This window comes from Triticum aestivum, chromosome 7D, assembly GCF_018294505.1.
Source record: "Triticum aestivum cultivar Chinese Spring chromosome 7D, IWGSC CS RefSeq v2.1, whole genome shotgun sequence".
Lineage (NCBI taxonomy): Eukaryota > Viridiplantae > Streptophyta > Magnoliopsida > Poales > Poaceae > Triticum > Triticum aestivum.
In genome coordinates, this window is record NC_057814.1 from 365,000,419 (window position 1) to 365,072,507 (window position 72,089).

The 72,089-nt window shown below is 47.3% G+C and overlaps 2 protein-coding genes and 1 pseudogene across 3 annotated transcripts; 1 reads left to right on the forward strand and 2 right to left on the reverse strand.

Annotated features, from left to right (window-relative positions):
• The first annotated feature begins 29,162 nt into the window (after positions 1-29,162).
• On the forward strand, positions 29,163-31,412 carry LOC123165676 (uncharacterized). 2 transcript variants are annotated; one of them, XM_044583366.1, is made up of 3 exons: positions 29,163-29,559; positions 29,641-30,923; positions 30,996-31,412. In XM_044583366.1, the coding sequence occupies exons 2-3, from the start codon at positions 29,652-29,654 to the stop codon at positions 31,107-31,109; spliced, it is 1,386 nt and encodes a 461-aa protein (XP_044439301.1). In that variant the 5' UTR covers positions 29,163-29,559; positions 29,641-29,651; the 3' UTR covers positions 31,110-31,412. The 2 variants fall into 2 exon arrangements, with proteins under 2 accessions (XP_044439301.1, XP_044439300.1); XM_044583365.1 differs by having other exon boundaries at positions 29,641-31,412.
• Positions 31,413-34,298: 2,886 nt separating this feature from the next.
• On the reverse strand, positions 34,299-36,862 carry LOC123165652 (pentatricopeptide repeat-containing protein At1g07590, mitochondrial). The gene is made up of 2 exons (XM_044583344.1): positions 36,338-36,862; positions 34,299-36,164 (listed from the first exon to the last, which is right to left on the reverse strand). The coding sequence occupies exons 1-2, from the start codon at positions 36,626-36,628 to the stop codon at positions 34,914-34,916; spliced, it is 1,542 nt and encodes a 513-aa protein (XP_044439279.1). The 5' UTR covers positions 36,629-36,862; the 3' UTR covers positions 34,299-34,913.
• A 2,636-nt stretch (positions 36,863-39,498) lies between these two features.
• On the reverse strand, positions 39,499-41,743 carry LOC123165651 (pentatricopeptide repeat-containing protein At4g22760-like; annotated as a pseudogene).
• Positions 41,744-72,089: the final 30,346 nt, after the last annotated feature.

Here is a 72,089-nt window from a genome sequence, read left to right on the forward strand (position 1 = left end):
CCCTCGTAGACCGAAAGCGGAAGCGTTAGGTTAACGCGGTTGATGTAGTCGAACGCCTTCACGATCCAATTGATCCAAGTACCGAACGTACGGCATCTCCGTGTTCAGCACACGTTCAGCTCGATGACGTCCCTCGAACTCTTGATCTAGTAGACGGTCGAGGGAGAGTTCTGTCAGCGCGACGGCGTGGTGACGGTGTTGGTGATGTGATCCGTGCAGAGCTTCGCCTAAGCACTACGACGCTATGACCGGGGGACTAAACTGTGGAGGGGGGCACCGCACACGGCTAAGAGAACAATTGATGTGCCTTTGGGGTGCCCCTGCCCACGTATATAAAGGAGGGGGAGAGAGGCCAGCGGCCAGGAGGGGCGCGCCATGGGGGGAGTCCTACTTGGACTCCTAGTCCAAGTAGGATTCGCCCCCCCCCCCCCTTTTCCTTTCTCCACCGGAGGGAATAGGAAGGAGAGGGAGAGGGAAAGGGAAGGGGGCGTCGGCCCCTCCTCCTTGTCCTATTCGGACACCCTAGGAGGGGGGCCCGCAGACACCCCCAGCGGGCTTCCCTCTCTCTCCCTTAGGCCCATGTTGGTCCAACACTTCCCCGGGGGGTTCCGGTAACCCCTCGGTACTCCGGAAAAATACCCGAATCACTCGGAACCATTCCGATGTCCGAATATAACCTTCCAATATATGAATCTTTACCTCTCGACCATTTCGAGACTCCTCGTCATGTCCGTGATCTCATCCGGGGCTCCAAACAAACTTCGGTCACCAAAACACATAACTCATAATACAAATCGTCATCAAACGTTAAGCGTGTGGACCCTACAGGTTCGAGAACTATGTAGACATGACCGAGACACATCTCCAGTAAATAACCAATAGCAGAACCTGGATGCTCATATTGGCTCCTACATATTCTACGAAGATCTTTATCGGTCAAACCGCATAACAACATACGTCCTTGTAACGCCCACGATGCGGCTATATCTCCCACGTGTCGAGGCACGACTTAGAGGCATAACCGCATTGTGGTTTTGTCGCAAGAAGGGTCATCTTCACACAATACCATGTAATGAACAAGAATGGGATAAAGAGTTGGCTTACAATCGCCACTTCACACAATACATAATTAAATCATATATCATTCAAGATACACACATAGGTCCGACTACGGAACCAAAAGAAAAGAAGACAACCCAAATGCCAGATCCCCGATCGTCCCAACTGGGCACCACTACTGATCAATATGAAAAGAAACAACACAACGAACAAGATCTTCATCGAGCTCCCACTTGAGCTCAGTTGCGTCACCTGCACTGGTCTCATCGGCACCTGCAACTGTTTGGAAGTATCTGTGAGTCACGAGGACTCAGCAATCTCACACCCGCGAGATCAAGACTATTTAAGCTTATCGGAAAGGATGGGGTAATGAGGTGGAGCTGCAGCAAGCACTAAGCATATATGGTGGCTAACATACGCCAATGAGAGCGAGAAGAGGAGCAAAGGAACGATCGTCAACTAGTATTGATCAAGAAGTGATCTTGAACTCCTACTTACGTCAAACATAACCCAGAAACAGTGTTCACTTCCCGGACTCCGCCGAGCAGAGACCATCACGGCTACACACGCGGTTGATGTATTTTAATTAAGTCAAGTGTCAAGTTCTCTACAACTGGATATTAACAAATTCCCATCTGCCACATAACCGCGGGCACGGCTCTCGAAAGTTTATACCCTGCAGGGGTGTCCCAACTTAGCCCATTATAAGCTCTCACGGTCAACGAAGGATATTCCTTCTCCCGGGAAGACCCGATCAGTCTCGGAATCCCGGTTACAAGACATTTCGACAATGGTAAAACAAGTCCAGCAAAGCCGCCCGAATGTGCCGACAAATCCCGATAGGAGCTGCACATATCTCGTTCTCAGGGCACACCGGATGAGCAGTCCGTACAACTAAAACCAGACCTCAAGTTTCCCCGAGGTGGCGCTGCAAAGGGCTCTAGTTTGGACCAACACTCCGAGGAGCACTGGCCCGGGGGGGTAAAATAAGATGACCCTCGGGATGCGCGACTCCCAAGGGAAAAAGGCTAGGTAAGGCTAATGTAAAAACCAAGGTTGGGCCTTGCTGGAAGAGTTTTATTCAAAGCGAACTGTCAAGGGGGTCCCATAAATCACCCAACCGCGTTAGGAACGCAAAATCAAGGAACATAACACCCGTATGACGGAACTAGGGCGGCAAGAGTGGAACAAAACACCAGGCATAAGGCCGAGCCTTCCACCCTTTACCAAGTATATAGATGCATTAATAATATAAGAGATATTGTGATATCCCAACATAAACATAATCCAACATGGAGCAATCTTCATCTTCACCTGCAACTAACAACGCTATAAGAGGGGCTGAGCAAAAGCGGTAACATAGCCAAACAACGGTTTGCTAGGAAGGGTGACAAAGGTTAGAGGTTCATGGCAATATGGGAGGCATGAAACAGCAAGTGGTAGGTAGCGCTGCATAGCAATAGAGCGAACAACTAGCAAGCAAAGATAGAAGTGATTTCGAGGGTATGGTCATCTTGCCTGAGATCCCGCAAAGAAGAAGAACGAGTCCATGAAGAAGACAAACGGATGTAGTCGAACGAATCCTCACAACTCCAGAATGAAACCGAAGCTAACGAGAGAAGCAACCCGGAAAGAAACAAGCAACATAGTAAACAACCACCACATACACATGGCATGATGCACAAACAAGTATGATGCATGTCCGGTTCAAAGAGGCCGGAAATAACAAACGACAATACCGGAAAATCCCCATATGCATATAGCAATTTAAATGCAAACACAATTTTAAACATTTAAATGTTGTTATCAAGATGCGAATGACATATGCAAGTTTTTAAGCAATTTTATGAAAACGTGCACATGAGCATGTTATGAAGCATTTGTTCCCGTGGTGGAACGAAAAAGGGTGCCACGGCAACGATAATGAAAATGATGCCACGGCAACATTTGGGTTTCGGTAGCTCCTGGAGATACCGGCGCAAAAGAGGATTGTGCGGATGTGTGGAACACGCAAGAGATGGTGGGGTGCTCCCGGTTACCGGGTTCCCACGGGTTAGTGGTATGGAAATGAGGAATGTGCAAAGACCTCTCTCGGACACATGCAAACACGAGCATCTCATACAACACATGCATTCGTACACGAGCATCGTCTCGGGGTTATACCTTCGAAGCGTGCATTCGGGGCGGAACGCGTTCGAAGTGGAAGTAGTTGTTCACGTGTCGTAGGGGTAGTAGTCGTTCTCGCGACGGTAGTGGAAGTAGTGGTACATGTTTCGTAGTCATACACATTCCATAGATGTTCGGGGTCACGGCGAGGAACTTGACGTCCACGGAGTCTTCGAGGGTCGACGGTAGTCGTATGCGGCAACCGTAGTTGAACTTGTAGGGCCGTCAATGTCGTGGTACTTGGGGACATGCACGGGATGGAAGTTGTACACGTTCGTAGTCGTTTGAGTCATCGGTAGAGGAACTTGGTGGTCCATGTAGTCGAACTTGGCGCACCCGAGGGGTACTTGGTGAAATCACATAGTCATACACGGGTCGTAGAGGTACTTGGCGTATCCGGGGCTCCGGATGTCGTGGTACTTGGCAAATCTGCGTAGCCGTACACGTTGAAGAAGAAACTTATGCGATGTCGTGGAACTTGGCATCGAGGACGAGACGGAGGGAGGAGGAGGCCGACGTTGGTGATGACTGGAGGCGGAGGCGCGACGAACTGCAGCGGCGGGCGCGGTCTTGGAGCGCCCCAACCGGAGGAAGAGGCAGGGGAGGAGCTGCAGAGGAGCTGCTGGAGATGGAAGGGGGGCGCGACGGCGGTGAGGAGAGGTGGCCGCGACAGGGAGCAAGCGAGGGCCATGGCGAGGAGGCAGAGGGAGGACGCGGCGATGGCAGAGCTCGAAGCGGGATGGTGGAGGTCGGGGTCGAGTAGGGCAACAGGCCGGTGGCAGGGCTTGACGGGTCCAGGCGAGGGGCGGTCTTGGCGCGGGGCTCCGACGACGATGGTGGACCGGAGAGCGGGCGGCAGCCTGGTTCTGTGGTGGCTGGAGCGAGGTGGGAGGAGGGGATCGAGGAGAGGGCGAGGGGATCGAGCACTGGCGGCAATGGAGGAAGGACGAGGGGGAGCGCGAGGGAGAGATTGAGAGGAGGGAGAGATGGGCTAGGGTTATGACACGCGGGCTGGGCCTTGGAGGGGCAAATGGCCGCGGGGGCAGGATGGGCCGGCCTGGGAGGCTGGTTGGGCTCTCTCCCCTTCTTCCTTCTTTTCTCCCAAAACAGAAAATATGAAAGAAGAAAAGGGGAAGAAAGGAAGTGCTAGGGATAGAATTTGCGCGGGAGGTTAATTTTTCCGGACTCATAAAAATGAGCTTGATCCAGGAAAAATAGAAGTGGCCTGAACAAAGTTTAAATTCAAACTCTTTGAATTTAATTCAAATGGTTTGAACTAGAACAAGGTTTTAGAAGTGTCCAAAAATGTTCGGATTTTTGGTGGAGCTCCGGAATATGATGAAAAAAATATAAGGCGAGGTTGGAGACCAAGAATTAAGATAACAAAGGCATTGGGATATTTGCAAGTGTGTTATGGTGAACTCCAATTAATGGAATATTTTAATATAGCTCCCTAATAATATTGGGAGGATATATGTTATAAAGAGAAATCACCATGTGCCTTTCCCTCAATTTAAATGGATCGAAGATCCATGCAATTTACTTGGTTGAGTTTTAAAAAAAAATTAATGACATGATGGCATGATGACATGATGCAATGAAAAAAATAAAAGAGCAAGCACAAAAGAAACACACGGCGATCATGAAAATAAGGAAGTCTTCTGAAGCGTCGGTCTCGGGGCGTTACAGTCCTTCCCTTTGTCATCGGTATGTTACTTGCCCGAGATTCGATTGTCAGTATCAACATACCTAGTTCAATCTTGTTACCGGCAAGTCTCTTTACTCGTTCCATATTGCATCATCCCGTAACTAACTCATTAGTCACATTGCTTGCAAGGCTTATCATGATGTGCATTACCGAGAGGGCCCAGAGATACCTCTCCGATACAAGGAGTGACAAATCCTAATCTTGATCTATGCCAACCCAACAAACACCTTTGGAGACACCTGTAGAGCATCTTTATAATCACCCAGTTATGTTGTGACGTTTGATAGCACACAAGGTGTTCCTCCGGTATTCAGGAGTTGCATAATCTCATAGTCAGAGGAACATGTATAAGTCATGAAGAAAGCAATAGCAATAAAAAAAAACGATCATAATGCTAAGCTAACAGATGGGTCTTGTCCATCACATCATTCTCTAATGATGTGATACCGATCATCAAATGACAACACATGTCTATGGTCAGGAAACTTAACCATCTTTGATTAACGAGCTAGTCAAGTAGAGGCATACTAGGGACACTCTGTTTTGTCTATGTATTCACACATGTACTAAGTTTCGGGTTAATACAATTCTAGCATGAATAATAAACATTTATCATGATATAAGGAAATATAAATAACAACTTTATTATTGCCTCTAGGGCATATTTCCTTCAAATATTATCTAGGAGTTTAGTAGCTTCTCCTAAAGTAATTTCCATAAAAGTGCCTCGCGCGGCCGAATCTAAAAGATTTCTAGAAGCAGAATTCAATCCGGCATAAATTTTTTGTATAATCATCCACAAATTCAAACCATGAGTAGGGCAATTTCTAATCATCAATTTCATCCTCTCCCAAGATTGTGCAACATGTTCATGATCAAGTTGCTTAAAATTCATAATATCGTTCCTAAGGAAGATGATCTTAGCGGGAGGAAAATACTTGGAAATAAAAGCATCTTTACACTTGTTCCACGAATCAATACCATTTTTAGGCAAAGATGAAAACCAAGTTTTAGCGCGATCCCTAAGCGAGAATGGAAATGACTTCAACTTAACAATATCATTATCCACATCTTTTTTCTTTTGCATATCGCACAAATCAACAAAATTATTAAGATAGGATGCGACATCTTCATTGGAAGGCTGGAAAATTGATCTTTCATAACAAGATTCAACAAACCAGTATTAATCTCACAAGATTCCACATTGGTATCGGGAGCAATCGGAGTACTAATAAAATCATTGTTGTTGGTATTGGAAAAGTCACACAATTTGGTATTATCTTGAGCCATCGTGACAGAGCAAGCAATCTAACACATGAGCACACAAAAAGCAAGCAAAGAAGAAGAACGGAAGAGGGGCGAAGAAAGACGAATCTTTTCGAAAATCGTTTTAGAAGTGGGGGAGAGGAAAATGAGAGGCGAATGGCAAATAATGTAATGCGAGAGATGAGAGTTTATGATGGTACTTGGTATGTCTTGGCTTGGTGTAGATCTCCCCAACAACGGCGACAAAAATCCTTCTTGCTACCTCTTGAGCTTGCGTTGGTTTTTCCCTTGAAGGGGAAAGGGTGATGCAGTAAAGGAGCATAAGTATTTCCCTCAGTTTTGAGAACCAAGGTATCAATCCAGTAGGAGACTACGCAACAAGCCACCGAATACCTGCACAAACAAACACCAACTTGCAACCAACGCGACAAAGGGGTTGTCAATCCCTTCACGGTTATTCTCAAAGTGAGATCTGATAGAGATGGATAAACGGTAAAGTAATATTTTTGGTATTTTTGGTTTATGGAACAGAAAGTAAAGATTGCAAAATAAAGGAAATAGGAAACTAGAAATTGTAGATCAGAAACTTATATGATGGAAAATAGACCCGGGGGCTTCACTAGAGGCTTCTCTTGAGATAGAAATTATTTCAGTGGGTGAACAAATTACTGCCAAGCAATTGATAGAAAAGCGCAAAGTTATGACGATATCTAAGGCAATAATCATGAATATAGGCATCACGTCCGTGTCAAGTAGACCAAAACGATTCTGCATCTACTACTATTACTCCACACATCGACCGACTCCTTCGTGCATCTAGAGTATTAAGTTCATAAGAACAGAGTAACGCATTAAGCAAGATGACATGATGTAGCGGGATTAATTCAAGCAATATGATGAACACCCCATCTTTTTATCCTCGATGGCAACAATACAATACATGCCATGCTGCCCCTACTGTCACTGGGAAAGGACACCGCAAGATTGAACCCAAAGCTAAGCACTCTACCATTGCAAGAAAAACCAATCTAGTTGGCCAAACCAAATCGATAGTTCAAAGAGACTTGCAAAGATATCAAATCATGCATATAAGAATTCAGAGGAGATTCAAATAATATTCATAGATAAGCTGATCATAAATCCACAATTCATCGGATCTCGGCAAACACACCGCAAAAGAGTTTTACATCGAATAGATCTCCAAGAACATCAAGGAGAACTTTGTATTGAGAATCAAAGAGAGAGAAGAAGCCATCTAGCTACTAGCTATGGACCCATAGGTCTGAAGTAAACTACTCACACTTCATCAGAGAGGCAATGGTGTTGATGTAGAAGCCCTCCGTTATCGATTCCCCCTACGGCGGGATGCCGGAAAAGGCCCCAAGATGGGATCTCACGGGTACAGAAGGTTGCGGCAGTGGAAAAGTGGTTTCGTGGCTCCCCTGGATATTTTTGGGGTATAAGAGCATATATAGGAGGAAGAATTAGGTCAGGGGAGCTACGAGGGGACCACAAGGTTGGGGGGCGCGCCCCACCCCCTGGGTGCGCCCTCCACCCTTGTGGCCGCCTCGAGGCTCCTCTGACTTGCACTCCAAGTCTCCTGGGTGTCTTCTGGTCCAAGAAAAATCATGGCGGAAGTTTTATTCCGTTTGGACTCCATTTTGTATTCCTTTTCTGCGAAACTCTAGAACAAGGAAAAAACAGAAAGTGGCACTGGGCTCTAGGTTAATATCTTAGTCCCAAATATCATATAAAATAGCATATTAATGCATATACAACATTCAAAACAGATAATATAATAGCATGGAACAATCAAAAATTATAGATACGGTGGAGACGTATCAATTTTCTGGAATTGTTGTTTGTTATTTCCGGCCTCATTTAACTTGCCTATATAGTTAGTTTGCTCATGCTTCATATCTTGCCATGTTAACCAACATTTAATCTTGTCTTGTACATGAACGTGAGCGAACTAAATAATTGAATGTGGTGTTTCGTCAATATGAAACTCGTTGCATATTGAGCTCCACTTAATTTGTAGTATTGTTTGTTGCACCTTGCCATGCCATGCCTCATTAAATCGGACATGCATCATACTTGATTGTGCATCATGCCATGTTATGTTTGTTGGTTTACCCTATTGTTTGCTTCTTTCCGGTGTTGTTTCTTCTCGATAGTTCTGGTAATGTTGCGATTGTGAGGATTCATTCGACTATGCCTGTTCCTCTACTTCATGGACTCGGTCTTCTTCTTAGCTGGATTTCGGGCAAGATGATCATTACCCTAGATACCACTACTATCTTTGCTTTGCTAGTTGTCTCAATGCTATCGCTATGTCGCGCTACCTACCACTTGTTTATCAAGCCTCCCAAATTGCCATGAACAGCCTCTAACCTTTTCCACTATCCCAGCAAACCGTTGTTTGGCTATGTAACCGCTTTGCTCAGCCCCTCTTATACCGTTGCTAGTTGCAGGTTGTTCCATGTTGGGACATGGATATCATGGGATATTACAATATCTCTTATTTAATTAATGCATCTATATACTTGGTAAAGGGTGGAAGGCCTGGCCTTTTGCTTGGTGTTTTGTTCCACTCTTGCCGCCTTAGTTTCCGTCATACCGGTGTTATGTTCCTTGATTTTGCGTTCCTAACATGGTCGGGGTTTATGGGCCCCCCTTAATAGTTCGCTTTGAATAAAACTCTTCGAGCAAGGCCCAACTTTGGTTTTACCATTTTCCTAATAACAACTAAAACTTGCATAGGGACTTACCGGTACCTGAGGAAATTAATCAACAACCCTGGGCCAGTGCTCCTCATGAGTGTTGGTCCAAACTAGGCGATGCCCGGCGCCCCCTGGGCAACCAGGGTCTTAGCCAACCCGACGTCTGGCCCATCCGATGTGCCCCGAGAACGAGATACGTGCGACTCCTATCAGGATTGTTGCTACATCGGGCGGTCTTGCTAGTTTTGTTTTACCATTGCCGAAATGTCTTGTGACCCGGGATTTCGAGTTCGACCGGTTTGTTGCGGAATGGAGGATTTTCCTCCGTGGATCGTGAGAGTTTGTGATGGACTAAGTTGGGACACCCCTGTAGGGTTTAATCTTTCCGGAAGCCATGCCCGCAGTTATGTGGCAGATTGGAAATTGACGATATTCGGTTGTAGAGAACTTGACACCAGATCTAAATTAAAATACACCAACCGCGTGTGTAACCGTGACCGTCTCTTTCCGATGGAGTTCGGTAAGAGAACACGGTGGAGTTTTGATTGACTCGTAAGTAGTTCAGGACCACTTATTGATCATTACTAGTTGCGACCGTTATACTCGTAAGTTAGCCACCATACAAATGCTTAGTGCTTGCTGCAACCTCACCACTTATTCATTCCATACCCATTAAGCTTTGCTAGTCTTGATACCCATGGTAATGGGATTGCTGATTCCTCATGGCTCATAGATTACTACAACAACAGTTGCAGGTACAGGTAATGCGATGGTCTGACGCAAGTGCGATGCTTGCTTGTTTGGAGTTCTCCTTCTTCTGCTTCTTCTTTGATCAAGGGATAGGTTCCGGGTGAGGAGCCTGGGATTAGCGGGGCGGATGTCGTCCTTCTTTTTAGTTTGATTTCATCCGTAGTTGGATCCTGCTCTTCTGTATGATGATTGCTATGTATTGATGTATTGTTGTATTGATGTTGTAGCTTGTGGTGAGTGTAATCCTTTATCTGGTATTCTCCTCTATTCAGTACATGGTATGTTCTAAAGATATCCACCTTGCTAAGCGCTCAAAATGCGGTTGTTCCCTAATCATGATTTCATCACGTGATCGAGATAGAATCGCATCTTGGGCGCTACATAAACCAAATTAGTGAATAAATAAGAAACTAAAAGATTTAGTTCCAATATCTAAAGAAGATACCTTCGAGCACTCACCTCCCTGGTAACCGCGCCAAAAATAGCTTGATGTCTGCTACGCAGCTTTATTCTTGTTGACTCTGTTGGGCCTCCAAGCACAGAGTTTTGTAGGATAGCGAAAAATTTCCCTCAAGTGGATGACCTAAGTTTTATCAATCTGTGGGAGGTGTAGGATGAATATGGTCTCTCTCAAACAACCCTGCAATCAAATACAAGAAATATTTTGTGTCCCCAACATACCCAATACAGTTGTCAATTGTATAGGTGCACTAGTTCGGCGAAGAGACGGTGATACAAGTGTAATACGAATGGTAGAAATAGGTTTTTATAATATGAATAAATAAAAACAACAAGGTAGCAAGTAACAAAAGTGAGTACAAACGGTATTGCAATGCTTGGAACAAGGCCTAGGGTTCATACTTTCACTAGTGCAATCTCTCAATTGTGCTAACATAATTGAATCATATAACAATCCCTCAACGTGTGATCAAGAATCACTCCAAGGTACCTATCGGAGAAAGTAAGACGAAAACATGTATCAACCTTGATACATCTCCAACGTATCTATAATTTTTTATTGTTCCATGCTATTATATATTCTGTTTTGGATGTTTAATGGGCTTTATTATACACTTTTATATTATTTTTGGGACTAACCTATTAATCGGAGGCCCAGCCCAAATTGTTGTTTTTTTGCCTATTTCAGTGTTTCGAAGGAAAGGAATATCAAACGGAGTCCAAACGGAATGAAACCTTCGGGAACATGATTTTCGGAACAAACGTGATCCAGAGGACTTGGAGTGGACGTCAAGCAATCACGAGGAGGCCACGAGGCAGGGGGCGCGCCCTCCACCCTTGTGGGCCCCTCGTAGCTCCACCGACCTACTTCTTCCTCCTATATATACCTACGTACCCCCAAACCATCAGCAGAGGTGCCAAAACACTATTTCCACCGCCGCAACCTTCTGTACCCGTGAGATCCCATCTTGGGGCCTTTTGCCGGCGCTCCGCCGGAGGGGGCATTGATCACGGAGGGCTTCTACATCAACACCATAGCTTCTCTGATGATGTGTGAGTAGTTTACCTCAGACCTTCGGGTCCATAGTTATTAGCTAGATGGCTTCTTCTCTCTCTTTGGATCTCAATACAAAGTTCTCCTTGTTTCTCTTGGAGATCTATTCGATGTAATCTTCTTTGCGGTGTGTTTGTCGAGATCCGATGAATTGTGGTTTTATGATCAAGATTATCTATAAACAATATTTGAATCTTCTCTGAATTCTTTTATGTATGATTGGTTATCTTTGCAAGTCTCTTCAAATTATCAGTTTGGTTTGGCCTACTAGATTGATCTTTCTTGCAATGGGAGAAGTGCTTAGCTTTGGGTTCAATCTTGCGGTGCTCGATCCCAGTGACAACAGGGGAAACGACACGTATTGTATTGTTGCCATCGAGGATAAAAAGATGGGGTTTATATCATATTGCATGAGTTTATCCCTCTACATCATGTCATCTTGCTTAAAGCGTTAATCTGTTCTTATGAACTTAATACTCTAGATGCATGCTGGATAGCGGTCGATGTGTGGAGTAATAGTAGTAGATGCAGGCAGGCGTCGGTCTACTTGTCACGGACGTGATGCCTATATACATGATCATACCTAGATATTCTCATAACTATGCTCAATTCTATCAATTGCTCGACAGTAATTTGTTCACCCACGGTAATACTTATGCTATCTTGAGAGAAGCCACTAGTGAAACCTATGGCCCCCGGGTCTATTTTCCATCATATTAATCTACCGTTATTTCTATTATCGTTTATTTTGCAATCTTTACTTTTTATCTTTATCATAAAAATACCAAAAATATTATCTTATCATCTCTATCTGTAAGTGCATCTAGTTCCCCTTAGTGATTTTGGTGTATTGAAGACTTATAGGTTAAGGGACTAATGCATTTGTGAGTGTACACAGATCTATAAGTCTATGAGGAGTTTGATAATTATAGAGAAAGTCGACCCCTAAAAATGAAGTTCTTCGACTGAAGACTTTGGATTACTGAAGACTTTTTGAAGACTTTGAAGGTGAAGAATTTGTGTGACCTTGAAGACTTGGTATTCATTTGAGGAATATGAAGCGTGAAGACTTTTGTTTTCGTAGTTTTATTTTCTCTTTCTTGAGTCATAGGAAACACCGTACTGTTAAAGGGGTCGAGGAAATACTAAGGAAAAATTTCCATGTGATGCTCAACTCAAAATCCTACACCTACCAATCCCTTCGAGTGAAGCCATTGGAAATCTCATACAGTTCAGTCATATTCTTCAGTGACAGAGACGAAGTTCTTCTGGTCTCTGAGGAATTTGTTCTGACTGAGGAGTTAGGAATTCGCCAATGCGGATTGCCTACACAGTGAGGAACATGATAGCCCTGAGGAATTTGAACCTCAAATTTCCGACCGTTGCTGTGCTATGCGCCAGCTGTCCCAAAATATCTACCCACCTAATGGTCATATCATTGAAGGGCATTTATGTCTTATCATGCGGGCTGCTCCCTAGGCTATAAATAGTCGCCCCCTACAACCACTAGCTGGTTGGCTGCTCCGAGAGAAACTGACACTTGTCATTTGAGAGCATCCCATCCTCCGAGGACTTTGAGCGAAAATCATCAAGTGAGGAAAAACCCCAAACCCAAACACCTACAAACCCAAAGTGATTGAGCATCACTGAAGAGATTGATCCTGCGTGCATCCGACGCTTGTTACCTTTGAAGACTGTGCTTCTTCCAGACGGTTAGGCGTCATGGTCTAGAGCATCCAAGAGGAAATTGTCGATCGCCGAGTGACCGAGTTTGTGAAGGTTCGGAAGTCACCTGAAGACTTACCACGAGTGATTGGACGAGGTCTGTGTGACCTTAGTTCAAGGAGAATACGGTGAGGACTGTGTGTCTGGGACTGGGTGTCCTCAGGTTTAAATACCTAGCCGCTCCAACCAGACGTACAACTGAGACATCAGTTGGAACTAGTCTACCAAATCATTGTCTTCACCAAGCCAACTGGTTCTATTTCCTCAACTCTTTCATTTCCTCATTCCTGTGTTGTGCAATTGTTCATATCTGTGTTTGAAGACTTTGACTGAAATCTTTCTCAATTTCCTTAGTTCAATTTCCTCAGTCTGTTTGTCTTCATCCTGTGTTATCCTGTGTTTACGCTTTCTGTACTCTGTGCTTGTTTTCATTTCATCATGATGACTATGCTTGTGTTCTGCTATGCATACTTTTGAGTACTTATTCCGCTGCAAGTAGTTCTTCGCTAAGGAATTTCCTCACCCACAAATTCCTCAGTGAAGAATTTATAAAAATCGCCTATTCACCCCCCCCCCTCTAGTCGATATAACGCACTTTCACTATCAGATCTCACTTTTGCAAGTGGCCGTGAAGGGATTGACAACCCCTTTATCGCGTTGGTTGCAAGGTTCTTATTTGTTTGTGTAGGTACAAGGGACTTGCGTGTGGCCTCCTACTGGATTGATACCTTGGTTCTCAAAAACTGAGGGAAATACTTACGCTACTTTGCTGCATCACCCTTTCCTCTTCAAGGGAAAACCAACGCATGCTCAAGAGGTAGCAAACCTATATGCTGTGACGCCCGGATAATTAGGCTACAGTAATCCCACGTTAATGATGCCACGTCACCACGGTTACTGTTGTTAATCTCGCTTTAGTTCAAAACCGATTCAAATTCAAATTTAAGTCAAACAATAAAAATTTCCAAACATTAAAACTTAAATGCTCTAAACGTGTCAAATAATTCATGAGTAATAATGGTGGAGAAACCACATTTTTGTAACATGTTTAAATGCTCAAAAGTAATTAACACAGTGGCTTAGGCGATTAAATAAATGCCTTTTATAATTGATAAAACATTAAACTATTTTATTTGGAAGTCAAACTTTTTACGACAGAGGCTTAAGTTACGACACTAATTTAGGAGCTAATTATATGTTTTAGTAGAGTTAAAATAAAATGAAAAGAAAAAGAAAACAGAAAAGAAAAAACAAAACAAAAGATAAAGAAAGAAGAAGAAGAAGAAGAAGAAGAACCAAACCCCCGCCACTGGGCCAACTGGCCCAGCTAGCCGCCCACCAGGCTGGCCCAGCCTAGGGCCCACCTAACCCCCCACTCCCTCGTAACCATAACCGCACACCCCCACTACCCACTCCTCCCGATCGGTCCACTCCCCTCAGCTCGATCCCCAACTCCCTCTCGACCCCCATGCGTGCCGCCACCCACCGGACGAGACCTCGCGCGCGAACCTGCCATGCCTCGCGTCCGAGCTCCTCCTTGAGCTTCACCACCACCTCAGGCTGCTCCGGTTGCGCCATCGGCAAGCCCTAACCGCCGCCTCTGCCTCATTGTCCTCGCGACACCGCTGCGCTGGAGCTCCTGCCATGGCCGCCGCCTGGTTCTCCGCGTCCATACCGCGCCAAGCCGCCTCGTCGCCGGAGATGGACGGATCCTGGAGGCCCCGTCACGGATCCGGCCTCCCTCCGTACCCTGATGTCCGTGCCTGCCCCTCTGCTCCTCCCGTCGTCGCCCCTGCCCGACCGCCTCATCACCGATGGCCCGCGCCTCGTCGTCCACCTCTCCGACCCACCACGGCCTCCCCCGAGCTCAAGGACCTCCCCTGCCACTCGATGTGAGGCTCCCACTCGATCCCCCTATTCTCCCTTTCCGATTCTCCGTCGCGTTTCTCTGTCGCCGAAGTTCGCCGCACCACCGCGTCGAGAGCTCGCTGGGCGCTCGTGCTCACCACCACCGGCCGCGCCCACGCATGCCCGCGCCGGGGCGCGCCCCCTAGTCGTGGCCTCACACGCGCGTCCCGCCGCGCCCGACATCTCCGAGCACCGCTGCACGCCATCGCTATCGCCGTGGTAGTCCAGCCCCCGCTCGAACCTAGGCCGTCGTTGCACGCGCGCTGCTCCTCCGGTTCGAACGAGCCGCTCTGCAGTCCAAAGGGTCGCCGGAGGCCATATTCCGACCACCGCCGCCGCGTCGGGCCTCGTCGCCGGCGCGTGCGCTGTTTAAACCGGCCGGTTGGGCCACTCCCTATGGGTCCCGGCGCTAACCACGGTGGTTAGGCCTAAGCTAACCTCCCTAATCCACCCATGTGACAGTGACCTATGGGCCCACTTAATTAATTAAAGTAACTAACTAATTTAGTTAAGCTAACAGGGAATGACAAGTGGGCCCCTAGCTATTTAACCAAATTAATTAAACTTGTTTTATGTATAACAGTCACTGACAATGGGACCTATTGGTTAGATTTGACTAGTCAATAGTCAAATTGTTGACTGCTGACTGGGCTGCTGACTCAGCCCCCCTGGCCCCACCAGTAAGCCTCTGCCGACTGGGCAGTTGACCCAGTCAACTGGGCCCCCTTGTCAGCCACACATGCACATCTCTGGGTACACTTCTGTGTACCCATAGCTTTTAGAGTTTAATTTATATTCGAATTAATTTAATTCCAGGAATTTTAGAAAATGTTTAAAAACTTTGAAAAATCATATAAAATAATCTATAAGTCGGATGAAAATACTCTCTACATGAAAGTTTCTCAGAACGACGAGACGAATCCGACTATGCAGTCCGTTCGTCCTCCACATGTCCCAAGCATAGCGAACATGCAACTTTTCCCTTCGGTCCGTCTGTCCGAAAACGCGAAACACCGGGAATACTTTCCCGGATGTTCCCCCCTTTGCCGGTATCACCTACTGCCGCGTTAGGGAACACCTAGCACCGCTCATTGTCATGTCATGCATTGTCATGCTTATGTTTGCATTATATTTATTGTTTCTTCCCCCTCTTCTCTCGTTAGACACCGAGACCGACACCTCTGCTACCCAGTACGACTACGGTGTTGACGACCCCTCCTTCTTGCCAGAGCAACCAGGCAAGCCCCCCCCTTGATCACCAGATATCGCCTATTCCTTCTCTCTACTATTTGCATTAGAGTAGTGTAGCATCTTACTGCTTTCGGTTAATCCTATTCTGCTACATAGCCTGTCACTGTTGCTACAGTTGTTACCCTTACCTGCAATCCTAAATGCTTAGTATAGGATTCTAGTATTCCATCAGTGGCCCTACATTCTTGTCTGTCTGCCATGCTATACTACCGGGCCGTGATCACTCGGGAGGTGATCACGGGTATATACTTGTATACATAATATATGATACATGTGGTGACTAAAGTAGGGTCGGCTCATAGAGTACCCGCAAGTGATTCCGATGTGGGGGCTGAAAGGACAGGTGGTTCCATCCCGGTAGTGGTGGGCCTGGGTTCCCGACGGCCCCCGACTGTTACTCTGTGGGGGAGCGACAGGGCAGGTTGAGACCACCTAGGTGAGAGGTGGGCCTGGCCCCTGGTCGGCGTCCGCGGATACATCAAGTAACACGCTTAATGAGATCTTGGTATTTGATCTGAGTCTGGCTACGAGCCTATATGCACTAGCCAACTACGCGGGAACAGTTATGGGCACTCGACGTCATGGTATCAGCCGAAGCTCTTTTGACGTCAGCGACGGAGCGGCGCGCGCCGGATTGGAACGTAATCCTGCGCTTGTATTAAGGGGGCCAGGTCTGCTTCTGGCCGCCCTCGCAACGTGCAGGAGTGCAATGGGCGATGGGCCCAGACCCCTGCGTTCTTAGAATTTAGACCGGCGTGCTGACATCTCTGTTGAGTCTAGGTGGGGCTGCGACGTGTTGATCTTCCGAGGTCGGGCATGACCCAGGAAAGTGTGTCTGGCCAGAGGGATCAAGCGTGTTGGCAATGTGGTGCACCCCTGCAGGGAAGTTTATCTATTCGAATAGTCGTGTCCCTCGGTAAAAGGACGACCCGGAGTTGTAACTTTACCTTATGACAACTAGAACCGGATACTTAATAAAACACACCCTTTCAAGTGCCAGATACAACCCGGTGATCGCTCTCTCACAGGACGACGAGGAGAGGATCGCCGGGTAGGATTATGCTATGTGATGATACTTGGTGAACTTACCATCTACTCTCTTCTACATGCTACAAGATGGAGGCTGCCAGAAGTGTAGTCTTCGACAGGACTAGTTATCCCGCTTTTATTCTGGCATTCTGCAGTTCAGTCCATCGATATTGCCCCTTTACACAGATACCCATGCATATGTAGTGTAGATCCTTTCTTGCGAGTACTTTGGATGAGTACTCACGGTTGCTTTGCTCCCTCTTTCCCCCCTTTTCCTCTTCTTCTCGGACGTCGCAACCAGATGTTGGATCCCAGGAGCCAGACGCCACCGTCGATGATGACCCCTACTACACCGAGGGTGCCTACTACTACGTGCAGGCTGCCGACGATGACCAGGAGTAGTTTAGGAGGATCCTAGGTAGGAGGCCTACGCCTCTTTCGATCTGTATCCCAATTTGTGCTAGCCATCTTATGGAAACTTGTTTAACTTATGTCTGTACTCAGATATTGTTGCTTCCGCTGACTCGTCTACGATCGAGCACTTGTATTCGAGCCCACGAGGCCCCTGGCTTTTATTATGATGCTTGTATGACTTATTTTATTTTAGAGTTGTGTTGTGATATCTTCCCGTGAGTCCCTGATCTTGATCATACACGTTTGTGTGTATGATTGAATCGGGGGCGTCACAAGTTGGTATCAGAGCCAACTGCCTGTAGGAATCCCCCTTCCGCACTCCTTGGCCGAAGTCGAGTCTATACATTACAAAACTTTTACTAACATGGTTGTGTGTCTTACGGGCCCACGTCGCCATTGGGTGGTATTAGGATCTTTTATTCCTCGCCTATACTTTGGGACTCTAATCTCTCTTCTATTTGGGTTAAATGAATTTTGCCAACTCTAACATTAGGATGTCGTGATCACTTCCACCCAAAGAGCCCCTTATCACAGATGATCGCCTGCTGCACCAGAAGATTCCGAAGATACCCTCTCATGTTCTCTCGAGACTTTGTGCTCGTCGTTTTTGCAATTCCCTATCACCGATATATCCCTATGGATAAATACATACACTCGTCGTCCATACCTTCACTCCAAGATGCTCTTGATATTACTAGATACCACGGAATATTTTTCAATATCTCGAGAATCCTTTTTGCCTACTGCTAGCTCTTTTCAGCATGAATACACCTGCAAATAATTCCTCACACTTATCGAGGATTCGTTCATCCCCAGTTGATCGTGTGTTTCACAAAATTCTTTGAAATGCTATTCGAACGTCTGAATATCCTCAACAGCTTATTGCTCTTGAAATTCTTGCTTGCTTGCTTTATGGTTAATCCCATAAGTATAGTAATCTTATTGGCATCTTTTGCCACTATCATTTTGAGTCCATTGATTCAATAAGTTGCGAATGCTTGCAATCCTTAACCAGATTCTAGAATTCAACCTTCCGGCTCAGACGTCATTTTAAACATGAGCTGGATCTCGACCAATCAAATCGCCATTGATTGTACCCCTAAGCCTACTCAACTTATCCATCCTTAATCAGAGCATTTTCTTCTAATCCCTTGAATTGGAAATCATAATTCCTTTGCATCTGAGCTTTGGTTTAGTCAGTTGTTTCTACAATTCAATGCCTTTGCATTGTTTCTTCCACTGGTTGTGTGCCAATGCTCACATCAGCTCCGTTATGGACCGTCACATCCTTTGTTGAGTTTTCATCCGACAATGTCCTTTCTATACAAAAACCTTGAGAAGTTCTTTCCCTGATACATAATGCCATTGGTAAATCCTATTCTCTGATATGGCCAACGATGCTCTACTTTCGAGCTTGAGTTATTTACTTCTGAACTTTGTAGTATATGTTCCTAACATACCCGATGGGTTGAACCTATCCCTTCCTTAATCTGAGTGAACCCGAAAGTTTTTCAAGGTTCATACTCCTCTGGTAATTCACCAGGTAGGTCTTCACACTCAAATCATTTTTAATAGAGCAGTGAATGAAAGGTTATGCATTGAAGAAGTGGGAGTCGACCTTGAACTTTGTGTTCATGCCCATGGACACGATGTAGATCTTATCATTAAAGCTTCTCTTAAATCGATTATTCCCTTGGTATAAGTTCATCTTATATTTGGGATCTGGTCTTTTGCAACCGTGGTTCCATCCATATTGATATTCTTTGATTCCTTTTCTCGGACATGTTAAATTACTCGTCTTCTACAGATCATTTCACCTGTCCAACCTCTATTCTGCGAGTATTACCCTATGGTATCTCGATAATATCACTGAACCAGATTGCTTGTTATGGGTCTCATTGATTCCAATTTTTCCTGGGTCTGAGTTGTTAAGTCACTCGGGGACACCCATAACTAAATCTAGTCTGCACCGCGATTAAACAACTCTTAGTAATCTTCAATTCTTCATTGCTTACGAGTTTAATAATCCTTCAAGTCATTACTAGCCTGATTGACTATATCATTATTGTGCTAATTTTTAACTGTGCTATCTGGTCCTTCTTCCCGGAGCACAATTTTCGACAATGAGTTGAGCTTATGTTGATTTTCCTCATTATATCATTTCGCCTTGGACAGTAAGCTTGATTTCGAGTTTGTGTCGTATATGTGGTTCCAATAATCTTTCGCTGCATCAGTCATGTTGCTTGATGCAGTCGTTGTTTGATTGCTTCTTCGTGGAGCCTTTCGACAAAATTTGTCGTGATCATCATCAACATTTTGACTCCTTCCGGGTTATTAATCGAATTCTTGATGATAAGTACCATCCTCGTACCTTGGTAATTTGAGTTACCATCGACAACATCCTTACCTTCCTTTCATCACAAACTTGTTCATGTTATGGATGAAACTTGCTATCCAGCTTGTATTAGTATCCACCTTGGAGTGTTACTATCTTTTATGTCAAGAATGTTGTTAGAATTTTACCACCTCTTAAGAAATTCTTGATATAGTAATACTTATCGCCGTCTCCATTCATTTCTTGGTCTCCGTGTTGTTTCTAACCGGAATACCGACAAATGGACTGTGAGGTCTAAAATTCAAAACTTCTAGCAACCCTATTTCTTGTAAGTTAATGAATGATAGTTTCATTCTTTGTGTATTGGTTATTGAATCACCATTCTAAACATTGATCATGCTACCTAAGCCCATATTATGGGTGCACCTTTCAACCAATGTTTAATTGTGTATGTTTTCCTCGAGCATACATCATTATACCATTTGATCTGGCAAATGTTATCTCCTTGTTCACATAATTGTGGAAATCCATCTTTTGTTAATCTCGATGAATTGTCGCTGAGTCCATCAGCCTCCTCCTCATCGTCTCCTTGGTTTAATGATGAACTCTTGATTCGGAACTCGCTTCCATAGTTCATTTCTCGATAATCTTACGATGTCTTCTCGTCAATTTGTGTCGCATCTTTTCTTCTCAGGCATCCTGAGTCTGAGGTGTCGTGACACCAATCAGATTTGAAACTTGGTCAGATATGATGGTTGGAACATTTTCCAAGAGTCATATTGCTATAGTACCTTTTAAGGTAATGTGATATCATGCCTAGCACACCTGGTCGGAGGACCTATTGCTATAGTATCCTTTTACAAGGTTAGTCATTCGTCCATGAGGAAATTGTAAGACTTATTATATAAGTCGTTCCTGATGGATCCTTTGTGTATCCAAAGTCTAATCTTTACCCAATGACCATGTCAATGCTATCTCGAAGCATGTCTGTGGTACTCCGATTTTCAATAAGAACATTTGAAGCACAATGCTAAATTTTCTTTATCATTTATCCTAACACCGTTGTATGGGTAATATCATGAGATTCCTCCCCCCTTACCTAAATGGTTTTTCTACTTTCTATCCTGTCATGGATATCATGCTCCGCTTGTCCTTGGGAAGGATATACCCTCGAAATTTGTGTGTATGCACATTTTCCTTTCCATTGTTCTATTTAAACCTGATAATCACTTTTCCTTTCCATTGGTTTGTTTAAACCTTCTTGTGATCTATATTATACAAGCAGTAACATTTCCCTGCTTATGTAAACACCTCATTGTACCACTCTGTCAGTAAGACCCTGTTACTTTTGTTGATGACATTCCGGTAACCACCGATGGACGAGAACTTTGCCTATTGGTCTGCCTCGTTTCAACGAGCAGGAAAATAGTTCTCTTCGTCCCTCACCCTTGGTACTGACGTTGTTGCCGACATAACTGACATGCTACCCTCTGACATGCCTTGCTATCATGAGCGTGTAAGATGTCATCGCTCCTCCTACTTTTAACCCACATGGTGGACCCATAACCCATAGTTCCACAGGATCGAAACCTGACTCTCTTGTACCCCTTGTTCCCAAGGTTGTTCCTCGCGCGTGGCCTTGTATGTAATTCATGAGCCACCTTCCGAGAGATCATCAATTCTGGTATCAGACACAATACTTATTCCCATTGCTTTGAACCCCTTTCACGCCCTGTTTCAGGCATCGAACGATTGCCTGCCCACTCGAAACTTCCCATGATACCTCCTTACTTTGCTCTCGATATTTTCTTAAGTTTCAATTCGAGAGTTACTTCCGCCACCTTCCTCGATGTTATGGACCAGATAGTCGACCTTGCAGAGGTCTGTTCTCCCGGAATGCCCACCCTTTATTCCTTCGTAAGTACGATGGAGTTCCCGAAGAAAGGATGACAACTTCATCATGATGACCTGAAGCAGAGAAATAAAGACATCAATGTATTGATCGGCCTCTTCGAGAAGAGCAAGCCAGAATGAGAAGACCCGCTAGATTCGTTGCCAAACCTTCCCCCTTTCACTACCTCTTAAATCTCGGGATGAGATTTCTTGCAGTGGAGGAGAATTCTGACGCCCGGATAATTAGGCTACAGTAATCCCGTTAATGATGCCATGTCACCACGGTTACAGTTGTTAATCTCGCTTTAGTTCAAAACCGATTCAAATTCAAATTTGAATTTAAGTCAAACAATAAAAGTTTCAAACATTAAAACTTAAATGCTTTAAATGTGTCAAATAATTCATTAGTAATAATGGTGGAGAAACCACATTTTTAAAACATGTTTAAATGCTCAAAAGTAATTAACACAGTGGCTTAGGCGATTAAATAAATGCTTTTATAATTGATAAAACATTAAACTATTTTATTTGGAAGTCAAACTTTTTACGACAGAGGCTTAAGTTACAACACTAATTTAGGTGCTAATTATATGGTTTAATAGAGTTAAAATAAAATCAAAATTAAAAGAAAACAGAATAGAAAAAACAAAACAAAAGATAAAGAAAGAAGAAGAAGAAGCAAACCCCCGCCACTGGGCCAACAGGCCAAGCTCGCTGCCCACCAGGCTGGCCCAGCCTAGGGCCTACCTAACCCCCCACTCCCTCGTAACCCTAACTGCACACCCCCACTACCCACTCCTCCCGATCGGTCCACTCCCCTCAGCTCGAACCCCAACTCCCTCTCGACCCCCACGCTCGCCGCCACCCATAGGAGGAGACCTCGCGCGCGAACCTGCCATGCCTCGCGTCCGAGCTCTTCCTTGCCCTTCGCCACCACCTCAGGCCGCTCCGGTCGCGCCGTCGGCAAGCCCTAATCGCCGCCTCCGCCTCGTTGTCCTTGCAACACCGCCGTGCTGGAGCTCCTGCCATGGTCGCCGCCTGGTTCTCCGCGTCCATACCGCGCTAAGCCGCCTCGTCGCCGGAGATGGATGGATCCCGGAGGCCCCGTCGCGGATCCGGCCTACCTCCGTCCCCTGATGTCCGAGCCTGCCCCTCTGCTCCTCCCGTCGTCGCCCCTGCCCGACCGCCTCATCACCGACGGTCCGCGCCTCATCGTCCACCTCTCCGACCCGCCACGGCCTCCCCCGGGCTCACGGACCTCCCCTGCCGCTCGATGTGAGGCTCCCACTCGATCCCCTTGTTCCCCCTTTCTGATTCTCCGTCGCGTTTCTCCGTCGCCGAAGTTCGCCGCACCACCGCGTCAAGAGCTCGCTGGGCGCTCGTGCTCACCACCACCGGCCGCGCACATGCATGCCCGCGCCGGGGCGCACCCCCTGGCCGTGGCCATCGCACGCGCGTCCCGCCGCGCCCGACATCTCCGAGCACCGCTGCACGCCGTCGCTATCGCCGTTGTAGTCCACCCCCCCCCCCCCGCTCGAACCTAGGCCGTCGTTGCACACGCGCTGCTCCTCCAGTTCAAACGAGCCGCTCCGCAGTCCAAAGGGTCGCCGGAGGCCATATTCCGACCACCGCCGCCGCGTCGGGCCTCGTCGCCGTCGCGTGCGCTGTTTAAACCGGCCGGTTGGGCCACTCCCTGTGGGTCTCGGCGCTAACCACGGTGGTTAGGCCTAAGCTAACCTCCCTAATCCACCCATGTGACACTGACCTATGGGCCCACTTAATTAATTAAAGTAACTAACTAATTTAGTTATGCTAACAGGGAATGACAAGTGGGCCCCTAGCTATTTAACCAGATTAATTAAACCTGTTTTATGTATAACAGTCACTGAAAATGGGACCTATTGGTTAGATTTGACTAGTCAACAGTCAAATTGTTGACTGCTGACTGGGCTGCTGACTCAGCCCCCCTGGCCCCACCAGTAAGCCTCTGCCGACTGGGCAGTTGACCCAGTCAACTGGGCCCCCTTGTCAGCCACACATGCATATCTCTGGGTACACTTCTGTGTACCCATAGCTTTTAGTGTTTAATTTATTTTTGAATTAATTTAATTCTAGGAATTTTAGAAAATGTTTAAAAACTTTGAAAAATCATATAAAATAATCTATAAGTCGGATGAAAATACTTTGTATATGAAAGTTGCTCAGAACGATGAGACGAATCCGACTATGAAGTCCGTTCATCCGCCACACGCCCCTAGCATAGCAAACATGCAACTTTCCCTTTCGGTCCGTCTGTGCGAAAACGCGAAACACCGGGAATACTTTCCCGGATGTTCCCCCCTTTGCCAGTATCACCTACTGCCGCGTTAGGGCACACCTAGCACCGCTCATTGTCATGTCATGCATTGTCATGCTTATGTTTGCATTATATTTATTGTTTCTTCCCCCTCTTCTCTCGTTAGAGACCGAGACCGACGCCGCTGCTACCCAGTACGACTACGGTGTTGACGACCCCTCCTTCTTGCTAGAGCAACCAGGCAAGCCCCTCCCCCCTTGATCACCAGATATCGCATATTCCTTTTCTCTACTGCTTGCATTAGAGTAGTGTAGCATGTTACTGCTTTTGGTTAATCCTATTCTGCTGCATAGCCTGTCATTGTTGCTACAGTTGTTACCCTTATCTGCAATCCTAAATGCTTAGTATAGGATGCTTGTATTCCTTCAGTGGCCCTACATTCTTGTCCGTCTGCCATGCTATACTATCAGGCCGTGATCACTCTGGAGGTGATCACGTATATATACTTGTATACATAATATATGATACATGTGGTGACTAAAGTCGGCTTGGCTCGTAGAGTACCCGCAAGTGATTCCGATGTGGGGGCTGAAAGGACAGGTGGTTCCATTCCGGTAGTGGTGGTCCTGGGTTCCCGACGGCCTCAACTGTTACTTTGTGGTGGAGTGACATGGCAGGTTGAGACCACCTAGGTGAGAGGTGGGCCTGGCCCCTGGTCGTCGTCCGCGGATACATCAATTAACACGCTTAACGAGATCTTGGTATTTGATCTGAGTCTGGCTACGAGCCTATACGCACTAACCAACTACGCAGGAACAGTTATGGGCACTCGACGTCGTGGTATCAGCCGAAGCTCTTTTCATGTAAGCGACGGAGCGGCGCACGCCGGATTGTACCGTAAGCCTGTGCTTGTATTAAGGGGGCTAGGTCTGCTTCCGGCCGCCCTCGCAACGTGCAGGAGTGTAATGGGCGATGGGCCCAGACCCCTGCGCGCTTAGGATTAGACCGGCTTGCTGACCTCTCTGTTGAGTCTAAGTGGGGCTGCGACGTGTTGATCTTCCGAGGTCGAGCATGACCCAGGAAAGTGTGTCCGGCCAGAGGGAATAAGCGTGTTGGGCAATGTGGTGCACCCCTGCAGGGAAGTTTATCTATTCGAATAGCCGTGTCCCTTGGTAAAAGGACGACCCGGAGTTGTACCTTGACCTTATGACAACTAGAACCGGATATTTAATAAAACACACCCTTTCAAGTGCCAGATACACCCCGGTGATCGCTCTCTCACAGGACGACGTGGAGAGGATCGCCGGGTAGGATTATGCTATGCGATGATACTTGGTCAAGATAGAGGCTGGCAGAAGCGTAGTCTTCGACAGGACTAGTTATCCCCCTCTTATTCTGGCATTATGCAGTTCAGTCCATCGATATTGCCCCTTTACACAGATACCCATGCATATGTATTGTAGATCCTTGCTTGCGAGTACTTTGGATGAGTACTCACGGTTGCTTTGCCCTCTCTTTTCCCCTTTTCCTCTTCTTCTCGGACGTCACAGCCAGATGTTGGAGCCCAGGAGCAAGACACCACCGTCGACGACGACCCCTACTACACCGAGGGTGCCTACTACTACGTGCAAGCTGCCGACGACGACCAGGAGTAGTTTAGGAGGATCCCAGGCAGGAGGCCTGCGCCTCTTTCGATCTGTATCCCAGTTTGTGCTAGCCATTTTATGGCAACTTGTTTAACTTATGTCTGTACTCAGATATTGTTGCTTCCGTTGACTCGTCTATGATCGAACACTTGTATTCGAGCCCTAGAGGCCCCTGGCTTGTATTATGATGCTTGTATGACTTATTTTATTTTAGAGTTGTGTTGTGATTTCTTCCCGTGAGTCCCTGATCTTGATCGTACACGTTTGCATGTATGATTAGTGTACGATTGGATCGGGGGCATCACATATGCCTAGATTACCCCAATATCACCACGGGAATCCGCAAGTTGATTACTAAAACATATATCAAGTGACTCAGTAGAATACCCATTGTCACCATGGGTATCCACATGCAAGACATACATCAAGTGATCTCAAACCCGAAATATTCAATTCGATAACAATGAAACCTCAAAGAGTAAGACTCAATTTATCACAACAAGATAGAGAGGGAAGAACACCATATGATCCAACTATATTAACAAAGCTCATGGTACATTAAGATCGTGCCCTATCAAGATCATGAGAGAGAGAGAGATCAAACACATAACTACTAGTACATACTCTCAGCCCCGGGGTGAACTACTCACACATCACCATGAGAACCGAGGAGAAGTTGGTGGTGATGGTGATGGAGGAGATGTCCCTGGCGGCGTCTCGTTGCCACCGGAGGAGAGGGATAATGGGCCCCTCCTCCTTCTTCTTCCTTAGCCCTTCGGGGAGAGAGGGAGCTATCCCCTAGATTGGATCTCTCTGTTGTCTTCTGTTTTTCGCGACTCTTTTCAAAGCCCTTCGCCGTTTCTTGTGTTTCTGGAGATCCGTAACTCCGTCTGGGCTGCAATTTTGAGGGGATTTTTATCCGGAAATTATCTTTCTTGCGATGAAAGAAGGTCTCCAACCGACCTACAAGGTGTCCAGAAGACATATGGATGCGCCCTGTTGCCTTGTGGGGCCCTCAGGCACCGTCTTGCGTTGATTCTTTCTCCCAAAAATCACATATATTCCATAAAAAAATCATAAATTTTCATCATGTTTGGACTTCGTTTGATATGTTTTTTCTGCGAAACAAAAAACATGCAAAAAACAAGAACTGACATTGGGCACTGGATTAATATGTTAGTCCATAAAAACAATATAAAAGTGCACCAAAACTATATAAAAATATTGTAAACATGGCATGAATACTTCATTAGTTATGGATACATTGGAGGTGTATCACATGTTTACCGTATCGAAGGAAAGATACGAAGTAGGATTACGGCACTATACTCCACTCTTCCCTGTGAGTGGATGGACGCCACAAGACTAGAATATTATCTCTGCTGCATGATTGTATTATAAGCTAGCCATGAGCTAAGCTGGTTTGCATTGTAAAGCACTGGATCGAGGATGTAATACTATGACATGTGATGTATTCATGGATTTCATTGACGACTGTGCGTGTTAGCTATTGATCCAGGGATCAACATAGAAAGCGCAGAGATTCGGGGCCCCTCTCAGGACTAGGTCGTGATAGAAGCTTTGGATGATTTAACACTATCAAAAATACTTGATTGTTTAATACTCTAAAGCTTTCACGGTTTATCGCTTCCTATAACATTTCTCAATCTTTCATATCATTGTCATTTATTATTATGGATATGTTATTTACGCAAGAAACCACTCCTTGTAATAATAAATGCTAGCAATATGAGATATTGTGAATAAATACGGGAAGATGTCACAACCATTTATGAAAATATTAGTATTTTTGATACAATATAATCTTGCAAATCTTTATAATAAATGAATACATATATATATATAATACGTTATGCAATGGCTCCAACCAATTTTCATGAGAGAATAATGAAAGAACATGAAGAGAGTGGCGATAAAACCAGAAATGTGCATTGTTCATCATAGATTTTGTTTTACCCTGTGTTTTGCCCCAAGATGCTTGGCTGGAAGCCTTTTTATGGGATGGTTCAAAGTTACATTTTGCTAAAAAGTTTCATATAATAAAATTGTATTTAAAAAATTCAATAGTTTACCACTAGACGCCCATCAACGGCAGGGTCGTCAATAGAAATTTGTGGCCTCGGTCTAAAATACAACTTGGGGCTCTAATATTAAAAATTTCATACAAAAATATGTTGAATTGCATGTGTTATGTCTCACTTTCTTTAGAATTCAATCATTGGACAACCATACAAAATTAGGGACGAAGGGTGCGAGCCTGCAAGGGACCTTGGTCATTAACTCATGTGTAGGGGCCCTATACAAATGCAAGTCAGGTCAACGTTGGGTACAAGTAAAAAGTGCACCGTGCTCCGATGCTCGACTGCATGTCGATGACGATCGATTGCGCCTGGCATTTGGCAGGTGTTAGATTGTTAAGGTTGATCAGCAAATCGCAAATGCATGTGACTAATTGAGATTCTATGGTTCAACCCATCATAGAGTTGTCAGTATGGCAGATCGCACAGACATGAGAGCATGATGTGGATAAAGCGCGCAGGCATGTAGATCCAGGTTCCTTGGGGCAACGCGTGGGGTAACTCGCAGATGAACAAATGAGGAAAAGTGCATAATGTATGTGTTGTTTGGGCAAAGGCCAAGAGAATGGGAACGAGAGGTGGCGTGGTTGTGAGCCGTCCCGTAAAAATCCTACTGGAAAACATGTTGTGTGCCTGTTATGGGCTTTGTGGCCTAATTCAGTTCTTTAAGGAGTTTACAGGGCGGCCTCTAGTGAGTTGTGCGCCTTGGGTTGTTGCCCTCCGTTCGGCCTGCCCCAAGTTGAGATGGACATTTTTCCTGGTTTTCTCATGGACCGGGAACTGATTTCTCAGGTTTTTCGAGGCACCACGATTTTGAGGCCCAGTGCAATCGCACCACTCGCACATGGCTGTCGACGAGCCCGATCAACGATTGCGACATTTATTTCTTGACCATATTTTAGATTGTTATTGTTGATGTTTATATTTCTTCTTCTCAGAGTATAATGCTATTTGCTATATATTTTGTCCTATGTAAAACAATTAATTATTATCAAGTTTATAAAAAATACCAATAGCTGTAATATTATATCAATCCATAGAGCTTCTATGAAATACGGTATTCATTTATTATTATAAATAATAATCTATTTTCATGTACTTGGTGAAACTTTAAAAGGTTTCCTATATAGATCTTATATTTTTTTTGGAAAAGAGTGGAGCGTATGATTTGCGATCAATCAAGCCACACATATACCGACGGTCTAAAATGTTTTGAGGGGATTATTGATTTTTTTGTTTTAAGGGTAAATTTGTAATAATTCATGGGTATTTATGAAGAGGAGATCCATAATTTACATACAATTAAAATCTTCCAAATCTTGTCCACCAAAAATAAATGCAATTGTGCTATAAAAAATGGCTTCCAGCCGAGTTTGTTGAGGGAAGACAGCGGGAGAAGAAGGGAAGAGGGCGAGAAAAGCCGAAAAATAAAACCTCCCCTCCCCTCCCCCTGTTCGTCGTTCTTCTCGGTTCGATCCACTCCAGCAGCCCCAAATCCCGGCCCGATTCCTCCCCAAATCCAATCGACTCCCTGCCGAAATCCACCCTCCCACTGATCGCCGCAAGCTCCCGGACACGGAGCAAGCAATTTCGCGCCGCAAGAACTGCTCGCCGTCCGTGGACAAAAGCCCTCGCCCGACTCTCCCAACCTCTTTTCTGTTCGTCCTGACCATCGTCTTACGCGCCTCGCCGCCATCGCCGTCGCAGTTCTTCCTCGTCTCGTCTCGACATCCGCGTTCCTGCTATCTGCACCCCGTCCGCAGCCTTTGGGTTTCGAGGTATGACCTTGTTTTCGTGAAGCGATTAATCAATTCCCGCCGCTCACCTTCACAGCTTCTAACACCTGGCTCACCATTTAGATCCGCCCTTGATGGCGGGGGAGGAGGCCGCGGAGGGAAGCGGGAACAGGAGGCGGATGGATCTAAACCTGTACCTGGGCCTCCCTCCATTGCCGCGGCCTCCAGGTCGGCTGGGCGTAGCTATGGATCGCCCGCCGCCGCCCAACTCGGCCATTCCGGTTCCGGAATCTCCAAGAACAGATGAGCCTGCAGTATTACCGGCACCAGAGGAGATGCCGCCACTGCCCGTTGTATACTCGCCGTCCAATGCGCTCTCCACGCCGGAGCTATCGCTGATAGATCCGATGCTCTTTGATTGGCTTGATGGCCTCAGTACGGACAGTGAAGAGGCTCTTGATGCTGGTGAACCGGCTGTGGTGCGCGACACGCCCTCACATGATGCCAATGTATCACCACCGCCGCCAGCGCCATTGTCTCTTCCTGGGCTGGAAGGGGTTCGCCTTGAGTGGGTGGAAAGGCTTTCTCACCCTATTCTGGTGGCTCCTGCAGCCGGAGCAGAGATGGTGAGCACGAGGGTGATGAGTCAATCTATGGGGGCTGCGAATGCAATTGAAGACATGACGCCTGAGCTCCGCCTGCAGAGGTTGATCCAGGTGAGTGAACAACACCGCATTGTGCGGCCAGGGTCAGTGAACCGCAACCAGCGGGCGACCAGCCCAGAAGCAGAAAGACTGGCGCAAGCCATCCAGCGGTCTCACAGCTCTCTAGACGCATCAAGGCGGCAGAAGCTCGATGGTGATGGCAAGATGACAGGAACAGGTGCCGTCAAGAAGGACGGGAACTGTGGGTGCAACTCCAGTTTCGAGTGCAATATCTGCCTTGAAGCGGCTAAAGAGCCCGTGGTTACACCGTGCGGCCACCTCTTCTGCTGGCCATGCTTGTACCAGTGGCTCCATGGACATTCAGCCCACTCTGAGTGCCCTGTCTGCAAGGGAGAGGTGCTCGAAGTAAATGTCACACCAATATATGGAAGAGGAGGCGGTGAATGGGACGCCTCCAGCAATGATGTTCCTCCCAGACCACGCGCAAACAGGAGTGAGAGCTTGAGGCAGCAACTGCAAATGCCAGACCCAAGAGGCATTGCAAGCATGGTGAGACGGTTGATAGAAAACCAGGATATAGTGAGAGGCCAGGCAGCTCCACCTGCAGGCGGGGTTGAGGTGACTGTACTTCCCGCAGCCCGGTCAAGGGCTAGGGTACGGAGACAGCAAAGACACAGTCTTGTTTCACCCTCCCCAATAATGCTGCGTGCAAGCAACGCGGCCCCTGAGAGTGGCAATCAGGTCCGATTGCCGTCTTCTAATTCTGTTAATGCTGCACCCGCAGTTACTCAGCAGTCGTCATCCATGGAGCAGGCATCGACTTCTAGCACCCTGGCTGTTATAGTGGGACAGGCAGCCCAAAGTAGGAGATCCAGACCTTCGGAGTCCACAACCACAAGAAGAACAAGGAGGAGGCAGCAGCAGTAGGTAAAAGTGGTGCTGCCATTTTCTCCAATAAAACATATATAGATCATACTTTGTCTGTACCATGTCATGATGTCAAGCTCCAAAAACATAGTCAAGATTATAAGGTAGGAATGTATATGCTATTGCTTTGCTCATGTATACCTTTTTCATGGAAAAGGAATTATTAGCATGTATGTGGGGATAAATTTCCCTGATATTGCATCTGTTTGTTTTTCAGTGAATTGTTAATTGTTATCTCTGTACTGTGTATGCCTAAATTTGAAGATAGTTAATTTCCTCAGCTAATAGTTTTTGTACCGTCAAGACTGATGAATGTAGCAATAAATGCACCATTCTTTTCTATTTTAAGGTTTCCTCTTGTCTTAATGACTTGATCTAGTGTCCAGAAAGATTGGCATCCAGATCTTGAATAAATCTTTTTGTTTTTATCATGATCTGAAATGATAGTCCAATGTAATTTGCAGTATATTAGTATAAGTCACTGCGAAAAAAGATGAAGATATTTTTCCTTTAAGCTCCTGCAGAACATGAAGAGTTCTTCTGGATTTGCCACCGCAGCCAGCTGTTTTGACATTGTATAAAGTGGATATTACACAAATAGGTTGTCAATGGTTGGAAATGCAGCAGTACTCTACTTCTGTCCCAAACAAGCAACTAGCTGTCCAGTTTTAGTCGAACATCTCGTGGGGCATTGTCTGCCCCTGCATATCAAGAACCAGTCTCCCTCTGAGAAAAAAAAAGAACGAGAAGATGACCAAATTTGTTTGAACGGATGAACATTTGCTATTTACATTTCAGGATTGTCATCTGATTACACCGAACAACAGGAAACACTAGAGTATATCACAGATATTTCGCGAGGTCCAAAAGTATCACCATTGGCAGTTCTGGAGATCAAGATGGTTGGATGGGTCAGCGTCAAAAGAGTTTAGGGCAACTCCAACGGGGCGACCCATTTCGTCCGTTGGTGTCCGTTTGGGTCGGCGCCGACATAAAAGTCGGCCCAACGGTGTTCGTTTGGGTCGGCGCGGACACAAAAGTCGGCCCAACGCGCTGACCCAAACGGACGCGCGTCCGCTTTTCGTCCACGGGCGACCCATTCCTGGCCTATTTTTGAGCCGGATTTGCGTCGGCGCGGACACGAGACGGACGCGCACGCGCTCGCCTTCTCCTTCCCCCGGGCCTGCTGGTCGGTGGCACATTGGCCTCCCCCCATCCAACAGCAACCCTCGCCCGCCTCCTTCGTCGCCGATGCCGCCGTCCATTCTTTCCGATGACTCTGCCAGCTGCCGGCGCCGCAACATCCGCTCAGCAACGTCGCCACCTCCCACGTTGCCTGCCACCGCCGTCTTGCCGCCGGGGAACCGACTGCTTCCCCCCCCCCCCCCCCCGACACAGTCGCGACCAAGAAGCCGCCTCGCCGCCCCGGCCAGATCCTCACTGGCACGCTCGTCGGACGCCGGCCTGCTTGTCGGACGCCGGCAGGGCAGCTAGCTGGTCCATGCGCGTCGCGACTCCCTTCGCCGGCCGTCTCCTTCCTCGACGCCCGCAAGCCGTTCGACCGTGCGTGAAGGTTAAAAAGGGACTCCGCCGACGAGTTCTTTTTTCACAATTTCCTTTGCGACTCCGACGATTCGTCGGCCGATGAGGAGGAGATATTGGTTGCCGTGTTGGTCCATCACCACCTCAATAGCCAGCGGCCGTTGTTCCGGGGCTCCATTCCGGGCCACCTTCCGGCGTTGAATCGCAACCGAGAGAGCGGGCATCTCCTTCTTTGGAAGGACTACTTTGATACAACAAATCCGTTGTTCAAACATCAGAAATTCCGCCGCCGTTTCCGTATGAGTAGGCATCTTTTCAACCCTATTAGAGAGGGGATGGTCAGCTACGATGATTATTTGGAGTGCAAAGAGGATGCCGTTGGAAAGATTGGTTTCTCCTCTTATCAGAAATGCACTGCCGCCATCCGAATGCTTGCATACGGAGTGCCCGGTGATCTCATCGACGAATACGTCCGTATGAGCGAGTCTACATGCCTAGAGTCCCTGTACAAGTTCTACAAGGTTGTTATTGCTGTGTTTGGCCCTGAGTACTTGAGAGAGCCGACTCCTGAAGATACAACCCGTTTGTTGGTGATGAATGCCAGCAGGGGCTTCCCAGGGATGCTTGGCAGCATAGACTGTATGAACTGGGAGTGGAAGAACTGCCCTTCTGCTTGGTAATGGTAGTATAAGGGCCATGTCAGGGCTTGCACTGTCATACTAGAGGCCGTAGCGTCTCAAGATCTCTGGATCTGGCACTCTTTTTTTGACATGGCCGGATCACACAATGATATCAACGTGCTTCAGCGCTCGCCGGTGTTTGCTAGGCTTGCCGAAGGCAACAGCCCACAGGTGAACTTTATTATAAACGACCACAACTACGACAAAGGATACTACCTGAGTGACGGTATCTATCCTCAGTGGACCACTATTGTCAAGACAATCCCCAACCCTGTCGGAGAGAAAAGGAAAAGATTTGCCCAAGAGCAAGAAAGTGCTAGGAAGGATGTCGAGCGTGCCTTTGGTGTTTTGCAATCTTGATGGGGCATCGTTCGGTATCCTGCTAATACCTGAAGCACGCTGAAACTATGGGAGGTGATGATTGCTTGTGTGATCATGCACAATATGATCGTAGAAGATGAGCGCCCGAGACGTTTGTACGATCAAGGGTTTCAGTTTCAGGATGAGAATGTTGTGCCTGAGCATGGAGGAGCGGCAACTCACATCTGAACAGTTCACCCAATTTCATCATGACATGCGTGATTGGGAAACTCACGTGCAACTGCAAAATGATTTGGTTGAGCATATGTGGGCTCATGTTGGCAACCAATAGATGTATCTTCTTTATTCGGCTTGCAAAACTATGTGAGACATTTTTACTTCTATTCGGCTTGTAAAACTATGCTCTTTTATTCGGTTGAAACTATGTTATTTGACTATCTGTTTGAATGCAAAAGCAATGCAAAAATGAGCTATTTGTTAAAATAGGGCGGCTAACTGGCCACGCCAGCACATATGGGTCGACGCGTTGGGTGCACTGCCGAGGCAAATCTAAAACGGGGCGGACGGCCGACCCAAACGGACAAAATCGCTGTCTGTTTGGGTCGGCCCGCTGGAGCTGCTCTTATGGAATTCACCAGCTTCTCAAACCTTGTCCATGTGCAAACCTCTGCAAAAATGCCAGACTGCTCCTGGATATGCACATGATTGCTCATTTTGTGACCAGCACCTGGGAACAACGTAGCAATAGAGAGCTACAAATACTGTTATGGGTAGTACAATATCTTCAGTACATGTAACATGTCTATCTAGTCTCGCCGTAACTGTAAAAATGCTGAGTTTGTAATTTTTCTTGGAAGTGTTTGTCCAGCGACTGGTGTAATTTCCCTTGGACCCTTCTAGTCTAGTTTTAAGTGAAATGCAGATCTCTTGCAATGTTTACAGAAACAAAATCAAAATGGCAATAAAAAAAAACTTTACATTCTATCGAAGACTCGTTGACCTAGCTGATTGTTTTATGCAACTCATACACCAAGGAAACACCAGTTTCGATATTTTGGCCATGCAAGTTTTGGACAACCTGCTTGGATACCAAAGAAGGTGCATTCATCAATTGGATTGTGCACATGTTCATGTACCACTTCCACAGTCAAATGACGATTGAATGCATCGTGTGCAGAAGAAATGGCTCAACTTAGCACTGATGTTTCCTTTTCATCCTAATCCTTCAAAGCCCCAGCAGTTGGTTACTGTATGGACAGTATCATGTCTTGTACTGTTCAATCAGTCTCAGAAGGCTGTGTGTCTCGGCGTCAGGCATTGCATCTCTCAAAATCATCGTCTTTACAAAATCTGGCTCATAAACTTTTGCTTTAACATAAGCTTTTAGAAGGGTATTATACACAAAGGAATTTCTACAGTACTTTGATTCATTCAGTTCTGCAAAAACTTTCTTCGCATTTTCCAAGTCACCAATCTCTGCAAAATTTTCAAGCAATAAATGAGTGGTCTCCAACCATGGTGTTGAACTTTTCACCTTCCTTGTGACAACTTCCTTTTTTCCCATATCCATTGTGTTCACAGCTTGTTTCACAAGACCTGCTTTCAAGCAACCCAATGCCAAGTGACGATACGTAATAGCATTTGGTTGACAACCACTTGCTCTCATTTCTTTGAACACGGCCGCTGCTTTATCCACAAGGCCATGCCTGCAGTAAACTGATAACATGGAATTGAACTGTTCTGTAAGCTTTAGCTTCCTTGTTGATTTGATCTCTCGCCAAATCTCTTCTGCCTGCTCAACACAGCTAACCTTTCCAAATGCTTCAATTGCTAGTGTAAAGCTTTTGGATCGAATATGAGGAAGGCATTGCATGAGCTTCCACGTCATCTTTAGCTCATGTTCCTTTCCAAGGTACCCATACAAGATAAGAAGAATTTCCTGTGTAGACCAGTTAGTACCTGTCATAGAATTCTTGATGGCTTCTATGTATGTCTGGGAAACAGTATATAGCCTTGCTACAGCATGTGAAATTGCTAGAATGCCATAAGTGATCTCATTTGGCTCAATCTTTGCTCTTTTCATATCACTGAACACCCTCGCCACCCCATCAATATTGTGCTCATTGGCCTGTATTTTCAGCAAGATGTTGTAGGTTGAGGTGTGGGGGGTCACTCTACTGGCTTTCATCTGAGCGAGGATTTTGGAGATAGTCTTCCTACGCCCCTCAGAAGAATGGAGGATGATCAAGCGGTTGTATACATACGGCGAAATTGGCAGGGACAGTTCCCTCATCTTCCTCATGTAACCATATGAAAGCTTAATCAAGCCCTGCTCCAAACAAGCCATTACAAGGTTATTGTAGAGCAGCTCATTCCGGAATTCTTGAGGTATACGGAGGAAGAGGCTCTCGGCTTCAGAAATGCCATGAACTTTAGCTGTGAACTCTAGGAGATAGGAGTAATCAAGCTCACTCAGCTTGTAGGGTCTCTCTCTGATCACCCATTCCATGACCTGTAGGGGAACAAACGAAATGGAGTGTTACTGTACTTCCTTATAACAGACTAAAAAACAGTACTAGTAAAAAGGAAAATCCCTCGGATCCTCTGTGCATCTTCACACCGACGAGCGGCATAACAATGGAAGACTCGAGGAGTCCGAGACAGACAAACGAAAAGGGGGTGCACCTGGAGTCCGGTGCGATGGAGGCGGCGGCGTCGGAGGCGGTTGATGGCGTGGAAGATGTGGCCGCGATGCACAGCGCGGCCGGCGGCCATCCACCCCCGAATGGCCGCGCACGCCGACGCCGCCCGCTCCACCCGTTGCGCCAGCGACCCCTCCTGCTCCGACTCATCAGCGGTCTCCACAGGCGCAGGAGGAGGCGCGAGGGGTGCGCTTCCCGAGCTGGTAAAGAACGTGGCGGCGGCGCGGATCGGCGGCCGACGGCACCGCAGCAACACGCGCAATGGCGTTAACATGGTTGCGGCACCTCGTCGAACACCTGGCGCGCACGACTCCGCCTCCGCCTCCCAACAGTCACAGCTGCAGCAGCCAGCAGGGACAGCGTCCGCACTGCTCAGAGCCTCAGAGCACAGATCGAGGTTCCGCGGGGGCCGCTTGCAGGTTCTGTCTGAACCAACCGTGCTTCGTGCTGGGCGTTGCCTCTACTCGCCGTGGGAGGGGCTGCGGCTTCAAGGGCACAGACAAACGCGCCGCTTGGTGTTTGGGGGCTTAAATGATGACTAAAGATGCTCTTAGGATAATTGGAGATTCTACCCTTAATTTGTTAACAAAATCCTACTAACAAAAACCAGTATATCTGCGAACCAACCTGTGGTTGGATGGTTAGAGAGACTGTGTTATCTCCAGCTCACCAGGGCTCAAATCCTGATGCTCGCATTTATTCCTAAAGAAAATGACTCAGTCTTTCGAAGATGCTCATAAGATAGGGTGTGTGTGTGTACGTTCATAGGGGTGAGTGTATGCGTGTGTGTATGAGCGCTTGCGTCAGTACTGTGTTAAAAAAAACTACTATTATATGGATATAAATTTGTAAAACCGGTTGGATTTTTTTCCTTAGTTGACCTTATTGTAGTCTCTCTACGTCTCAGTCAACAGAGAAAATCTCAACTTGGATTAACTACCTGTACGTAGGTCAGTTCACATACTACAAAACTGAGACAAATGAAAAGTTTTTTCTTTCTACAAAAAAATAACAGTATAATTTATTTATTTTTTGGATACAAATATAATGATATCAACTTTGTAGCACGCTGTCCACGACTCCACGTACGGTTGGAGTAATTGTTTGTCAAAGTTCAATCTTGTAAACATGCATGTCTATATGATTATATCAGAACAGAGGGAGTACCACACAAACACTGACAACCATGCAGTGATGTTATTGCGCCAAGGCAATAAAGCTCTTTCGTTTTCTTTGCAATCTCAGCACATTCGAAGGTGTCCAATCTCGAAATATTAGTACACAGGGTCGAAACAGTTCAAGCGCTGAACCATTACATTTTCAAACAAGTGCAATATTTGATCGAATATGTCACCATAGTTCATAGGCCAAGCAAATATCACCATCAGAGATAACACCATATCTCACTCACACTAAATACCCTGTACCAACAAAATGGCCAGAAATAAATAACATCTTCTAAGGTGTTGTTCTTTGGTCATACTATCGTCAAAGCCGGATGTGCCAGATAGTACCACGCTGCAAGTTCTTCACCTGATTGCTGATGCTGGACAGGCTGTGGTGCACGGACAGACTGCAGCGACGAGGGTGGCCCAACGACCAACCAACGACTATTTCTACCCGCTCTGTGTTCGAAACTTAGAAACCTCTGTTCATCTACTATGGCCCTGCCCGGAGGCGCGGCAGGTCTGGAGCACGGCAGCAGGCTGGTGGGGCTGCTCCGCCCTCGACCCAAGCACTTGGCCTGAAGGTGAACGCTCGGAGGTGTATTGGTCCCATATCCTGAATGCCACACCAGCTGAGCATTAGAAAGGAATCAGGTCTATCACCATCCTCATCTCATGGGAGCTATGGCTCGAGCGCAACCACAGAGTGTTCCAGAAGAAGATCGCTGCGCCTCCGGCCATCCTTCAAGCCATCAGACGAGCCCTGGAATCCTGGCGACTGGCGGGAGCGAGATGCATGCTGCACCCCTTTGGGGACCCGACGTGAAATTGTGTCACCCCGCTCTTTAGGGTTTTCTAGGCCCTATCACTCTTCCTTTTCTCTGAGCTTTATTCCTTAAGACCGTGCAAAAGGTGATGTAAATACTGCTCCCTGCCTCATAATATAAAAGGCCAGCAATTGCTGGTAGTTTTTTTTTAAAAAGTAACGTCAACCAAAGTGCGAGAACAATTTGCCGAGGGGTGGCATGCATTTTGAACCTTTTTTCTAACCATACGCTAAGAACACACAGCTGCAAAAGTTTACTAGGCAATAAATTTTCATAAACAAATATGCAATTCGACTTACGACAAACAATTTTGCAACAACAAAAACCGTCTTTGGGAAGTATGTCCTGACATGGGAACTCAGAAGGATTTAAGCGAGACTATGTACACACTTGGGGCTTTCCACATTCACAAACTCAGAATCTGTTATAAGTTACAAAAATCATACTCCCTCCATTTTTATTTACTCCGCATACTAGTTTTGACTGAAGTGAAACTTTATAAAGTTTGACCAAGTTTGTAGAAAACAATATGAACATTTACAGTAACAAATTTATATAATGTGAAAATATATGCAATGATGAATCCAATGGTATTGATTTGGTGGTGTATATGTTAATATATTTTTCTACAAACTTGTTGAAAGCATTTAAAGTTTGTCTTTATACAAACCTAATATGCGGAGTAAACAAAAACAGAGGGAGTACCTTAACTCAGTGCCTGAAAATAAAGCGCATGAGTCGATCAAGAAAATGCCAGCCCGCTTTTCACTTCGTGAGTGCCCTTGAGCTGATTACTAATTGTATACAATTTGACCGAAATGGAAATATTAGACCAAAGCAGTAACATGCTCTAACAATGTACTTGCCAGGTGCTGTTGCCGGTAAGCACCTCTTTTGGCACGAATAAGTGGAGAGGACACTGTCATGGTTGCAGCTTACAGCATTATGCAAATACCTTCTCCAGAAATCACTCCTGACGAGTGACGAGAGAGTAAATGACATTATAAGAAGGCTAAGTAGTGGTGAAAGCCTCGCACAAGATTCCATTTCATCCATTTACAAGTGATCTTTAATTTGTTTTTATTGAAAATATCTTGTGACCTGTAATCCTAACCGTACAATTTATACATAGATGTTGCATGACAACAAAATTCTGATAGAAGGGCAATGTGCCCATACCTTGACAACAGTTGTTCTTCTACATACCAGAAAGCAACTTTTGAGAAATATGGACTTCGTCATGAACAGCTATTTATGCAGACGCAAACATTAGTCTCAACTATCTAAATCATAAGTCACATAGCTAGTGTACAACTGTGAAGGATATTAAAGAAGATACATGAATTGAGTGAAAGGTGATGGGTACAGACCATAATGTACTTCCTTAGTAATGATTGGAATTTCTCAGATACCAACATAAACACATCAAACTGCCCAATCCAGAGCAAGAATAATCAATTGAATCCAGTATTACCTGAACCTACATGAGAAGTCAGGAAAGATGGTAAATAACTGAGCAATGGAGCCAACAATCACCCTAAAATTTGAGGAGTTATAGGTTGAGTTATCGACTGACCAAATTTATCAAAATGACTAAGATCAGTAAAATGTATCTATTCAGCCAGCACCCAACTACTCCCAGGCATCTTACTCAAGCCTCTTTCCTTCATTGTCTTCCTTAACCTCTTAAGCTTGTCCCATTTGTTTGCTTGTGCATATATGTTCCCCAACAGTATGTAATATCCACTCTCTCCAGACGCCTGTTCAAAGCACTTGGAAGCAACGACCTCCCCAAGCTTAACATTGTTATGCAACCTGCAAGAAAGAAGCAAAGCACCCCAAACGCTAGCATGTGGTTGCATCGGCATCTGCCTGATCAGCTGAAACGCTTCATCCAACTTCCCGCTACGCCCAAGGAGATCTACCATGATGGTGTAGTGTTCCATTGAAGGTCTAATCTTATATTTGCTTGACATGAAAGCAAAACAAGCTCGAGCTTCTTCCACTAGCCCAGCATGGTTGTATGCAGACAACAATCCCACAAAGCTCACTGCATTAGGACGAATATTTGCGTCAGACATCTCCTTGAATAAACCTATAGCTTCGTTTAACTTGCCATTCATCCCGCAGCCCACAATCATCGCACTGTAAGATACCACGTCTCTTGTCCTCAGGCCTTTGAACAAATCAAAAGCGCTATCAATCCGCCCACTCTTGGTGTACAAATCCACGAGGGCGGTGCGCAAGTGATCATCCAGTTCAATTCCCAGAGACCCCATGAAGCTCTGAACCCACAGCCCAAACCTCAAGTTCCCTAGCTGGGAGCAAGCGGATATGACAGATGAGAAAGTTTTCTCATTGGGCAGAACACAGACATGAGGCTTGAGCATCCGGTTGAAAACTCCAATCGCCTCCCTCGCACAGCCATTTTGTGCATAGCATGTAATCATCGCATTCCACGCATAAAGATCATTCTTGTTCTCCATCCGTTCAAACAGGCCAGCAGCAGCCTGAACGTCGCCAGCCTTGGCATACCCGGAGATCATCGTGATCCAGGAGATGTTGCTCATGACAGGCATCTGCTCGAACATCTCCCTCGCTCGAGTCAGGTGGCCATGGGCGATGAGCCCACAAATGACGGCATTCCAGGACGCGGCGTTCCGCTCAGGCATCTGGTCAAAGAGCTCGATGGCGCTGCCTGAGGCGACCAGCCTTGGCGAGGCCCGCGACCATGGAGTTCCAGGACACAACGTCCCTCACGGGCATCTGGTCGAACAGAGTGCGCGCGGCAGATAGGTCCCCGGAGCGGAGAAGTGAGGCGAGCAGTGAGTTCCGGGAAACGAGTAGGGAATGCGGCGCCCGTGCTCCCGTGGGAGGCGTTTCGTCGAGCAGGCTGCGCGCAGCGACGGGGTCGCGGGAATAGAGATTGGCAAGCGCGGCGTGTGGGTACGGGTGCGCGAGGAGGCCTAGGCGAAGAAGATGAGCGTGGAAGGAAGCGGCAGCCGTGGCCACAGTATGGGGGGGGAGGCGGGAGACGGACTTGAGGACGGTCGCGAGGGCGAAGGGGCAGGGGCGGTGGGCGGCGCCGGAGCGGAAGGACGAGAGGTAGAGCGCAATGGCGCGGCGCGGGCGGCCCTGGTCTGCGGCAGCGCGGATGGCCAGTGTCCACGGTGAGTTGACGTGATCGGCGGTAGGGTTCGGCATGGACCGTCGCCTATGCTTTCCGGCGACTCACGTTCCCGGTAGCTGGGGTGGGAGGGCAGACATGACCGGCGCCCGTTTTGGGGGGTTTCATGTAACAGAGATAATCAGTAGCTAAAACTCAAAATCGGAATTTTTTGGTCGATCGCAACCATAGCCGATGGCTAAACCAATTAGGGCATCTCCAACCTAACCCGTAAATTTTCCCCATCCACGAATAGAGGGACCAATCCATAAACAAGGATGCGGGAGAATGACATCCAACCATAGCAGCATACATCCGGTCTTTTAGTTTTTTTTAGTCCGCACGATCAAGTATTTTTTTCTAATGTCCGCACGATCAAGTAGCCACATGCAAAGGATACAGACGTTCAAATAGCCGCATGCAACACAAGTTTAAATTTAAAAAAAGTTCAAATATTACATCCCAACATTGTTGTCCTCTTTCACCGCTCAGAGATGCTCAATCAGATCTTCCTTCAACTGCTCGTGAGTTGGTCGATATCGAATTTGTTGATGCATTTGAATAAACTCCTCAAATGTGGATTCTGGTCCGAAAATTGGATAGGAACACCCATGTTCTCAAATTCCAAAGTTGCGGCAACATCGTCATCCTCATCCTCGACGATCATGTTGTGCATAATCACATAACATGTCATACCTCCCACAAGGTCTCCGGATCCATTGTTTTGCAGGTCCACGAACAACTGCAAAACGGGTCTGAAGAACTCCAAATGCCCTCTCGACATCCTTTCTTGTTGCTTCTTGATTTTGGGCAAAGTGAGCCTTTTTCTGGCCAACTGGGTTTGAGATGGTGCTGATAAAGGTAGCCCATGGAGAATAGATACCGTCAACCAGATAGTAGCCCATCTTGTACTCATGTCCATTGACAGTATAGTGGCAAGGATGAGCTTTTCCTTCACTCAGCCTCGTAAACAACGATGATCGTTGCAGCACATTGATGTCATTGTGAGACCCATGCATATGCCAAAGAAAGCGTGCCAAATCCAAATATCATGTGATGCAACTGATTCAAGAATGATGGTGGGCTTCTTAACATGACCTTGATATTGCCCTTCTAAAGCCTTCGAGCAGTTCTTCCATTTCCAATACATGCAGTAAAGAGATCCAAGCAAACCTGGCCACTCTCTTGCTTCTAAGATTGTCAGGAGCCTCTCGGTGTCTGCCACAATTGGTTCTCTCAGGTAATGAGGTCCGAACACCTCGACCACGGCAATTGCAAACCTGATCATGGCATCTCCGCATGTGCTCTCGAACGTCCGTAAGTACTCGTCCCAGAATCAGTGGCCGTGCCATATAAAAGCATCCGGAGTGGGCCCGTGGACTTCTAGTTACCAGAGAATCCAATCATTCCCACGACGTCCTTCTTCAGGATGAAGTAGTCATCATAGGACCGCCCATGGTACAAACGGTCGAAGACAATCTTGCACATTAGAAAACGCCGCGAAAATGGTCAGCGAATAGTGCATCGGGGGCAAAGTAGTCGGCCATCAGTGTCAAATGCCCGTGCGCCCTATTGCAGTTGAGCACTCTATGACCCTTGATCGAGCTCTTGAAATTGAGAACATGCTCCTCCGCACGCTCTGCGTCTTCACGGACCGCCTGCATCATCGCCGTCTCATCGGAGTACTCCTTGTCCGATGAGCCGTCGGACGACTCAACATACCGCTACAAATAAGGGACAACTGTTTTCAGCTCCGATGATTCATCGAACAGTTGCCGAGCACGATAGAGGACGGTACCTGGCAGGGTAATCGGAGGACATGGGGTTGAACAGAGACGGAGGAGAAGCGGCAGGGAGCCCTGCTGGATCACCGGAAGTGACGGAGACGTAGATTTTCGGTAGGGGTGTGGCGTGGTGGCCGGGGTGGTGGAGCGGTGACGACGGCAAGAGAGAAAGAAGGAAGGACAAAAAATGGAGAGGATGGAGTCGCAGGGCTAGTGACGGGTTTTGGGTGGGGCTGGGGGTGTCGGATTCGTAAGTTCCGTTTGTTCGCTCTCCCGCAAAGCCCCTCCCCCACACACTTTTGTCTCTGTTTTGCGGGAGAAATCACGTCCGGGCCGCCCCATGGACCGATACAGGTCCACGTTGGATGGCTTCGGCGGTATGGACAACGCGGTCCGGACGGTTGCGGGAGGTTTACGGGTCCGCCTTGGAGATGCCCTTCGGACCCTATGTCGGTCGATCGATCCAAACACAAGATCGGTCGCTCGCGGACCGTAAGATGCAGACACATAAAGTCGTTGATCCTCCGCCTCGCATCCGCTTTTTCCTTCCTCTCTGCATCATTCGTCTCTCCCGCGTACAATTGCAGCAGACTCACCCCTCCTTGTTGACCTTCGCCCGCAACATTTAGCTTGGCGAGGGATCAACCATCCCGGGCGTTGTCAGTAGATGACTCGAATGGAGGACCCCAACTCACAGCAGACGGCTCACCGCGGACAACACAACGCAGGCAAGGCCATGTCCAGCACCCTCGCGTGTGAAAGTGCAATTCTATCCCTAAGTAGGTTCTGTTGTATATGTCAATACAATTTTTTATATTGTTGACTAACCTTGTCTGTTGTATATAAGATGTGTTAGTCCAATGGTTGATAGCAACCATGGATATCGACCACCCAATTAACAAAGAGAGAAGAAGGCGTATACGCATTTTCACATATATTTTCTCTTACTTTTATTAAGTACTCCCTTTGTTCCTAAATATAAGACATTTTGGCAATTCAATCTAAACTGCCAAAACGTTTTATATTTAGAAACAGATGTATTATAAGAAAGTCGCACTAAGGGTATTTCGATGAAATCTTGGTTGGCACATTTTTTCCTTCAAATATCCTAAATATACACTTCCTGCATCATATATCATATGTCATTCTTATAGCCAAAGAAATCACTTTAAAATAACAATATTGGGATATATTTGCACATGTCAACAATTCCTTCCAGAGTTTTCGGAACAACCCTCTGCTCGGACTCCGGACTTACCTCTGGAGCCACCTGTAGCTGACACTAGAACCGTCTGATGTCTGCCGGAGATAACTCCATAGCCGGCCCCGAAATCTGGGCATCCCAGAGCCTACTATCGAATCTGGAGCGTCCGGAATGCGTCCCTATCTTTGGTGTTACATCTGTCAAACATCATACCTTTGATGCCAGATGACCCACACATATAGGGGATTAATCGTAGTCTTTTCAATAAGTAAGAGTGTCGAACCCAAAGAGGAGCTGAAGGAAATGATAACCGGTTTTCAACAAGGTATTCTCTGCAAGTACTGAAATGAGTGGTAACAAGTAGTTTGGTAGCAAGATAATTCGTAACAAGAAACAAGTAACACTAGTAACAAGAGTGCAGCAAGGTGTCCCAATCCTTTTTATAGCAAAGGACAAGCCGAAGTACTTCTTATAGTGAGCAAAACGTTCTCGAGGACACATGGTGTCGATGTCAAAACCGGCAGACCTCGGGGTAGGGGCCCGAGCTGTGGATCTCGGATCGAGGGTAACAGGAACGAAGGAGACAATGTTTACCCAGGTTCGGGCCCTCTTAATGGAGGTACAACCCTATGTCTTGCTCTTGTTTGTATTGATGGAGATGTATCAAGTACAGAGTTGATCGACCTCGAGATCGTAATGTGTGGTCTAACTCTAGGGCTAGGTGAATGATTTTGCGATGATGTCCCCTCTACAGGCTAAACCCTATGGCTTATATACACGCCAGGGAGGGCATCAAGGGTTACAAGGTCGGTAACGAGGAGCTAGGCGGTGGCAAAGATCTTGGAGTATACGTCAAGCCTTTGGGGGGAGGCAGTCTTGATCACGCCCCCTGTGTATGGCTTCTGGAGTCCATCTTGATCACGAATGAAGGCTTGCTGGCCCAACCCGAGGAGAATGGGCCGGCTGGGTTAGTACCCCCTTATCCAGGACAATTCTTATGGGACCTCGGATCCGGAGTAATCGGCTCGATAGGCGAGTTCCCCTCTAAGGAGTCTTCGAATACCAACGGTCCTGCCAGGTGGACCCGGACCTACCGCTTGCATCCCCAGTCCCTAACCATGGTGACCGCACCTTTACGGGGAAGCAAACTACTTTATGGAAAAAACATCGAAGCATCGGTTTCATCCCCTTTATATCCATGAGCTGCTCGTATTGATTTACCGCATCGACCCAATCCCTCCTTGCCAAACCAAACGCACAAGCGTCCCCTACTCCCGAGTCCATCCTCTAGAGCTTCTCATGATGAGCGATGCAGGCTCCTCCAGGCACCCTCATGGCTCTGTCAGAGGCGATTGGGGCAGCTGCGCAGTCTCGCGCCTTCATGTGGAGCGTTTAGCTAAGCAGGGTTATTTGCTGGATTCAGATCTGACCGCGACCCGCGCAGGATTGACATCCATGAAAGGCCAGGTGCACGCAGAGAATCACCCATCCCCCCAAGAGGGCGAGAGGGTATGTTTCACCTCTTTTCTGTTGCGTGGATTAGGATTTCCTATTCATCCCTTCCTCCGAGGTCTGCTAGAGATTTACGGGCTGCAACTCCACCATCTCACCCCAATGTTATCCTTCATATCGTGGGGTATGTTCCTCTATGCGAGATGTACCTCGGGTGCGAGGTGCACTTCGAGCCGCGGCGGAGATACTTCTGCATAATGCCCTGCTCTCCAGCCGAAAAGTTATATGAGGTCGGGGCAGCCGAAGTCTATCGCAGCGAAGGGACGGACTACCCACCCAGCTCACCTCGTGAAGATACCGACGTCTGGCCGACCGAGTGTTCTATATAGACGACGTCCTCCTCTAGGAGTCATTTCGGCCAGGACTCCCCTTGTTCTTTATGGAACCCCCAAAGAGGCAATACAGCTGGAGGCCCAAGAGCCCGTCTTCAGAAGAGAGTGCCGAAGTAATAGAACTAGCGGCTCGAGTGACGGAACTAATGCGCACCGGCCTGACCATTAATGATGTAATGGCCACGACGATAGTGTAACGCCCACGATGCGGCTATATCTCCCACGTGTCGAGGCACGACTTAGAGGCATAACCGCATTGTAGGTATTGTCGCAAGAAGGGTCATCTTCACACAATCCCATGTAATGAACAAGAATGGGATAACGAGAGTTGGCTTACAATTGCCACTTCACACAATACATAAATTAATTCATACATCATCCAAAATCCACACATAGACCGACTACGGTCAAATCCAAATGAAAATAAGATAACCCCAAATGCTAGATCCCCGATCGTCCCAACTGGGCTCCCCTACTGATCATCAGGAAACGAAACATAGTAACGACCACGTTCATCGTCGAACTCCCACTTGAGCTCGGTTGCGTCATCTGCACTGGTCTCGTCGGCACCTGCAACTGTGTTGGTAGAATCTGTGAGTCACGAGGACTCAGCAATCTCACACCCGCGAGATCAAGACTATTTAAGCTTATAGGAAAGGATGGTGTAATGAGGTGGAGCTGCAGCAGGCACTAAGCATATATGGTGGCTAACATGCGCAAAAGAGAGCGAGAAGAGAAGCAGCGCAACGGTCGCGAAGCTAGAAATGATCAAGAAGTTATCCCGAAACTACTTACGTTCATGCATAACTCAAACCGTGTTCACTTCCCGGACTACGCCGAGAAGAGACCATCACGGCTACACACACGGTTGATGTATTTTAATTAAGTCAAGTGTCAAGTTCTCTACAACCGGACATTAACAAATTCCCATCTGCCTCATAACCGCGGGCACAGCTTTCGAAAGATAATACCCTGCAGGGGTGTCCCAACTTAGCCCATCATAAGCTCTCACGGTCAACGAAGGATAAACCTTCTCCCAGGAAGACCCGATCAGTCTCGGAATCCCGGTTTACAAGACATTTCGACAATGGTAAAATAAGACCAGCAAGACCACCCGCTGTGCCGACAAATCCCGATAGGAGCTGCACATATCTCGTTCTCAGGGCACACCAGATAAGCTAAGCGTACAGGTACCAACGTAACCCAAGTTGCCAAGGGACGGTCCCGCACGGTGCTCAAGTTTGGACCAACACTCGGAGGAGCACTGGCCCGGGGGTTAAAATAAAGATGACCCTCGGGCTCGCGAAAACCCAAGGGAAAAAGGCTTAGGTGGCAAATGGTAAAACCAAGGTTGGGCCTTGCTGGAGGAGTTTTATTCAAGGCGAACTGTCAAGGGGGTCCCATAAATCACCAACCGCGTAAGGAACGCAAACTCAAGGAACATAATACCGGTATGACGGAAACTAGGGCGGCAAGAGTGGAACAAAACACCAGGCATAAGGCCGAGCCTTCCACCCTTTACCAAATATATAGATGCATTAATTAAATAAGAGATATTGTGATATCCCAAAAATCCATGTTCCAACATGGAACCAACTTCAACTTCACCTGCAACTATCAACGCTATAAGAAGGGCTGAGCAAAAGCGGTAACTTAGCCAAACAACGGTTTGCTAGGAAAGGATGGTTAGAGGCTTGACATGGCCATATGGGAGGCATGATATAGCAAGTGGTAGGTAGCGCAACATAGCAATAGAACGAATAACTAGCAAAGCAAAGATAGAAGTGATTTCGAGGGTATGGTCATCTTGCCTGCAAGGTTCTCAGAGTTGTCGAAAGCTTGATCCTCGTAAGCGTACTCAACAGGTTCCTCGTTCACGAACTCATCTCCCGGCTCTACCCGCAGCAAGAACACAAGCAATGGAACCACAATCAATCACGGGAAATGCACAAGCAACATGATGCAATACATGCATGATATGCGAGATGTGATATGCGATGCATATGCGTGCTCCGGAAGAAAAAGAATGAACAAGGCAGTAACTTGGCAAACCAAGTATGCCACTGGAAATATGAGATGATTTCGGTCGAAATCGATATAAAGATCACCGGAAACGGATGCACGGTTTACAAATGGCAAGCAAAACAAGAATGACACGATTCTGTGATTAACAGCATGATAGCACTTAGAATACATCAAGTAACTATGCTACAGCACCCCAACATAGCAACGAAGCATATGGCAGTAATCTACAAGAGATGCTTGACAAAAGATGAACACTGAGCTATGGCTAGATCACACAATAACAGGTTCAAACAAGCATGGCAAAAGTACAAAAGATAACAGGTTCACAGACTTGGTGAAAGTACGGAACATGGCTGAAACAGCATCAGGTAGCAATGTTTAGAGCAAGAAAAACACATGCTACAGGAACTTAACATAGCCAAACAAGGCATGGCATGAACCTACTAAATGCATAGAACAAATGTCCCTTACTGACCATGAGCCAAAAAGGGGCAGAAGATATGATGGCACCCATGTAAACATAGCAAGTTTCGTTAACAGGTTTCAGACTTAGCAGAAAACAGAACATGGCATTAACAGAATATGAAGGCATCTTGGTTAGCTTGATTCACTCATATCAAATCAATGCATGACAAAACAAGCATACCTACAGCAATATGGCATGTTTATGAAGCTAACCATGGCCAGAGCAAGTTCATAGCGTGAATGGATCAACTACAACAACCTTGGCAAAATTGAATATCATGTTAACAATCTGCCAGGAATATTTTATAGCAAAAGTAGAGCAAGATTAAAACATGCTAGGGCACTCCATAATTGCAAACAGGGGCATGGATAGATAGAGCACAACTATATCTACAAAACATCCTTACTGAACATACTCAAAATAAGCATGGATCTCACTGTAGACACATGGATACATGGCAACAAAATAACAGCAGTAAAAGACGGTGAAAATCCCAAGTCCCTGAAAACAGAAACATCACGAAGCCTAGTTTGCATGCTTGTGCTAGTCAACACATAGATCACAAAAATACATGGCATACACCTATGTAAAGATAGCATGGCATAGATCAAAACACCTGTAGAGCTCATGCCCATAAGATGCACACATCAAATGCAACAAAAATAACAAAACATCAAGTTCTGATAAGTAACAGCAGTAAACATCATATAGCACTCTTGCACCAGAGATTTGGACATCAAGATGAACTCAAACGAGCATGGCACAATAGAGCAAAATGAAGAGAATCTCGAGACGAACATTTCACTATATCATGCACGCAAAACGGAGCAGTATGCAATGAGATATGATGCGATGAACATGAGCATATAATGTGAAAATACTTCGGGACGAGAATTTTGGGGGGGGGGGAGTCAACCTCTCCAGATCGGATCTGTGGCACGCAATCCGAGGTTCGCCGGGGTGGAGAGGAAGACGGCGGAGAGGGCGGAGGTCGCCGGAGTTGGAGGGGACCGGATCCGACGAGGCCGGCGGGGACGGGCGCCGGCGCGAGGCGGCGGGGACAGCGTCAAGGCGCGGGCACGGGCGAGGACGGCGGGCGGCGAGGACGGCGGCGGCGGCGGCGGGAGGACGAGGCGGCGGGGCGGGATCCAGGCGGCGGGGAGAGGCGCGCGCGGGCCGGGAGGGCCCGATCCGGGCCCCGGCGGGCAGGCGGCGTACGGGCGGCGCGGAGGCCACGTGCCGGCTCCCGATTGGCCCGGGGCGGCGGCGGCGATGCGTCCATCCGGACCGGACGTGTCCGGCGGCGGAGAGGGAGCGGGCTAGGGTTTCATTCGGGATTTTGGACGGGGAGGGTATATTTATAGGTAGAGGGAGCTAGGAGAGTCCAAATGGAGCACGGTTTTCGCCCACACGATCGTGATCGAACGACCGAGAGCATGGAGGGGACTTAGATGGGTTATTGGGCTGTTTGGAGGGGTTTTTTGCTGCAACACACAAAAGGCTTTTGCGGTTACCCGGTTAACTGTTGGAGTATCAAACGACCTCCAAATGGAACGAAACTTGACAGGTGGTCTACCGGTGGTATACCAAGGCCACTTGACAAACTTCGGTCCATTCCGAGAATGTTTAACACCCGCTCACAAAAAGAAACAAGAGGGGTGCGCCGGTGCATGTGGGAGTGCCGGATTGCAAAACGGACAACGGGGAAAATGCTCGGATGCCTGAGACGAACACGTATGCAAATGAGATGCACATGATGACATGATATGAGATGCATGACATGAACAAAATGCAAAACGAAAAACAAAACCCGACCATGAAGGGAATATCATAACACATAGCCGAAAATGGCAGGAGTTGGAGTTACAAATATGGAAAGTTCCATCCGGGGTGTTACAGATAGACCGAAGAGTCCAACCACTTCGGCATCGCCCTCACTTATTGTGTGAGTACAAATGGGACCAATGATTCTTCACGAACCATTCGGGAGAGCTTCTATGACCAAGCAGCTTTCGGGACAACTCTGGACGGAATCTACCAAGGGACAGCAGAAGACTTCACCCAACGACAGTTCTGCAACGGGTTGTCTTATTATAATCCTGCTGGAATAGTAAGTTTGCTTTTTGATCTCCCCTCCTTCCTTAAGTTTGTCTTAACGCCTAACCCTCCATGTACTTTAAACAGAGATGAAGGCGTTGGTTTGAGGGCATAAGCAGCCCGACTCATGAGCTAGAACTGCACTGCCCAACAGAGGACCCCTTATTCAATGAGGACGAAGGCCTAGCCCTTATTTATGAAGGGAGGAGGGTTTTCCTAGAGAGCCTTAATGTCTCAAGGGTCACCGTTACCCCTGACGCGCCAGGGATGAGGCCGGCTTCATCAGTAACACTCCCTTCCTCAACTCGAAAGAGAGCACCTCATCCTCCAGCCCCTATCCGTCTGACTTCTCCTCCAAAGCGATGGCGCTCCAAGCGCCCACGTAGAGAAATGGCTCCACAGGAAAGGGTCCCCCAAGAGGTCCAACAAGCTCAAGCCGAGGCCACAGGGGTGGGCGATAGTGCCCCTTTGATTACGAGGTAATTTTTTATTATTGCCAAGGCTATGACATGTCGGGTATTTAACTTACCTAATTATTTTGTAGACAACCCTCCGCAATGAGTGCGAGAGTCGCGGGAGCCGGGGCCTCGCCTAGGGAGGCAGAAACTCATGCTCCCGCTGGGATTACATCCGAAGCCCCTCGACCCGAGGACTCGGTGACCAGCTCAGCTAGCCCTTCTGAGATCCAATGTGCAGCGAATTACCGCCGACGGAAAGCTTCCCTAAGGAATCTGGCCTTCTCGGATCAGGAGTTCACTGCTCTAAGCACGGTGGATGCTTATCTTTAGGCAGCTCGATGTGCCTTCGATCAATAGCTGGACGTCTTGTCATGGGGCCCGCGGGTAAGATTTTATCCGAATTCTTGGGACTTCGGAATTTCGTGTATTTGTTTGAGGACAAATAGGACTAGCCATGACGGTAGTAGCCCCTAAGGCTTGGGATGGGTCACCAGGACCGTGCCAAGGCTTGAAAAACAATTGACAGCTGATGCCCCCTTACAGGAGGCTTGATGTAAGAGCGATCAGCTGATCAAGGCACTGACCGAGACCAAGGGGAAGCTGGACACCGCTCTAACCGAGGTGGAGCAGGTGAAGAAATTTACGAGAGAGGCGCAAGGTAAGTGATCATGCCAACCATTATGTATGCTATGAAGGGAATGCGATAGCCTTAATGCCAACATCCCTTGTAGCAGCAGAAGCCCTAGGTCATCTTGAAAGAGACCGGAAGTAGGCCCGCGAAGATTTGCTGTACGCGGAGTCGCAACGCCAAGCGAGCGACCACGTGGCTAGTCAAAGAGTGGATAGCGTTAATGCGCTTTAGGGCTAAAAATGCCCAACATGCCAGGAGTTGAGAGCTTGAAAGCTAGGCTTGCTGCTGCAGAATCAAAGAATCGGCAAGCTGATGACATGATTTTTGGTAAGACACTTTTTCCAAAGAATGTGTCTTTCATGTACCATAGCCTAGGGGATGACTAGACTAACATCGCCAATGTGATAGCTTCTTTGACAGATTTTCCGCCTGAAGCCTGAGGTCCAATGCCCAAGAAGATGGCGAATCATCTATCTGTGGTGCATGAAAGTGCACGAAAATCGATGAAAGATGTTTACCAGGCTTTATGGCCCGAGGTGGAGCAGATCCCTGAAGACATGGCGGTTCTGGCCGAACAGTTGAGAAGAGCTCGATGCCGACTCTAGGCTTGGAAAGTATCCGCCTGCCGAGAAGGTGTAAGGGATGCCTGGGCTATGGTGAAAACCCATTACACTAGCTTAAGGACAACGAAGTTGGCCGAGGTAGGACCCATGGGGCCTGAACGGGAAGAAATCCCAACCAGCAATGCGTATGAAAGTGTAATGCCTACGATGCGATTCTCACAGAAAGATTGTGTGTTGGACACCTTAATAGATGGGCTAGACCGTGCATAATTTGTTTTTTGTATGACTTTATGTATCAAAGTACTTTATGTCATTTCTCAGTCCGTAAATCCAAACTCTGTCAACCAGCCGTCGGCTTCCACCTCCTTGGCCAATGGCCGAGGAGTGTCCCGTACTACTAGCCGAAGTCATCAGACCAGGTGCTTCAGGTGACAAGACAATAGGGCTATGAGGCTCGAAGGACAAGAGGGTGATGGAAAATTATGTTATATTACTATTTAACGTAATAAACATCTTCCGTGGAAAATAGTTCTTCCAACATTTCCTTTCCTCGGGTGGCTGTGTTAAACACATAAGCCTGAAGGCGGGTGACCGCAGGGTCAAAGCCCCTGGTTGAGGTTTAAAAAGACCTCTTCCACGTTATCCCTATGTCATGGCCAACCGATTTGTATTGTAAGAACGCTAGCTTTTGGCTTTGTCCGTCTGAGGTACTACATCGGCTTACCCGAGAGTGACAATCACAGCGGTGCTCCCTTTGCCCCCTAGATGAAAAGATCGGGAACATAAGGGGCAATCACAGGAGCCGGGCAACCCAGCTTGGCCAAATCTTATATCAAATCGGTGCATATCGTGGCTCGAAAGACAATGCATAAGAGGTGGAGCAACACGTGTTTTAAAAAGAACATGCTTTATTAATCCCCGAGATCATTTAAAAATGTTTCGAGGTGTAAAAACAAAAGAAAAGAAAAATAAAGAAAAGGCATGTAGTTATGTACAGTGTGAGTGTGCGGGGTGTCAGCCGTAGAAGCGTCAAAGTAATGCCGCGTTTGAGGGATTAGGCTCTAGACGGTCATCCTCTGGGTCTCGAATTCGATAGGCTCCTCCAATTAGCACTTGATCGATGACAAACGGCCCGTCCCATCTAGGGGATAGTTTATGCTTCTGCTTTCCGGGGTGTAATCTCATGGCGAGATCCCCGACGTTGAAGTCTTTTGCACGGACCTCTCTGCCGTGGTAGCGCCGGGCCTGCTATTGATATATGGTGGACCTTGCCAGTGCGATGTTGCCCTCTTCTTCGAGATCATGTAGGGCATCTTTCCAATCGAGCTTGGCTTCGAGCTCTTCATACATACGCACCCGAGGTGCGTCGTGCATAATGTCGCAGGGGAGGACTGCCTCAACGCCATACACCATAAAAATGGCGTGTAACTAGTGGATATATTGGGCGTAGTACGCAAGCCCCATAGTACGGAATCAAGTTCCTCGACCCATTTGCAGTCAGCTTTTTTAAGGGAGCATGCGAGCCTTGGCTTGATGCCACTAAGGATTAGTCCATTGGCCCGTTCCACTTGCCCATTGGACTGTGGGTGGTAGACGGACGCATAATCGAGCTTAATGCCCATTTTCTTGCACCATGCCTTGACCTCTTTGGCTGTGAAGTTTGTTACATTGTCCGTGATCAAACTGTGGGGGACACCATAACGGTGTACCACCCTAGAAATAAATCCGATGACTTGGATAGTGATACGCCTCCAACGTATCTATAATTTTTGCTTGTTCCATGATGTTATATTATCATTCTTGGATGTTTTACAATCATTTTATAGCAACTTTATATCATTTTTTGGGACTAACCTATTGACATAGTGCCCAGTGCCAGTTGTTGTTTTTTTGCTTGTTTTTTACTTCGCAGAAAATCAATACCAAACGGAGTCCAAACACAACAAATTTTTTTGGAGATTTTTTCTGAACCAGAAGACACCTGTTGGGCCAAAGAAGTACCAGAGGGGAGCTCAGAGGGGAGCACAACCCACCTGGGCGCGCCTGGGAGCCCAGGCGCGCCCTGGTGGGTTGTGCCCACCTTGGCCGCCTCCCGCACTGCCTCTTTGCTCTACAAATACCCTGAAAATCCAAAAACCCTAGGGGAGTCGACGAAACACAATTCCAGCCGCCGCAAGTTCCAGAACCACCAGATCCAATCTAGACACCATCACGGAGGGGTTCATCATCCTCATTGGTGCCTCTCCGATGATGCGTGAGTAGTTCATTGTACACCTACGGGTCTGTAGTTAGTAGCTAGATGGCTTCCTCTCTCTCTTTTGATTCTCAATACAATGGTCTCTTGGAGATCTATTTGATGTAACTCTTTTTGCGGTGTGTTTGTTGGGATCCGATGAACTTTGAGTTTATGATCAGATCTATTTATCCATGAAATTTATTTGAGTTTCTTTGATCTCTTATATGCATGATTACTTATAGCCTCACATTTCTTCTTTGAATCTTTGGTTTAGTTAGGCCGAGTAGATGATTTTTCTTGCCATGGGAAGAGGTGCCTTGTGATAGGTTTGGTCATGCGGTGTTCTTTCCCAGTGACGGAAGGGGCAGCAAGACACATATTGATCGTTGCTATTAAGGATAACAAGATGGGGTCTGTTCCTACATGAATAGATCTTGTCTACATCATGTCATCGCTCTTATTGCATTACTCCGTTTTCCCATGAACTTAATACACTAGATGCATGCTGGATAGCGGTCGATGTGTAGAGTAATAGTAGTAGATGCACGCAGGAGTCCGTCTACTAATCTTGGACATGATGCCTATATAATGATCATTACCTGGATATCGTCATAATTATTGGAAGTTCTATCAACTTCCCAACAGTAATTCGTTTACCCACCGTATGCTATTTTCTCGAGAGAAGCCACTAGTGAAATATACGGCCCCGGGGTCTATTCTTTATCATATTTGCTTTGAGATATATTTTTATTTGCTTTTGATTTCATATCTATTATCCTAAAAACCCAAAAATACCTTTCTGCACTTTTTCTTTCTTTATTTTATTTTGTTTTATTGCGATATCTATTTATCCAAAATCATACAAATCAATCTATCTTTTACCCGAGAGGGATTGACAAGCCCTCTTACGCGTCGGATTGCAAGTATTTGTTCTTTGTGTGAGGTACTGTTTACATAGTGTTGCTTGGTTCTCCTATTGGTTCGATAACCTTGGTTTCATAACTGAGGGAAATACCTACCGAAGTTGTACTGCATCATCCCTTCCTCTTCGGGGAAATACTGACACGGATACGAGCCATCAAGACTGGATTTCTGGTGCCGTTGCCGGGGAGACATCATCAACATCTATCAGGTTCCTAATCACAAATCTCATCTCCCTGCAATTTACATTATTTGCCATTTGCCTCTCGTTTTCATCTCCCCACTTCACAAAAATTTGTTGTTTTATTCGCCCTCTTTTTCGTTCGCCGTTTCCTCGCCAGATCTGTTTTTGTGTGTAATCTTGTTTGCGTAGTCACGATGACTCAAGAGAACACCAAGTCGTGTGATTTTTCCAATACCAACAACAATGATTTTATTAGCAGTCCGATTGCTCCTCCCGCCACTAGTGCTGAATCTTGTGATATTAATGCCGCTTCGTTGAATCTTGTTATGAAAGATTAGTTTTCTGGTACTCCTAATGAGGTTGCCGCGTCCCATCTTAACACATTCGTAGAATTATGCGATATGCAAAATAAAAGATATGTGGAAAATGATATTGTGAAGTTGAAATTATTTCCGTTTTCTTTGCGAGATCGTGCAAAAATTTGGTTTTCTTCCTTGCCTCGCAATAGTATCGATTCTTGGGATAAATGCAAATATGCTTTCATTACTAAGTTTTTTCCGCCCGCAAAAATTATTTCCCTTAGAACTCAAATCATGAATTTTAAGCAACTTGAGCATGAACATGTTGCACAATCTTGGGAAAGAATGAAATTGATGCTAAGAAATCGTCCTCCACATGGTTTAAATCTTTGGATGATCATACAAAATTTTTATGCAGATTGAATTTTGTCTCTGGAAATCTTTTAGATTCCGTCACGGGTGGTACTTTTATGGAAATTACTTTGGGTGAAGCTACTAAATTGCTTGATAATATTATGGCAAATTATTCACAATGCCATACCGAAAGAGCGCCCAGTAGTAAAAAGGTTAATTTGATTGAAGAAATAAATTCTTTGAGTGAAAAAGTTGATGCTCTTATGAAATTGGTTGCTAATAAAAATGCTCCTATTGATCTTAATGATGTGCCTTTGTCAACTTTGATTGAGCAAAATAGTGATTCCGTAGATGTGAATTTTGTCTCGCGAAACAATTTTAATAACAATGCTTACAGAGGTAATTTTAATCCTAGCCCTTTTCCTGGAAATTCCTATAATAATTATGGTAATTCCTATTGTAATCCTTCTTATAATAATAATAGAAACACCTATGATCCTGAGAATAATATTAAAGAATTTATCAATGCTCAAAAGGTTTTCAATAATACTATATAAGAAAAGTTGAATAAGATTGATGGCATGTCTAGATGCATTGATAGAATTTCTCATGATGTAGAAAATCTCAAGTTGAAATTTTTTATGCCTAAGGTTTAGGAATCAATTAAAGCTTTATATGTTTCTATGGACGAAAGTAAGAAAAGAACAACTATGCTTAGAGCTAAAAGAGAACTTTTAGAAAGAGCGTTTTCTAGTGATTGCTTTCATAAAAATGATGAAGATCTTAAACTGATTTTTGTTTCTTCTATTGATTCCTTGTTTAGTAAGATTAAAATTGATGATAAAGGGATTGAATAAGAGCCAAGTTTAGTTAGAAGGCGTCCCGATATTTCGGAGGGTGAAAATCTTGATCAAAAAATTGATAAAAGTGGGTTTGGAGAGGTCAAAACTTTAACTAGTGATGTGCCCACTCTTTTGGATTACAAAGAATTTAATTATGATAATTACTCTTTGATTGATTGTATTTCTTTGTTGCAATCCATGATAAATTCACCCCATGTTTATGAACAAAGTAAAGCTTTTACTAAACATATTGTTGATGCTATGATGAAAGCTTTGGAAGAAAAATTGGAATTAGAGATCTCGATTCCTATAAAATTACAAGATGAATGGGAACCTACCATTAAAGTTCAGATTTAAAATTATGAGTCTTTTGCTTTATGTGACTTGGGTGCTAGTGTTTCCACAATTCCAAAATCTTTATGTGATGTGCTTGGTCTTACCAATATTGAAGAGTGTTCTTTAAATTTGCACTTGGCGGATTCTACTATTAAAAGGCCTATGGGAAGAATTTATGATGTTCTTATTCTTGCAAATAGGAATTATGTGCCCATAGATTTTATTGTTCTTGATATTGATTGCAATCCGTCTTGTCCTATTATACTCGGTAGACCGTTTTTACGTACTATTGGTGTCGTGATTGGTATGAAAGAAGGCAATATTAAATTTCAATTTCCACTAAGAAAGGGAATGGAACACTTCCCTAGAATGAGAATTAAGCCACCATATGAAGCAATCATGACGACATCTTATGGATCTAGAACTAAAGATGATAATACTTGAATCTATGCTTTATGCCTAGCCAGGGGCGTAAAACGATAGCGTTTGTTGGGAGGCAATCCAATGAATAAAATTTATTTTTGCCTTTTTCTTTATTTTCTTGCATGTTTGCACAATTATGCCTCTGTTATGATTGTGTTTTTATGTTTTAATTAGTGTTAGGGCCAAACAAAGCCTTTGGGATCATGTTGGGTGATAGTTGATTTGATCTTGTTGAAAAACAGAAACTTTTGCGTCCAGTAAAACAATTTTGAAAAATCACAGAAGCGACAAAAAATTCTGAATTTTTTACAAAAGATTGATATACAAATTTCCTACGTTGTCTAATTTTTTTTAGAATTTGTGGAGTTACAGAAGTATACGAAGGATTCAGATTGCTACAGACTATTCTGTTTTTGACAGATTCTGTTTTCGTTGCATTGTGTGCTTATTTTGATGAATCTATGGGTTGTATCGGGGGATACAAGCCATAGCAAAGTTGGAATACGGTAGATATAATGCAATAATAAAATATGAATGGGTTTGTAAGAGCACTTAGAGTGGTGATTTGCTTCGTTTTACTAACGGATCTCACAAAAGTTTTTGTTAAGTTTTGTGTTATTGAATTTTCATGTTTTGGGTGAGATCACGATGGATGAAGGAATAAGGAGTAATAAGAGCCTAAGCTTGGGGATGCCCACGGCACCCCAAGGTAATATTCAAGTAGAAACAAGCAACTAAGCTTGGGGATGCCCCGAGTGGCATCCCCTCTTTCTTCTAACGACCATCGGTATTTTACTTGGAACTATATTTTTATTCGTCACATATCATGAGTTTTGCTTGGAGCGTCTTGTATTATATGAGTCTTTGCTTGTTTTGCTTTTTAGTTTGTCACAAGTATCCTTGCTTGACACACCTATGTCGGCGTCCTGGGAACGGGGGTCCCCAGACTTGTCTGCCTGCGGCCCAGGGCGTGGCTCGCCTAGCGGCCTGGTACGGCCCATCCTCATTAGCGAACACTCAAGACCCTTGCGAGGGGCCAAGCCTCGTGAGGTGGACGACACAAGACCTCCTCAGGGGCAGCCTCACTAGGCTGGCTTGCGAGGAGCAGAGATATCAAGGCAAGGAGCACCTCGCGAGGTCCGCGTGACGTGAGCCATGACGACCAAGGCCAGGCGGGCACCAGGCGGGCGCCAGCGGGCGCAGTGTACCAGTTTCCTCTTTGGTGCTAAGGGAGCGAGCGCAGGCGAAGAGTCCCGAGGCATCAGGCAAAGGTTTCCATATCGGTGCAATGAGACCAAGACCAGCAGGACGGCAGGACGGAGGTCACCACAGAGCCCACGACATCGTCACTACCAGAGCCTTTGGCAGGCGAAGATTACTTTTGTCAGGATAGCTCGTACTAGTTGTCTCCCTTCAAATCCGGCCGTTGTGGGATCCCTTCCCGCCTAATATTTGGGAAGAGGACCCGGTCCCCTATAAATAGGACTAGCCACCACCGCAGAAGGGGCAACTGACCGGGGGGACGAACTTTGGATCAGATCCATTCCACCCTCACACGCACAAGCTCACCGAGCTCAAGAACACCTCTCCTCAGGAGGCTGTTCTTCCCTTGTACTTGTTCATCCCCAGCCTACAAGGCAATCCACCTCACCACACTGGAGTAGGGTATTACACCACAACGGTGGCCCGAACCAGTATAAACCCTCGTGTCTCTTGTTCGTTGAGTTCGTCGAGTTAGGCCTTGAGATCGTGGCGAGAGCGAGCTAGGGAGTGAGGGAGATCTTCGTGCGCACCCCCAGCGTTCGAACCTCAAGGGTCTGCCGGAACCCGCAATCCGACAATTGGCGCGCCAGGTAGGGGGTGTGCCGAAGCTCCGCTCCTCCGATGGCCTCGCCCCTCCGACTGGCTCCCATGGACGGCGCCGCTTCTCAGACTGGATCGACGGGTGCACGCAGCGGCGCCAGGGGGCTCCAGGCCCTCGCCCCCGCCTCGCATCGGGTGCGGTGGCCGCATAAGTTCAAGACGGAGATGCCGCCCCACTACGACGGCGTGGTGGATCCGGCAGCCTTCCTGCTGGCGTACGAGGAGGCCGTTCTGGAAGCCGGGGGCGACGATAAGGTCATGGCCAACTGGTTCCCCATGGCCCTCACTGGCGTATCGCGCGCCTGGCTCCTCAACCTGCCAGGATCCTCCGTGGCCTCTTGGGAGGAGCGGCGCGGCCTTTTCGTCACGCGCTTCGCGGCGCCGGCGCCAGTCGCCGTCGCGGCCCTCCTCGGCGGCTCGCCGGCGCTGCCCTCAAACCGCCACGTCAAGCAGTTCTTCTGCCAGATCGGCGCCGCCTCCGTGCGCCGGGGAGCCCCTCCCGGATGGGCGGCGCCCAAGACCGACCTCACCTTCGACTCAGAGGACCACCCCGCTTCCGCTGCGGGCTCAGGCGCTCTCCCGATGCTTTGCACACCCACCATCTGCAACGTGGCAGTCACCAAGACCCTCATCAACGGCGGGGCTGGCCTCAATGTGCTCTCGGTAGAAGCTTTTAGCTTGCTCCACGTGCCACACGAACGGCTGCGCCCCACCAAGCCCTTCTCCGGAGTCGGCAGCGGCTCCACCGGCCCTTTGGGGCAAATCCGCCTCCTTTGGCACCCGCGACAACTACCGAACCGAGCTGATCGACTTTGACGTCGCTCGCATCGGCCTCCCGTACAACACCGTCCTCGGGTATCCTGCCCTGGCTCAGTTCATGGCAGCGACCCATCCGGCCTACAATCTCATGAAGATGCCGGGGAGACGCGGCGTCCTCACCGTAGCTGGAGACACCAAGGAGGCCCTGACGGCCCTCAAGCTCGCCTTTCGGACCGCCAAGGCAGCACGACCGGCCGACGAAGCCACCCCGGGGGCTAAGGGGGCCGCGCCGGCGAAAAAGAAGCAGCTGTTCACCCAGGACCGCGCTGAAACGAAGCAGGTACCGATCGAGGAGGATGGGACCTCGGGAGCCACCTTCACCATAGGCGCCAACCTCGATCAGGACCAAGAAGAGGCGCTGGTGAGGTTCCTACGTGCCAACAAGGAAGTATTCGCCTGGGAGCCCAAGCAGCTGGTAGGGGTCCCAAGAGGGGTAATCGAGCATCACTTAAGGGTGTGCCCCAATGTGTGCCCTATGAAGTAGAAGGCGCGGCGGCAGTACACGGAGAAGCAGTCCTTCATTGTGCAAGAAACTCGCAAGCTAGAAGCAGCAGGTGTCATCCGCGAGGTCTGGTACCCGGAATGGCTGGCGAACCCTGTCGTCGTGCCCAAGAAAGGCGGGAAGGAGCGCATGTGTGTTGACTTCACCAACCTCAACAAAGCTTGCCCCCAAGACCCATTTCCGCTCCCGCGCATCGACCAGATCGTCGATTCCACCACCGAGTGTGACCTACTGTGTTTCCTAGACGTGTTCTCAGGCTACCACCAGATCAAGATGGCAGTTGAAGATGTGGAGAAGATGGCCTTCCTAACCCCATGCGGGGTGTACTGCTACACTTGTATGCCGTTCGGATTACGCAATGCAGGGGCGACCTTCCAGTGGTTGATGCACATCGCCCTGGGCCAACAGCTGGGGAGGAACGCAGAAGCCTATGTCGACGACATCGTGGTGAAATCCCGGGAAGCAAGAACTCTCATTCGGGATCTGGAGGAGACTTTCACCAGCCTGCGCCAAGTGGACCTGCAGCTCAACCCGGAGAAGTGCGTGTTTGGTGTCCCTTCCGGCAAGCTGCTGGGGTTCCTCATGTCGCACCGAGGGATCGAGGCCAACCCGGAGAAGGTCAAAGCAATATAAGACATGAGCCCGCCACAAACCCTGAAGGAAATGCAGAAGCTCGCGGGTTGCGTGACCTCGTTAGGGCGCTTCATCTCCAAGCTAGGGGAGCGCGCCTTGCCGTTCTTCAAGCTAATGAAGAAGAAGGGCCCGTTCGAGTGGACCCCAGAGGCCGACCAGGCGTTTCAAGACCTCAAGAGATACTTGACCAGCCCACCGGTGATGGTAGCACCTCGCCCCCTCGAGCCCCTGGTACTCTACCTGGCTGCCACGCCCTACTCGGCAAGCGCGGCGTTGGTGGCAGTCCGGGAAGAGCGCCAGGTCAACGGCACGCCACGCCACGCCGCACCTCCGGCCCAGATAGCACAACACCAAGGTAGCGCCACCAAAGCCACGAGAACACCAGCAGATGACCAAGCCCTGCAAGATGGCACTGCCGGGCCTGTGGAGGCCCTGATTGGCGACCGGGCTCCTGAAGACCCCTCACCTCAGGAGGTGTCCCAACCCCTGGAGGTCTTGGGCCCCGTCGACGCTCCCGCACTTGTCGAGCACCCGGTGTACTTCGTCAGCACAATGTTAAGGGACGCGAGAGCCCGATACCCCATGCCACAGAAGCTCCTGCTCATGCTCCTGGTGGCCTCACGTAAGCTGCGTCATTACTTCCAAGGCCACCCAATCAAGGTCATCTCAGCCTACCCACTAGAGAGGGTACTCCAGAGCCCCAACGTTGCGGGAAGGGTCGCCGAATGGAATATCGAGCTGCAAGCATTTCAGTTGGAGTTCAGTACAACCAGGGTCATCAAGGGAACAACACTCACCGACTTCGTAGCGGAATGGACCGACACCCTGGAACTCGAAGCAGGCTAAGACCGATACCTCTCGCCAGCAAGTTAAGCACCAGATGGTTTGGTCATGTACTTCGACGGTGCGTTCGCACGCCAGGGCGCGGGGGCTGGAGCTGTGCTCATCTCGCCCACTCAGGACAAGCTCTACTACGCCGTGCAGCTCTGCTTCCAACAGGGCAAGAAGGTCTCCAACAACATCGCAGAATATGAGGGCCTCATCGTCGGCCTTTGTCGGCGTCCTGGGAACGGGGGTCCCTAGACTTGCCTGCCTGCGGCCCAGGGCGTGGCTCGCCCAGCGGCCTGGTACGACCCATCTCATCAGCAAACACTCAAGACCCTCGTGAGGGGCCAAGCCTCGCTCGACGGACGATGCAAGACCTCCTCCGGGGCAGCCTCACTAGGCTGGCTCGCGAGGAGCGGAGAGATCAAGGCAAGGAGCACCTCGTAAGGTTCCCGTGACATGAGCCATGACGACCAAGGCCAGGCAGGCACCAGGCGGGCGCCAGCGGGCGCAGAGTACCAGTTTCTGTCGGTGTTCTGGGAACGGGGGTCCCCAGACTTGCCTGCCTGCGGCCCACGGCGTGGCTCTGCGTGTGGGCCCGTACGACCCATCTTCATCAACAAGGCATTCAAGACCCTCGCGAGGGGCCAAGCCTCGCGAGGCGGACGACACAAGACCTCCTCAGGAGCGGCCTCACCAGGTTGGCTCGCGAGGAGCGGAGAGATCAAGGCAGGGCAAACCTCGCGAGGTCCTCGTGACATGAGCCAGGACGATCGAGACCAGACGGGCGCCAGGCGGGTGCCAGCGCGCGCAGTGTCCTTGTTTCCCCTTTGGTGCTAAGGAGGCAAGCGCAGGCGCAGAGTACCGAGGCATCAAGCAAAGGTTTCCATATCGGTGTAACGAGACCAAGACCAGCAGGACGACAAGACGAAGGTCACCATGGAGCCCAAGGCGGTGTCACCACCAGAGCCTTTTGTAGGCGAAGACTACTTTTGTCAGGATAAGCTGTACTAGCTATCCCCTTTCAAATTGGCCATTGTTGGCTCCCTTCCCGCTCAATATTTGGGAAGAGGACCAGGGCCTATATAAGTAGAACTAGCCACCACAGTAGGGGGATTCCATCTTCCATCCTCTCACCCACAAGCTCACAGAGCACGAGAACACCTCAACCTCAGGAGGCTGTTCTTCCCTTTGTACTGTTCATCATCAGCCCAAGAGGCAATCCACCACCACCACACTGGAGTAGGGTATTACACCACAACGGTGGCCCGAACCAGTCTAAATCTTGTGTCTTTTGTGTTGTGAGTTCGTCGAGTTCGTCTGCAAGATCTTAACAAATCTAGGGAGTGGATCGGTAGGGAGGAAAGAACTTCGTGCGCACCCCAGAGTTCGAACCTTAAGGGTTTTGCCGGAACCCGTGATCCGACATTTGGTGCGCCAGGTAGGGGGTGCACCGAAGCTTCCTTTCCGTCGCTCCGCGTCTAGTTGCTCCGTCGTCTCCATGGCGGACGCTCGCCATGCTCGTGCTGAGCGCCGGGCTGCCCCCGCCACCCGCGTCGCTTAGACGGCTCCCGTCGGCCGGCCACCTCGTCGTTCCCCGTCGCCTGCCGCCAACGCCGCTACCAGCCCGGCGGGGAACGAGCAACAAGCGTCCTCACTGCACCCCTCGGTGCGGCGGGACGGCCGCACCGCCACCCCATCGCCGACTCCCGCAGGCTCGTCGTCCCACGCTCGTCGCGCTCCCATGGACGCGCGGACCGCGCTCCTCATGGCGCACGAGCTCCTGCGCTACCGCCGAGTCGACGACCTCTACGAAGACTGGCTCAACCGTATTGCCGAGCTTGTCCGCGCCGCAGGGGGCTCCCTTGCGCCATCCCTCTTTCCGCCTCGCCCTCCGCCAGCTATAGGCGACGTAGCTCATGGGGCACCTCCGCCACCTCTGCCCCAAGACGGCGCCTGTCGTGGTTTTGTCATGGCAGATGTCCTAGAGAAAGGACTTAGTCGTGGAGCCATCGCTACGGGTTAGCTTAAAGGGGTTAAAGCGGACAAGGGACGCAAGAGAGTTTTATACTAGTTCGGCCCCTTACGATGAAGGTAAAAGCCTACGTCTAGTTGTGATGGAATTGATGGGGTTTCGATGACCAGGGAGCGAATACGCTTTGCCTGAGTCTCGAGTTGTTGTCCGTTGTCCTTGAACCGCCGTCAGGTCGTCCCCTTATATACATGGGTTGACGCCCGTCGGTTTACAGACTCCGAGGCCGGCTCATAATCGTGTCCGGCTCGGTCTCTGCTACTTCTATCTTACAACACAAGTTTACATCTCAATGCCGGTTTGTGTCTACAGGCCTTAAACCGGCTTTGGGCCCTGGGCCTTCATGAAGCGTCACCGTCTGTCTTCATGGGCTTCAGATACAGATGAACTACTTATGAAGTTAACCCGGCCTCTCCTGGCCGGTTTACGCCCAGTGGTAATATCCCCAACATTAGGCCCCAGATTGATTTGAACTGGTTCATGTCAATCCTCAGTACTTAAGAAAATTTCTTCTTCAACATCTTCACACAATCTTGTAAACCGCCATGACATCATTTTCTAGGATCATGGTAAACCGCCGTGACGTCACCTGTCATTAACGAGCCTCCGAAAATTTAGGCGACAGCATCACCTCATATCCAAAAATCTGGCTCCTCGATTTTCGCATCTGTCGTTTATCTCCCTGATAAATAGGGCCAGGGGGTCTTTCCATTTTCCCCCTCGTGCCTCTTTGCTTCATCGTCATCCTCGCGACGCCCGACCCTTCGACTGCTGCACCAACCTTGGCTGCTGCATCGACCTGAACATACCAGAGCTCCTCCACGCGCCGCCGCTGCTCAACAGCATCCGTAAGTCTCCCCTTTCTCTTACCATAGATCTGCACTTAGGGTTTCTGTCGTTCATCAGTGTTCGTCGCCGCCCTTCTTTTTCCTTATTTATATCCATGGATTAGATCCAAAAACCACATAGATCTCGTGCAGTAGTAGTTTAAGCCACATAGATCTTGCGCGGTAGTAGTTTCAGCACCTGTTTGATATCCAACTCATCTTAACTTGGTGAACTTTTAGTACGCTGGAATTTAGGTCAGAATATATTTTGTTTTCCTACGCGCGGTAGATCTGAAATTACCATAGCAAGATGTGAAACTTGTTTCTTCCTTCACTTACACACTTTGAATACCAGATTGGCCGGTTTAACTTCACAGAAAGAATGATGACCCGGTAGATACCATTAGTCCCCTATTGAACCGTCAATGCATTATACCGTTCCATTGTCAGACTCCGGTTTACGAATAACCAAATCCGGTTTACCAATATGCTTGTATCCTCATACCGCTGTATAGCTGTCCACTGTAAATCTTAAACCGGTAATAATCATTTTTCAGATTTTCCTTGTCATGGCTAAACAAGTCTATGAGTGCAATTGGGCTCCCTCTCGAGTAACCGAGGAGCAGTTAAACAACCTTGTTAAAACGGGCGCTTTAACCAAGAAAGATGTCATCCACTGGAGGGTCCCTGGCCCAGAAAATCCTCCTACACCCAAGGATGGAGAGGTAGTCATGTTTGCTGATCATCTCGGATGAGGTTTTAGCCCTCCCGGTTCAAAAAATTTCTGAGATGTGCTAGCCAATTTTTAGCTGCGCCCTCAAGACATTGGTCCCAACTCTGTTACCAACATCTGCCACTTCCAAGTATTCTGTGAAGTTTATCTGCAAGAGGAACCTACAGTCGAACTATTTAGGCATTTCTTTCACTTAAACCGTCGCACCGAGTTCTCAGATGGACCCAATACAGAACTGGGCGGAATGGCGGTTCAGAAGAGGAAAGAAGTCACCTTCCCCCATCCCAAACTCCACAGTCACCCCAAAGAGTGGAACCAAACTTGGTTTTACTGCATGGATACCTCTCCATCTGACGAAAAACCCCTGCCGGGTTACCGCCCTGAACGCCTGAGCAACACACACCCGTTTCCTCAGAGGTTGACAGCAAGAGAACGAGCCAACTACGCTCCCCAACTATCAAAGCTTAGAGACTTCATGGCGAACGGTTTGACAGGAGTTGATCTTGCTCGTTGCTGGATAAGCTGGAGCATTCTGCCCTTAAGCCGGCGCCCCGGTTTGATGTGTGAGTACACGGGGAGTTTGAAGGATGCTCAGCGGCACATTGACATCCAGCTTACAGACGAAGAAGTCACTGAGGCTGTAAAGAAAATACTGAACGAACCGGAGGCCGTCTGTGCCCAAACCGGACTACTCCCTTTCTGCACCTTCAACAAACCACCAGCTGTAAGAATCATATAATCCTTTGTATCTGAATTTGCTTCTGTCCAAATATTCTCTGAAAGTGTGATTATTTTCTGACAGGGTGATGATCCGTTCTGGAACAAGAAACCATCACAAGACAAACCGGCGAAGCCGCAAGACAAACCTGTCAAGCCAGTTCGTCCAAAGACCAAGGTTGTTAAGAAACCTGCCAAAAGAAGGACCACCGCATCCTCCGATCTACCCGCTGATGACGATGTGCGTAATCCGGAACCAGAGGTAGAACTTGACTCTCTTGGTTCATTTTTCGTACATCTCATTGACAATGATTAATATCAAGACGACGCTGAAGGTAGTCACGCTAAGGATGTAGAGGTAACCATTCTTTCCTCCAATTCAGATCCTCTGCCAACACCAAAAATCCGTCAAGCAAACCGGAAAGTAAAATTTTCTCACCCTCTTGCTTACTTGGACCCAAACTTTCTTTTGAAGATGTAGCAGCATGAAGCTCATCGTACAACCCGGCACATCGGCCAGGTAGTTACCTCCGCCGGTTTACCGAACAGTCTGGTTCGGAAACGCCGATTAGAGGTCTCGTATACCATTTTATTAAACATATTGTTTTCATCAAAGAACAATTACTTTGGTTTGTATATTTTTATGTGCAGCAAAGGTGGTGCCATGTTGTGCCTATGAAGTGTACGTCAGCACCATAACGCACCGGCTTCTGCGCCCGCTTACTGATGGAACAGGTGGGCACAAGTCGCCGCCCGTGCAGCTTAATCTACGTCAACCCGCCGGAGCCGCGTTGAGCCGCCGGGGTTATATTAAGTCGCTGGTCTGCCTGAGCCACCTCTGTCACGATAAACGGATCATCCATCATCCAAACAAATCAGGTGATATCCATCCAAGTTTGTTTTATTAGCACATGTGGTTTTTGTCAAAAGAACACGTTTATCTTTGCCTTGGTCTGCAATATTGTTTATGCAGGGCAATTATTTATGACAAAAGTGATATTATACCGCGGAGATGGAGGCACGCCAACATCTTTTGGCACAGGTGGTCGTCGTTACTCAAGGGACTCCCGCACCGGCTTACAACGCCGTGGCCGTCTCTCGCGACCGCGCCGGCTTACAACGTCGTGGCCGTCTCTCGCGACCACGCCGGCTTACAACAAGGAGGACAACTTGCCCGTCCGCACCGGCTTACAACGCCACAACCGGTTCATCTATCTGTGCCGCCTCAGATGTTGCGGCCGTCTTTACCGTCCGTCTCTCGTGGCCTGGTCTGCATCAACACACCGGGCCGCACCTGTCTACATGAGCTGTTTATTGAGTATGAGCAAGTCACAGCTTGGGTAGCCCGGTTTTCTTTCAACAAAATGGAGGCAAATTATCATATACTATCAACCGCTGTCTGCACTGGGTGGGTCAATGGGGAGGCGCACAAGTCGCCGCCACTACAGTTTGGTTAACTTCAAATCACCAGTTGGAAGGAAACATTGGCCGAGTTGCTGACATGGCTCATACGGGATCATTTACAACCCGCCGCAGTCACCTCAACCTTATATGGATTCACATCGTGCTATCAACACCAATGATATACAAGTTATGCCGGTTTATATCACGGTCAAATATGGAGAGTTTCAAGCCAACTCCTTGAGTCACCTTTGAGACTCGGGGGCTACGATGACATGACTCAGCAAATCTTGCCAGTTTTAGCAAATTTAAGAACCCCAAGACGATGGAGGGAAAGGTAACCCGGTCCCGGAGGCTACTGTTATATTGATGAAAATTTAAAGGCCGTCAGAAAATTTCCGGTTTAGAAAGTATATGACAGTTACAAAATCCCGGCTCAATGAAGAAGTTCCGGGTCATCAGAAAGGATTCCGGTTTAAAATCCGGCTCAAGGGAAGTCAGTCTCACTGAAGCTCTCAAATATCCGGTTTACAATCCGGTTCAAGGGAAATCTGTTCTCCCACAAAGCTCTGAAGCGCTCAAATCCAGTTTAATCCGGTTCAAAAAGGAATTAACTTCTCGCAAGTTCGAGTTGAAAGGTCGTCAGAAAATTTCCGGCTGAAAATGAAGATTTTGGTTTGCAATCCGGTTTAAGGGAAATCTGTTCTCCCACAAAGCTTTAAAGCTCTCAATATCCGGTTCAAAATCCCGGTTCAAGAAGGATTTATCTCTTGCAAAAAGTTAAAGGGTGTCAAAGAGGACCTGCTGCCATGATGCGCGGTTCAAACATGGGTATCATGCCTTATTGGCTTATCATATTATTGATCACTTGGGGGCTTGGTCGTATCCGAACCATAGCTACACCTCTTGATCGGCATAATGCCACAGCATCACTTGGGGGCTTGGTCGAACCCGAACCATAGCTACACCTCGATCATGCCACGACATCACTTGGGGGCTTGGTCGAACCCGAACCATAGGTACACCTCTTGATCGGCGTAATGCCACAGCATCACTTGGGGGCTTGGTCGAACCCGAACCATAGGTACACCTCTTGATCGGCGTAATGCCACAGCATCACTTGGGGGCTTGGTCGAACCCGAACCATAGCTACACCTCTTGATCAAATTTGGGGCCTGGCAGCCCGTGAAAAGCCTCAACTACAACGGTTTTATTTGCCTTTTGCTAAGTTTCTCTTTCTTTTGATAAGATTTGTGATGTTTTCAAACTGGTGTTTATCAACCCGGTTAGGTTGTCAACTACAAGTTGTCAGTATATGATCAGTCATGATCCGGAGATTATCAACCCGGTCTGGTTTTGACTACAAGTCGCCAGTATTATATATGGTTAATCCGGTGTTTATCACAACCCGGTACGGTTTTATCATAAACCGGCGCAATATGGAAGGAGTTATCAGTACTCAAGATTGGGGTTATCACCTTTTACTACAATAAAGTTGGCCAACCAGTGATGTGATTTAATGTCACAGGTATGATATATTTCATATTTGATTATTTTTAAGTGCAACCTTGGTTATCAACCCAGGTTATATGTTGGGCATTATGACCCGTCCAGCGGTAAACTGCCAGGACACTTTAAACTTGTTGTATGCAGAAACAGGTTCAATAAAGCATGATGATAAATTATCCGGTGTTTATTAAACCAGCCTGGCTTTGGACTATAAGTCGCCAGTATATATTTGGATTGCGCCATTGGAATCATGCGCTTATAAATCATTGGGTTATATTATTCAAATAGCCAAACTTGGCTGAATTTTCATTATGATATTGAATGAATAAGGTTTTCATACCGGATTATATTATCTTGAATAGCCAACATGGCTGGATTTTTATGGTTATTAATAACCGGTATTATTGAGGTTTTCAAAGTCGCTTTAGCGTAATGGCTATTATTTTATCAAAGGATATGATTTATTCTACAATGGAAGGATTAGTCCCGAGTCGCTGCAGGCTTACAACCCGGCACTTGGGGGCTACATTATTCAAATTGAGATTACATGCAAGTCTCATGTCACTGCAAGCATGCACCATGACACTTGGGGGCTAATGCAAAGTCATTTTTACTTGTCTTATTGAAGACCCGACTCATCATATCATAATGAGCCGGCCCTTGGGGGCTACACATCACTGCTCAAGTCTACATGATTATATTTACAAAGTCCCCGCTCATTATTGCATAATGACCCGGCCCTTGGGGGCTACACTGATTGAAGTTTTTATAAGCAATTACAAGTCCCGGGTTGCTGCAAGCATGACAACCCGGTACTTGGGGGCTACAACATATATGGAGTATTCAGTTTTTACTAGAGATGAACAACATGGATTTCTTCAAAGTGGCAGTAATTATATGGAAACAAGGATCAAATCATCACTTTGTTCTGTTCAAGACTTGGGGGCTACAAGTAATATGGATATAAGGGAGAAATATCTTCCGATTTTCAGTTTTGAGCAAACCAGATTGACCCGGCATCACCAATCATTATGACCCGGTGTCTGCAACAATCATGAACCGGCGTTGGCAACAATCATAACCCGGAATTATCAGTTTTTATAACCCGACAATGGTGGTAATCATAAACCGGCAAGTTCTACATCTTCAAGCCGGCCGAATATCAGTTGAATATTTGAAGACCAATATTTTTGTCAAATCAGAGCTTTGAAGGCCGATTCAAATGGATTCTTTATTTATGAAATATCTTCTGCAAGCAAATTGATTATGAAGCTGGTCTATTGACTCGGATTTTCTAGAAGGAGGAAATGACAAGGACTTAAGGATGATCAGATGCCGGTTTACAAGAATTCTTAACCCGGAGCATAATCTGTCAAATTTGTTCTTGTGTTTGTTTTACAGGATCAGTTTAACACGGATAAATCCAAATTAAACTGGGGGCTAATGTCGGGGATATACCCCGTGGCATAAACCGGCCGGAAGTATAACCTGGCCGGACTTGGCGGTTTACTTGAGACCCGGCTGAGAATTGACGATCCACTGGCAACCTGTTTGGACCTGGCGGTTTACGATTCATTGGTAATCCGGCAGGCGGGTCAGAGGAGCGACAAGACCCGGTGGCCCAACGGGCGGTTCATGAAGGCCGATTCATACTATGGTGGGCCGGTTTACAAGGAAATGTGTGAGGAATATTTGTCTTACAAGGAGTTAAGACCTGGACTTGTATCCGGTTTGTATTAGAGATAGACTAGTCCTAATCCTAATAGGACTCCACATGTAACCCGCCCCTTCAACATACATAAGGAGGGGCAGGGCTCCCCAAACAAGGGACATGCAACAATCAATAATCTCTAGGGCTAGACACAATTAGAGGAGAGCCGGTTTACGGCGACTCCCTCGTGATGATAATGAGATCTAGCCTCAAACAACATGTAGGTTATTACCGGATGATGTTTCCCGGGGCCCGAAGCTGTCTAAATCCTGGTCTTGTGTTGCATCTCTCGACTCCGCTCAACCCCTCTCAAGCTACTACATAGATGCGCTGGCCT

Coding starts and splice junctions, on each gene's coding strand:
- LOC123165676 (XM_044583365.1), top strand. CDS start 29,652: ATGGCGGGGGAGGAGGCCGCGGAGGGAAGCGGGAACAGGAGGCGGATG.
- LOC123165652 (XM_044583344.1), bottom strand. CDS start 36,628: ATGTTAACGCCATTGCGCGTGTTGCTGCGGTGCCGTCGGCCGCCGATC. Junction 36,165..36,337: donor TCCATCGCACCGGACTCCAG/GTGCACCCCCTT, acceptor GTTCCCCTACAG/GTCATGGAATGGGTGATCAG.